At 41.7% G+C, this 72089-nt stretch overlaps 3 protein-coding genes across 6 annotated transcripts in view; all 3 read left to right on the plus strand.

The window, feature by feature from the left end:
* Positions 1 to 20182: 20182 nt before the first annotated feature.
* LOC308092370 (antigen WC1.1-like) lies at positions 20183 to 49799 on the plus strand (the record flags this gene model as incomplete). Its single annotated transcript, XM_080438221.1, has 27 exons — positions 20183 to 20205; positions 21434 to 21642; positions 22377 to 22559; positions 23498 to 23610; positions 23717 to 23810; positions 30455 to 30487; positions 31172 to 31257; positions 31381 to 31497; positions 33196 to 33383; positions 34526 to 34699; positions 35281 to 35294; positions 35583 to 35786; positions 39060 to 39278; positions 40144 to 40449; positions 40844 to 40876; positions 40973 to 41272; positions 42254 to 42559; positions 42960 to 42992; positions 43254 to 43559; positions 43652 to 43969; positions 44592 to 44897; positions 44991 to 45290; positions 45760 to 46065; positions 46161 to 46460; positions 46924 to 47256; positions 47428 to 47519; positions 47664 to 49799. 27 exons carry the CDS (start codon positions 20183 to 20185, stop codon positions 48279 to 48281), a joined length of 5514 nt encoding a protein of 1837 aa, XP_080294347.1. The 3' UTR covers positions 48282 to 49799.
* A 7729-nt stretch (positions 49800 to 57528) lies between these two features.
* Positions 57529 to 72089, plus strand: part of LOC308091342 (anoctamin-9-like) — a 112880-nt gene continuing 98319 nt past the window's right edge. For 3 of the 4 annotated variants that reach the window (XR_013933699.1, XM_080436884.1, XM_080436885.1), the window contains exons 1-9: positions 58056 to 58376; positions 60021 to 60095; positions 61835 to 61963; positions 63376 to 63518; positions 67676 to 67725; positions 67954 to 68021; positions 69321 to 69400; positions 69732 to 69866; positions 70787 to 70880. Coding sequence is in view for 3 of the 4 variants with exons in the window: in XM_080436884.1 (XP_080293010.1) it covers positions 58353 to 58376; positions 60021 to 60095; positions 61835 to 61963; positions 63376 to 63518; positions 67676 to 67725; positions 67954 to 68021; positions 69321 to 69400; positions 69732 to 69866; positions 70787 to 70880 (798 nt within the window). In the remaining variant the exon portion in view is untranslated. Of the gene's footprint in view, positions 57632 to 58055; positions 58377 to 60020; positions 60096 to 61834; positions 61964 to 63375; positions 63519 to 67675; positions 67726 to 67953; positions 68022 to 69320; positions 69401 to 69731; positions 69867 to 70786; positions 70881 to 72089 lie in introns of those variants that run through there. The other variant, XM_080436883.1, reaches the window with a different exon arrangement.
* The window catches only part of LOC308091598 (anoctamin-9-like), a gene marked incomplete at its 5' end in the record, with an annotated part of 3869 nt that continues 3284 nt past the window's right edge, over positions 71505 to 72089 (plus strand). The window contains 2 exons of the mRNA XM_080437260.1: positions 71505 to 71509; positions 71674 to 71749. Of these exons, the coding sequence (XP_080293386.1) occupies positions 71505 to 71509; positions 71674 to 71749 (81 nt within the window). The remainder of the gene's footprint in view (positions 71510 to 71673; positions 71750 to 72089) is intronic.

Here is a 72089-nt window from a genome sequence, read left to right on the forward strand (position 1 = left end):
CTCTCTCTCTCTCTCTCTCTCTCTCTCTCTCTCTCTCTGTGGGGTGTGGCATCCGTGGCAGAAATACAGTTGCTTATTTCTCAGACCGCTTTGCCTGTTACCTCCCTCTCCCTCCTCTTCTCCCCTGTGTGTGTGTGTGTGTGTGTGTGTGTGTGTGTGTGTGTGTGTGTGTGTGTGTGTGTGTGTGTGTGTGTGTGTGTGTGTGTGTGTGTGTGTGTGTGTGTGTGTGTGTGTGTGTGTGTGCCTCTCCACAAAACCAGGTTTGGAAGATTAATGGCAAATGTCTTTTTCTAATACAAGGCATGGAAGGTTGGCCACCCAGATGATGTTACTTTTTCTCTCTCTCTCTCTCTCTCTCTCTCTCTCTCTCTCTCTCTCTCTCTCTCTCTCTCTCTCTCTCTTTCTCTCTCTCTCTCTCCTTTCTCTCTCTCTCTCTCCTTTCTCTCTCTCTCTCTTTCCAGATCTGAAATAACAGATCTACAAGTTCTGCATATTCTCAAAAATATACTTGAGTAAAAGTACAAAAGTATTGGTATCAAAATGTACTTAAAGTACCAAAAGTAAAGTACTCATTCTGCAGAATGTCCCGTTTCACAGGTTTTCAAAAATATAAAATCCTTCGAAAATAGCAGATTTACAAACTCACAATGTGAGCTTGTAGATCTGCTATTTACAAATGGCCCAAAAGTATATAGGGCTGAAGTGGTATATGTTATGTAATAATAATCAAAATCTACAAAGTAACTAGTAACTAAAGTTGTCAAAAAACTGTAGTGGAGTAAAAGTGCAATATTTGCCTCTGAGATGTAGTGGAGTAGAAGTAAAAGTATTGAAAATTGGAAATACTCCGGTAAAGTACAAATAACTCAAACATTTTCTTAAGTACAGTACTTGAGTAAATGTACTTAGCTACTTTACACCACTGTGTACAAGTATATGCAGCGATCATTCAGTGCAGTAAATCTTGTTTATTATATAGCCTATATACTGTAGATCACATTCTCTTATCCCATGTGTATCTGTCATGCTGGTAATGTATATATAATATATGTATATGTAATATAACGTATGTAACAGGTAATTTGCCCGGGACGGGCACCGAAAGGTGTGTGAGAGTGTCATGCTGACCGCTTATTCATTTGTATTATAGCTGGCTTTTCAATTCCTATTCCTTTTGAGTTTGTGTGCATGTTTGCTTTTCTTTATTATTTCATTTTGAGTTGCAGTGCTTTGAAGCCAGTCTATGGTAGCAGTGTCAGCAGGTCAGCATGGAGGACTCCCGTTGGATAATTGTGTGGAACAGGTGCAGGGCATGAGCTAATTAGGAAGGCTCTTCCTATTTAACAGCCACTGTTGCAGGGTGAGGCAGAGTCCTGGATGCAGAGACGCACAGACCTCTAGTAAGGACAGAGGAGGAGGAGGAGGAGGAGGAGGACTTGGAAGAGGTTAGAAGGAACCAACCGGACCCCCCATTGTAAAGGGAAGTAGATGCACAAGACACTTTACTTTATTCTGCTGTGATTGGATTTTAGACACTGGTGGAACCTATGGCATTTAATGACTCTGCATCTTACAGTTTTAAATGGCTTTTAACACTGGACGGCTCTGAAAGACCCCCTTTCCCCATTGGACATTGGATGTATGCATTCCCCTCCTACGCCCCTGCCCCATTCCACTGCTCTGCTTTTATTAGTATGAGGTTGAATAAAAGAACATTGACTTTGGACTTCTTGCCTCACTGTGTGGTTTTGTGTGGTGTCTCCCCATATACAGTATGGTCACTGTTTAGAACCGAAGCCTTTGGCTTATTTCATTGTTCACACTATTGTGTGTGTTTACACTATTGTGCAAGAGTCTTAGTTCAGAGGACTGTTCTGCGTGGGATCCTGTGTAGAGCTGATCAAACCGCTAAGCTCGTCAGTTCTTCATTCAGACCACTCACCACTCCAAACATGTCTTCTTGGGATTAGACGGGAATTCACTCACCGACGTGACGGCAATGCCGGCCTTTTCCAAGTTCACCGAGGTAATGGTCCACTATGTGGATTGAGGTTTGCTCATGTTTTTTCAGCTTTATTTGATAAGTGCCTTATATCTGTCACTCCAGTCTTAATCCATGCTGGGTCTGACCCTGCTGTTTGAAAAAGGAGGCAGGGAAAGCAAGATAAAGCATTGGGATGATTACATGCAGTTAGCCAAGCCTTCTTGTTATACCAGCTCTTTGAAAATGACCTTGTATATCGTCTTGGTATCAAGAAGACTCACTCCAAAACCAACTCACCCCATTGCTAGGAAAACTCACTCCGGAAAACTCACCCCACAGGGTAGGAAAACTCACCCCCAAGATTTTCGGGGGTAGGAAAACTCACCCCAGGACCTGAGAAAACTCACTCCGGAAAACTCACCCCAATGGTTTTTAACTTTGTGAGCTTTCCATTTTCACAGAATGCTTGGGGTAAAACTTTTTCAGTCATCCGCGGACTTCTTTTTTTCACCGATAAAGTATAGTTTTGGACCATGACGGAGGCGCGCCGACTCAGCAGACCTTGAGGCTGAGGAGTTGCGTCCGAGCGCCTCCAGGCGTGAGTGCCCGCAACGACCAGCCGATGGTCTGCTAGTCGAATCAGCGCCGTCCGAGTTATGTACCGATAGGGACAGAATAGTAAATATTTTTGGTGGGGACTGCGTTTGCCCCACTGACTGCGTTTGCCCCACTCACTGCGTTTGCCCCACTGACTGCGTTTGCCCCAACTGCCACTCAAAGTGACTACTGGCCAATCACAGTGCGTCTCCCCCGGGGTGAGTTTTCCTACCCCCGGGGTGAGTTTTCCTACCCCCGGGGTGAGTGTTCCGGAGTGAGTTTTCTCAGGTCCTGGAGTGAGTTTACCCACCCCCCGGGGTGAGTGTTCCTAGCTCCGGGGTGAGTTTTCCTTTTTGAGTTGGGGTGAGTTGGTTTTGGAGTGAGTCTTCTTGTATTCATCGTCTTCCTCTGTCCTTAGTTTTTTGTGTGATGTTGACATCAGGTTGATGATCAGGTCCAAGCTCTTTAATTCTTAATTTCTCTGGCAGTGTTCTTCTCTCAAATGGAGTTGTCTGCAGTGATTTAACAGGGTTTTCTTTTTCCATCATGAAATTACTGTGTTTACACATACTGTCTGTGTTTACGCAATGCTAGTACTCATCAATATCATTCTTTTATGATTGCTGTCTGTCAGTCTCTGTTATGAGGTGTATGCTGCCCCCAAGAGGTTGGTGGTGTGTATTAGCTTAGGCACAAATATGCGTCCAAGAGGGCTCCTATCTTTTTAGGTTAGGTGTCAAAGTCTTAACCTAACTTAGGTTAAAACTTTGACAGCGGCCATTTTCGAATTGTAGCCTCCTGAAGGTGTTTCTTTAGGGCAGTTTTTTTAGTAGGGTTTTACACTCTTTTACTCCTTTTGGTAGGGCATTCCACATTTTTGTTGCATAGCATGAGAAAGAGTTCATTCCCTTTGTTGAGCCAAATCTGTGTTGAACATGATCCGTGGAGCTGCCTCTGGTGTTATGATCGTGGACTTCATTAACGTTTTGGAAGTATTTTGACAAATACAGGGGGATCCCAATGTTGTGTCGTATCTTGTAGACCAGGCCCATTGTAAGTTGCTGTACTCTGTCCTCAACCCTAAGCCATCCAATCCTAGCAAAATGAGCAGGGGTGTGATTGAGGCCAAGAAGTAGCCTTACTAGTTTGTTATGGGATGTTTGGAGCCTTGTTTTTAAGGCCTTGGTGGTGTTGTGATACCATGAGGAGCATGCATAATCGAAATGACCTCGTATGAGGGCCCCTGCAAGAATCATCAAGGTATTCTTACTGACTAGAGAGGAAATCCTATAAGCGTGTTCTTTGGTTGAAGAGGAGCCATTGAGCATGTCCAACTGAAAGCGAGAGGCAATGATTAAAGATCTGTGCTCACAAACATGTGACAGTCTGTAACCTATCAGTAACGTACGTTATGATGTAATGATGTCATTTATTTGACATGCATTTGATAATTCAAGGTCATTATGTTATTTTGTATTCAGACTAGATGTAATAAATAAAGCTGTGTTGTGACCTTGAGTTAGTATCACATTAACACATGATCTTGTCTTGAGCATTTTTAAGCCTTTATTTTGACAGTTTGCAGAGATAGGAAATATGAAGAGAGTTGTGGGATGACACATTAAATGGTCTGTCCGGCTGGGAATCGAACCGGGGGCCTCCCTTGCTGATCAGGGCACTTTGTGTGCATATACTATGTATCCTATCCAGGGGCAGTAATATGATACTAATACATTAATACATGATTGTGTGTCAATGTGTTTGTTATGCATTCATCGGTTATATCCAGCGGTGGAAAGGAACTAAGTACATTTACTTAAGTACTGTACTTAAGTACAGGTATTTGCACTTTACTTGATTTGATTTGAAAATGTTATTGGAGGATAAATGATGACCATGAAATGATCATGGTCAGTATCATGGTCAGTATCATGGTCAGTATCATGGTCAGTATAATCTCTCAAGAACAGATTCGAGCTGCGCTTGAATCTGTCAGGAGCCGTGTTGATCATAGACATATAAAGGTAGATGCCTCCTTCGGCTCTGAGGCATTGGTATCTCGGGCGCCATTTTAGAGTAGGCACAGTGTGTCACAGAAGGGGGCGTTCGGTAGGCCAATCAGAGGCAAGTGGGGGCGGGTCTTTTCGTAAGAGGCAGCTGCGCAGCAAAAGTCAGTTAGACGCACTGTGATTGGCCAGTAGTCAACGCGTTGTGATTGGCCAGTAGTCAACGCGCTGTGATTGGCCAGTAGTCACTTTGAATGGTAGCTTGCCTACTTTGAATGGTAGCTTGCCTACTCTAAAATGGCGACCGCGATACCAGTCGCTCCAACGAACTGCAGAGGCCAATGAGGTATCTAGGTTTCTATATCTATGGTGTTGATAACCCATGCACATTGGCTACAAGTGGGCGGGCCTTCAGATCAGGAAGCAGGCTGCGCTTTAGCCATGGTTATTATCATGGTCATTATCATGTCAGTATCATGGTCATTATCATGGTCATTATCATGTCAGTATCATGGTCAGTATCATGGTCAGTATCATGGTCATTATCATGTCAGTATCATGGTCATTATCATGTCAGTATCATGGTCATTATCATGTCAGTATCATGGTCAGTATCATGGTCAGTATCATGGTCATTGTCATGGTAATTGTCATGGTCATTATCATGTCAGTATCATGGTCATTATCATGGTCATTATCATGGTCAGTATCATGTCAGTATCATGTCAATATCATGTCAGTATCATGTCAGTATCGTGGTCAGTATCATGTCGGTATCATGGTCAGTATCATGGTCAGTATCATGGTAGTATCATGTCAGTATCATTGTCATTATCATGGCAGTACCATGGTCAGTATCATGTCAGTATCATGGTCAGTATCATGTCAGTATCAGGTCAGTATCATGGTCAGTATCATGGTAGTATCATGTCAGTATCATGTCAGTATCATGTCAGTATCGTGGTCAGTATCATGTCGGTATCATGGTCATTATCATGTCAGTATCATGGTCATTATCATGGCAGTACCATGGTCAGTATCATGTCAGTATCATGTCGGTATCATGTCAGTATCATGGTCAGTATCATGTCAGTATCATGTCAGTATCATGGTTATTATCATGGTAATTATCATGGTAATTATCATGTCAGTATCATGGTCAGTATCATGTCAGTATCATGTCAGTATCATGGTCATTATCATGTCAGTATCATGGTCAGTATCATGGTCATTGTCATGGTAATTGTCATGGTCATTATCATGTCAGTATCATGGTCATTATCATGGTCATTATCATGGTCAGTATCATGTCAGTATCATGTCAATATCATGTCAGTATCATGTCAGTATCGTGTCAGTATCGTGTCAGTATCGTGGTCAGTATCGTGGTCAGTATCATGTCGGTATCATGGTCATTATCATGTCAGTATCATGGTCATTATCATGGCAGTACCATGGTCAGTATCATGTCAGTATCATGGTCAGTATCATGTCAGTATCATGGTCAGTATCATGTCAGTATCATGTCAGTATCATGGTTATTATCATGGTAATTATCATGGTAATTATCATGTCAGTATCATGGTCAGTATCATGTCAGTATCATGTCAGTATCATGGTCAGTATCATGGTCATTATCATGTCAGTATCATGGTCAGTATCATGGTCATTGTCATGGTAATTGTCATGGTCATTATCATGTCAGTATCATGGTCATTATCATGGTCATTATCATGGTCAGTATCATGTCAGTATCATGTCAATATCATGTCAGTATCATGTCAGTATCGTGGTCAGTATCATGTCGGTATCATGGTCAGTATCATGGTCAGTATCATGGTAGTATCATGTCAGTATCATTGTCATTATCATGGCAGTACCATGGTCAGTATCATGTCAGTATCATGGTCAGTATCATGTCAGTATCAGGTCAGTATCATGGTCAGTATCATGGTAGTATCATGTCAGTATCATGTCAGTATCATGTCAGTATCGTGGTCAGTATCATGTCGGTATCATGGTCATTATCATGTCAGTATCATGGTCATTATCATGGCAGTACCATGGTCAGTATCATGTCAGTATCATGGTCAGTATCATGTCAGTATCATGGTCAGTATCATGTCAGTATCATGTCAGTATCATGGTTATTATCATGGTAATTATCATGGTAATTATCATGTCAGTATCATGGTCAGTATCATGTCAGTATCATGTCAGTATCATGGTCAGTATCATGGTCATTATCATGGTCATTATCATGGTCAGTATCATGGTCAGTGTCATGGTCATTGTCATGGTCATTGTCATGGTCAGTAGCATGGTCAGTATCATGGTCAGTAGCATGGTCAGTATCATGGTCAGTATCATGGTCATTGTCATGGTCATTATCATGTCAGTATCATGGTCATTATCATGGTCAGTAGCATGGTCAGTATCATGTCAGTATCATGGTCAGTATCATGGTAGTATCATGGTCAGTATCATGGTCAGTATCATGGTCAGTATCATGGTCATTATCATGGCAGTATCATGGTCAGTATCATGGTCAGTATCATGTCAGTATCATGGTCAGTATCATGTCAGTATCATGGTGAGTATCATTACACTATCATGTCAGTATCATCAACATGTCTCTTTTGGGTTCAGGAGCTAAAAGCTTTAGGAACCACTGGTGACACATTTCACATTTCCATACATAACTGGCTTTCACATGGTTCTCATTACCCTGCTCAGGAGGTAGTACCAACTGGCAAGATATGTCTAAAATAGATCTACAAGCTCAGAAAGTGTTGCAATGCGACACTTTGTGAACTTGTAGATCTGCTATTTAATTATTACTTTTTTAAGTTTGTTCAAACCTTATCAAAAGTAATTTAACATAGCTAAAGGTGTTAGTCTTGTTATTAAAGTAACGTTATCATAAATAGAGGTTGTAGGAGTGTGGTGGGAGCAGCAGAGAAGCTGCTTCCTGTGGTTTAGGTGTAAATGCAGTCTGCACGTTAGACAGGAAATCAGAGACCAGGTTAGTTTCAACACGGTGACTTTAACACCGTCAGTACATGGGGGGGGGGGGGGGGTAGTGGTAGAGTGACTTTAACACTGTCAGCACATGGGGGGGGGGGGGTAGTGGTAGAGTGACTTTAACACTGTCAGTACATGGGGGGGGGTAGTGGTACACTGACTTTAACACTATCAGTACATGGGGGGGGGGGGGATAGTGGTAGAGTGACTTTAACACTATCAGTACATGGGGGGGGGATAGTGGTAGAGTGACTTTAACACTATCAGCACATGGGGGGGGGGGGGTAGTGGTACAGGAGGTAGAGCGGCCCTCTTAGGAATCAGAAGGTTCAATCCCCGGCTCCCCCTGGTCCTTGAGCAAGGCACTTTATCCACAGTGCTTCACAACATGCATCACATTCACACACCGATGGAGGAGGAAACCATGCAAGGCACCAAGCTGCTCATCAGGAGCAGTTAAAGGGGCATTTCACTTCAAAACATTTGGTGGGGTGGGGGGGTGTCATTATCACGCCCACTTCTGAACTTCAAACTCCATTTTAACCATGTTTCTGGTGACTGATATTGTCCTTGTCAGGCTAGCAGGCTGTCATAGAGGTACATGAGGTACAGCAGCCCGCTTATCAGAAGGTTCGAAACCCCGCTCCCCCCTGGTCCTTGAGCAAGGCACCATGTTTCTGGTGACTGATATTGTCCTTGTAATGCGTGAGGGGACAGTATTGTTTAATTTATTTAAATATGTATGTGTCAGGTTCATACAGTATCTGTCAGACAGAGACATGTAAACGATAGGCCGTATCTTCCGTCCTGCACTATCCCTTGGCACTATACCCACTACCCGTTAATTACGCACAGGGCGTAAAATTAAAGTTCTCTATAAGAATCAGAATCAGAATCAGTTTTATTGTCACATCACAGGTTTACAAGGTAAAAAAGTGGGTGAAATTCTTTTTTGTACATCATTCCCATCGCAACGTTAGTTTCCATAGAAAGAAGAGGGGGGGGGGGGGGAGAAGAAGAGGGTGGGGGGTAAGTGGGAAGGAGATCAAAACAAGAGAGCAACAGAAGGCCAGACAAGTTATCTACATATTTACAAATTACCTGAGATAATAAAAACTAAAAAAAAAAAAAAAAACTAAGGTGCCTGAGCATAGCAGCAATGTATTGTATACTGTGCATGTTATACTTATACTGTGCATGATAGACAATGGACGTTAAGGTGCTTAGAGGAAAAGGAGCACAATAAAAAGACCAAAAAAAGTCAGTGCGTTATACATGGGATTAAAGTGCAAAAGGTCAGTGCGTGTCCACCTAGAGTGGACTGACCCTAGTATAATCCGCAAGTAGCTCCATGATGGAGTGCAACAAAAAGTGATTTGTACCTGGTGTAGTCCACAGGTGTGTCCGAGGGGGGGCTAAAGTCCAAGTCATTGTCCCTGGTATAATCCACAGGTGTGTTCAGGAAGAGCCAGAAAAAGTCTGCGCTGCCTGTTGTCAGGCTGCTGAACAAGGCCTATGCCTCATTCAGGCTTATGCCCCATTCAGCATTCTGACAGCAGCCGGATTGAAACTACACCAGTACCTGGTGGTGGAACTCTTGATACTGCGGTAGAGCCCCTTGCCCGGTCGCGGTCGTTGTAGGGGGTTGAACAGTCTGTGACTTGGGTGGTGCTTGTCCTTGATGATGCGCTTGGCTTTGACCACGCACCGCTTTTTGTACAGTTCCTGGAGCGCTGGGAGCTCGATTCCCATTATCCGCTCTGCCGATCGCACTACTCGTTGTAGGCTGATCTTTTCTCGGGCAGTGCAGTTCCCGTACCAGGCCGTGACACAGCCTGTTAGGATGCCTTCGACAGAACTGTTGTAGTACAGCCTGAGGATGCGACGTCCTACTCCGAGCTTCTTCAGGCGGCGGAGCCAGTACAGTCGCTGCTGAGCCTTTTTCCTCACGTGTGTGGAGTGCGTCTCCCATTTGAGGTCCTCCTCGATGTGTACTCCGAGGAACTTGAACTCGCTGACCCTTTCCACTGCAGCACCGTCGATGAGGATGGGCGCATGGTCTCTCCGCGGCCTCCTGAAGTCCACGATCAGTTCTTTGGTCTTGTCGACGTTAAGAGAGAGGTTGTTCTCCCGGCACCAGCGTGCTAGTGATTTGATCTCCTCTCTGTATTCAGACTCGTCGTTGTTGACGATTCGGCCTATCACTGTCGTGTCGTCCGCGTACTTTATGATGGTGTTGGAGACATGTGTGGCTATGCAGTCATACGTGTACAGGGAGTAGAGGAGGGGGCTCAGCACGCATCCCTGGGGTGCTCCGGTGTTGAGGGTCAGGGGGTCGGATGTGATGCTGCCCATTCTCACCACCTGATGTCGGTTGGACAAGAAGTCCTGTATCCAGTCGCACATGCTTGGGTGTAGCCCTAGGTCTCTGAGCTTTTTGTCAAGTATTGCTGGGACAATGGTGTTGAATGCAGAGCTGTAGTCCACGAACAGCATACGTACATATTTGTCCTTCAGCAGCTTGTTGTCCATGTGCGAGAGGACGGTGTGGAGAGCCATGGCAATAGCGTCGTCGGTGGATCTGTTTTTGCGGTATGCATACTGCCACGGATCCAGCGAGGCAGGTAGCGTGGAGCTGATGTATTCCCTCACCAGTTTCTCGAAACACTTGCTGACGATCGGGGTGAGAGCAACAGGTCTCCAGTCGTTCAGGCATGTCACTTTGGCCTTTTTGGGAATGGGCACAATGGTTGACATTTTGAACCCTGCAGGGACCACAGCCAGGGAGAGGGAGAGGTTAAAGATGTCAGCGAAGACACCCGCCAGCTGGTCTGCACATGTCTTAAGGACCCGGCCTGGAATCCCATCAGGTCCGGCTGCCTTGTGGATGTTGACCCGTGTGAAGGCTGTACGCACTTCTCTCTCCGAGATGGTTAGAGGGTTGTCCTCTGCTGGTGCTGCTGATGGCCCCGCTTGGCTGCCGCGGTTGGAGCTGATCTCAAACCGGCCGTAGAAAGTGTTCAGTTCGTTGGGGAGGCAGGCAGGCGGGTTCACCTCGCTTCTGGTTCTTGTTTTGCAGTCTGTCAAGGTGTGTACCGCCTGCCATGTGCTCCTGATGTCGCCATTGCTGAGTTTGTCTTGCATCTTTTTTGTGTAGGCCTTTTTCGCCTTCCTGATGGCTCTGTTTAGGGCCGCGCGCGTCGTGTTGAGCGTTTCCACGTCGCCAGATTTGAAACCAGCATCCCGTTCATGCAGATGTGCACGTACTCCGCTGTCCATCCATGGTTTCTGATTGGGATAGATCCGAACTGTCTTTTTTGGGACTATGTCATCTATGCACTTACTGATAAAGCCAGTGACTGAGTCTGAGAGTTCGTTGATGTTATTCCCAGCGGCGTTCTTAAACATCCCCCAGTCAGTCTGGTAGAAGCAGGATTGTAGCATAGCGTCTGTGTCCTCAGACCAGATTCGGATTTCCTTCTCAACGACCGGCTCCCTTTTTAGCCTCTGTTTGTAGGCAGGTAGCAGCTGGATGGCGTCGTGGTCAGAGCTTCCTAGTGGTGGGCGTCGGAGGGCTTTGTATCCATCCTTGAAGGGCGTGTAGCAGTGGTCAAGAATATTGTCACCACGGGTACTGCAGGCGACATGCTGGTGGAATTTGGGAAAGACCTTTTTTAAGTCTGTCCGGTTGAAGTCGCCTAGGCAGATGACTGCGCAGTCCGGGTGGCGATTTTCTTGTGCACTGATCGCCTGGTGTAATTCCCTCATAGCTGTGTCCTTATTAGCTCCAGGATGAATGTAAACAACGGCTACAATCACAATGCTGAAGTCGCGTGGTAGGTAGAAAGGACGGCAGGCTATGATTAAAAGTTCAAGGTCTGGTGAGCAGTGACTGTCTAGGATTTTAACATCTTTGCACCAGTTGTTGTTGATCAAGGCACAAACTCCCCCCCCACGTTGCTTACCGCTCAGTACAGGGTCTCTGTCCTTCCTATACGCGGTGAAGCCAGGAGGAGTGATAGAAGAATCAGATGCTAACTCCGTTAGCCACGTCTCTGTTAGCACCACAATGGACGTGTTCCTTGTCTCACTGTTATACTTTACGCGCGCTAGTAAGTCGTCCATAGTGGTCACAGTTCTTGATTCACACAGAGATCTAACGTTCGCTAGCAGGATTGAAGGCAGTGCAGGTTTATATCCACGTTTTGTTGTTCTTACGAGGATACCTGCTCTTGTCCCTCGTCGCCAAGGTCTTTTCCGTCGCCTCGGGTAACTTTTTAACTATAACCACAATGTGTGAGTAATAATTCTGTGTATCACATATAATTTAATTCTAAGCCAACGTCATATTGCTCTTCACTCTTCCATGGGCAGAGAGACAGAGAGAGTAAGGGCACTGGGGATAATGTCTTGCACAGCCTGGTCTTAAAGGCAATGGCATCTGGCACGGTGATTGGTTTTATTAATGTAAAAACAAAACCACACCTATGCATAATGCAAGTGGTCCTCCATTTTTTCACCAGCAGAGTCCAGTGGTCCTCCATTTTGTCACCAGCAGAGTTCAGTGGTCCTCCATTTTATCACCTGCAGGGTTCAGTGGTCCTCCATTTTGCATATATGCTCCTCTGTCGTATGTAGGGCAGGTTGTGGTTTAGCTTCCTGTCATCAAGATCGCTGCCACTTTCCAGCGAAACCACGTGATGATCAGATAAGGAGAGCTGACGTGTCACACATAAAGACACGGACGACAGCGATCGCCGATCAGTGCTGTTCAGGACATCAAGTGTTGATCAGTGAAGTTCCAGACATCAAGTGTTGATCAGTGAAGTTCCAGACATCAAGTGTTGATCAGTGAAGTTCCAGTTGAGAATCCAGTGTGAGTGACTCCAGACATGGATACAACAGGGATAGTTTTCCTCCTTCTGTGGAGCTCAGGTAAGACTCTGTTTTAATGACACTTGTTGGTTGATGTGGATGTGAAACACACTGAGGCACAAAGCTAAGACAACCATGAGTACCGTTGGATGCTTTACTGTGTGTGTGTGTGTGTGTGTGTGTGTGTGTGTGTGTGTGTGTGTGTGTGTGTGTGTGTGTGTGTGTGTGTGTGTGTGTGTGTGTGTGTGTGTGTGTGTGTGTGTGTGTGTGTGTGTGTGTGAGTGAGCGCGAGCGAGTGAGCGACACGTGAAGTGAAATGATTTTTTTTATCTTCGGCTGCCATGATGTCATAATGTCAGGCTGCCGTTTGTTTGTTTGTTTATTTGGATCCATTAGCTACCTTAGCAGCATCTATTCTTCCTGGGGTCCACACAGAAATAAATAACATTACATTACATTACATTACATAACATGAAAACATTTTACATCACAGTATCAAAAAATAATGTACACTTAAAATACAACCAAAATGAAAAATATTAATCAATCTTGATTATTTGGTGTCGTAGCCTTAATTATAAATGAAATAAGAGTACAGACACACCGTATCTGCCTATGTGGTCTGTACAGAGTGCAAGTTGTGTGTGTGTGTGTGTGTGTGTGTGTGTGTGTGTGTGTGTGTGTGAGTGTGCGTGTGTGGTACACAGATTGGTCAGGGGTCAGATATATTCATAAACAGCTTAGTATGGAGTCTAATATAACAGTGGTTTCACGTCCTCTCCCACCTGGATATATTTTGTGTCACGGACCCCCATACAAGATCTGTGTTGTTAAAAATATTCCTAAATGTTTTGAAAATATAGCTCACAATCTATAAGCCGATGTACCTGTATATAAGGTTGTTCTACTTTAGTTTATTCTCATCATCATTATGTCCAGCTCAATGGCTGCTGCTGCTGCTGCTGCGTTGATGTAGTTGTCGGGTTTATCTTATTTATTGATTGTTTGTTTTGTTATTTGTTTCTGTTGTTTTTGTTGTTGTTTTTTTGTGGGGGTGGTGAATGTGTATACTGGTGCTGTGAGGAGGTTTAGGAGGTGAATGAGACACTAACAGTGAATCACAACAGCAGTGGTGCTGCTGATGTTGTGAGAAAGCAGTGAGGTTCCATGTATTATCTCTGATTATGTGTTGTGAAGGTGGTCTGTACAGAGGACAGGTGGTCTATGTGTTGTGAAGGTGGTCTGTACAGAGGACAGGTGGTCTATGTGTCGTGAAGGTGGTCTGTACAGAGGACAGGTGGTGATTATTCTCACTGTTACAGATATTGTTTTATTGTTTAATAGGATCCCCATTAGCGTTTGCCATGACAAAAGCTTGTCTTCCTGGGGCCCGACACAGACAAATATTTTAACAGAAACATTCATTACATCAACTTTACAATCAATATTAAAAAAAAATATTAAAAAAAAGTATCCCTTACACTTATCACTGTTACAGATATGTACATAGAGTGCTTATTGTTATCATCATGGACACCATGGAAGCTGCTTGTTTTGACTTGTTGTGTTGTTATGACCAGGGGTGTATTGGTGATTTATTTTCCTGCGGAACGGTATTTTAATGCATTTAATGTGCAAATCGCGCACAATTTATTTTACCTTAAAGTAGGAAACATGTTTTTTATAGAAACATTTTTTAGCGTGGTTTTAGTCTTTTTAAACTAATAAACATTCAAGGAATGCCATGAATTATAGAGCTGAAACTAAAAGTTTGCTTTGAACGAGTATCTTTCTCTTCTTCTACGGTGGCTGAGGCATTGCTGCGTGCTGATAGGATACTGGCAGCCGGGGCTACTGAAGCCAGAATGCTGTGTTGCTCACCATGTAGCCTATAGACCTTGAATATTGAATATTGAATATTTTATTAGGCAAAAAATGTAAAACAGCACAATTACATTTACAATACTTTGTCTAACAGGTCCGTTCATGAAAGTCCTTGTGGACTTGTTTCCAATGAGGGCCTTGGTATTCAATTCATAGACATATATAGTGGCACCACAGTTCAATATTAATACAAATAATACAGAAAAAAGATAACACTATGTACAGGAAACAGGAAACCTTTATTTTTTAACTTGCACATAACGACACAAGTGGTTCCAACATAAATCTGCCAATGACCTAAATCCCAATAATTAACAATAGCCTAACTATTATTGTGTTGCGTTACAGAACAATACAGGAATGGTCGGCATCAACAGAAAACAAAGTCAGCAGGGTCAAAGAATAGTAGCATGTTTATTTCTCTCTCGTGCCCATCTCGTCTGTCACAGACTGTGTAAGTCCTCCGATTCCTCCAGAAACTCTCATCACGAACTGGATGATTGACTGGTGTTGGATTCCATAAGATGACAGAAGGGTTGAATCCCCCTCCAGTTGTTTGTCTGTGAAGATCAGCCGCATGGTCTCAGTGTCTGCACACACACACACACACACACACACACACACACACACACACACACACACACACACACACACACACACACACACAAAAGAGAGTAATTGAAGAACATTTCACAGCACTTTTTGTCTCCGCCAGGCCGAAGGCATGGTGGAGAGTATGTTTTACCCTCCGTCCGTCCGTGTGTGTGTGTGTCCGTCCGTCTGTGAACACCTAATCTCCGGCACCATTGGCTAAGCTTCGCAGGACGTACTGTGACAACACAACCTCTATTACAACTTCCTGACATGGCGGAGACCTGTGCTCCGAGGAGCACATTTTCTAGTTGTTGTTGTTTTTGTTTTATTTCAACAAAACATGTTGCTCATAGCCCAAGCTGCTTACCAACGTTGCCTGGAAGCCTTTCTGCAATTTTCTCTTTCAGCTGCAACACTGTCATGGCCTTCATTTGATCCTCTGTGTTGCACAAGTCAATGACCATATCTCCCTTGCATCCTTTCAAATTGACCTGGTAGATTTTACCCATCTTTATCCACAGAGCCGCTGTCTGTAGCTGCGGTGTCACGGTGCGGAGCGGCACCCGCTTGACACCGCAGTTATGACTGCCGCTCTGTGGATTCGTTTATAGATGCTAGGAGTGAGGATACATACTCACTTGTAAACCTGTTATGCAAAGTAGCCATTTGGGTAGCCTACGTGGCTGGTGAATCTGGGGGGGGGGGCAGCGTGTTCTAGCCAAATCCCCCCCCCCCCTACGCACCGTACCTTGTGGGTGCGTGTTAAAATGTACCGGTGGAACGCCGTGGTACTCCGTGTGGCCCCCATGACACCACTAGTTATGACCCTATATCAGGGGTGGGCAACTGTGATGATAGAGAGGGCCACTATACTGTATTTATACATTCACTCCAGGGGGTCACATTGCATATTGTTAGGCAGACACCTCTTATCTCCGTATTTTTACTTTTTTGAAGATTTATGCCGTACTTCGCCATTCTATGTCACACAAAAGTAGCATAAATAGCTGATCTACAAGCTCAAAACTGCGACGCGTTTTGAGCTTGTAGATCTGCTATTTTTGCTAATTATGATTTTTTTTTTCAAATGCATTTAGTTATACTTATGTTAACTTTATGAACTTAAATACAAATACATTGGACATAAAAAAGACAATAGCATTAATACTAGTCATTAAGCTACTAAAATAGACTGAAGTAAATAAAGTGGGTCATGTTTGTATGTTTGGAATTGTAACAGCTGAAATCAATAATATATCAATATTCCGATATTAACCTACGGGCCGCATTAATTGAAGGTGGGGGCCGCATGTGGCCCCCGGGCCACCAGTTGCCCACGTATGCCCTACAGTATATGGTCATGTGTATTTCCCTGTGTGGTGTTTTGTCCTGTGAATGTCTCCTCCCCCTCATTGGTATGGGGGATTGAGTGGTGCTGATTGGTTACCAGCTGGTGTGTGAGTGGTGATTGGTTGTGGTTGAGTGTGAGTGGTTGATTACTGGGCGGAACTAGCTGGTGATTGGCTCCTGTGACGATGGGCTCAACTATGAAGCTGGAGGTCACCAGTCCTCTGATGTCTTCATCCTGACCAGTTGTGTGTGTCAGTGTTTTAGATTTGTGTTAAAGAAGTAGTTCACCCAAAAAATTACTTATTTTCTATCAATTACACACTCCATGAGTCATTGAATTCGTGGAGATGTTTTAGTTTTTATTGCATTCCTAAGCCAATAATTTGATAACAGGCGGTCTCTCCGGTAGGAGACATAAAGAGTCGTCTTTGTGTCTCCTACCAGATACATTACCATCTTTATTATTAGCATCAAATTATTGGCTCAGGAATGTGACAAAAACAAAAAAATCTCCATGAATTCAATTCTTCATGGGGTGTGTGTAATTGATTGAAAATAAGTATTTTTTTGGGGTGAACTACTCCTTTAACATGGATGGCTTAGGGTACAACCTTGGTGTTAACATGGGTTAGTGTACAGTCTTGGTACTGTAGGGGTTGTGTGTGTGTGTGTGTGTGTGTGTGTGTGTGTGTGTGTGTGTGTGTGTGTGTGTGTGTGTGTGTGTGTGTGTGTGTGTGTGTGTGTGTGTGTGTGTGTGTGTGTGTGTGTGTGTGTGTGTGTGTGTGTGTGTGTGTGTGGTCAAAGGTCAGATATATTTATACACAGCTCATTATGGAGTCTAATATATAGTTATAAATAACACACTCCCTAGAGGCCAAGGAAGAACCTCTGCCCCAAAAGGTCCACATCGGCCTGTTATAGCGCCACCAGGAGGACGATTTTTGCAAAACAAATTTTACTTCTACAGATTTTGTCCAAACCTCAAAATTGCACAAAATGCCGCAAATCATGAACGCATCGTCTAATTACTGTGAAACTTTAAACACATCCATACATGTTACGTTATGTATGTATGTTATACTTATATTGATCATTGTCTTCATCAGTGAGTGTTGAACTCTAGGATGACATCAAAGTACATGTTAACTTTGTAGTCACTCTTAGCTCTCACAGGGAGCTCTGCAGCACAAATGTCCTTTTCTTGAGGCCACTTGACCCCCTGAAAACTTCTCTCATGTTATTGGACAACTTGTCAGGCGTGTTCCACAGCCAACTGAGTTTGAAGGATAATTATATTAGTTTGTTAGTGATGAAGGTCTGTGTGACCAAATCACTAAATGCCAACCAACCTGTTAGTTTACAACAAACTATTGATTGTCATACAGTAGATTTATATTTAGTCATTTCTGATAAAAATTACAGTTCCTCATTCCCACCCTGTGAATGTCAAATAAATAGCAGCAAACAGGAGAAACAAAAAACATCTTGTCCTGTATTTTAACAGATAAACCACAACAACCAACCAGCTGTTACACTGAAGCTCATTTAGTTTTTTATGTTTCTCCTCAGCTCTCCAGAATGAACCAACACACAACACAACAGGTAAGTCTGTCTGTCTGTCTGTCTGTCTGTCTGTCTGTCTGTCTGTCTGTCTGTCTGTCTGTCTGTCTAAAACTCATATTGTAACCAGTGAAATGTGTTGATATTTGTATTTAAAGTGAATAAAAGGTGAGTCAGTAAATACAGCAGCTTCACTGTGTCAGTGGTGTGTTTGACAAAGAGAGGAAACACATCCCAACCTTTTTAAAAATGGTGATTAATACGTTTAAATTTATAAGGTTATTTATGTATCAATATGTTACATTTATGAGCGTATTAACCCATTGAGACCTGAGGCCCATTCTACAAAATGTCTTCTAAATCAGTAGTTCTCAAACCTCTGCGTGTCAAGGACCACCAAAATGATATGTATTTGCACACGGACCCCCATCTGAAAATGTGTTGTGCCAGGGACCCCCAGAAAATAAGAATTGTGTTAAAAGAAATCTGACTAATTCAAAATATTGAAAAATGTTCAAAAATAGCAGATCTACAAGCTCACAGCACGGCACAAAGTGCCGCGCTGTAAGCTTGTAGATCTGCTATTTTCTAATAGCCAAAGCTAAAATCTAAAATGAAACGGATGCTTTCCCGTTTTTTGTATATTTTTAAAGGTAAACCAACTCAAATGTAATGTCTCACTTTCTCCAGAGGTGGAGCCCTTCCTCATCGTAGCCGCCGGCTCCAGGCTGATGAAGGTCAGCTTGGACGGCTCCAGCTCCACAAAGCTCAAACAGGTGAAAACCATTAGACATAACACATCCTATGTAATCCTATACAATATTCTACACACACTGCTTTTGACATGCTGGAATGTATTCCTGTCTGAGACTAACACAACTGATGTGGTGTGACAGGACTTGAAGGAGGCGAGGGCTCTGGACTTTGACTATCAGCAGCAGATGATCTACTGGGCAGAAGGATACCCCCCCATGATCAGTCGCATGCACATCAATGGCAGTGACGTCCAGGTCAGTGTGACAATGACAACGATGAGGATGAATGACAGTGAAGAGAAACTGAATTCAAATTACTTACAGTACATGTTTGTTTCAGAGTACTTATACTTCTATTTAAAATACTTTGTGACATCATTGTTAACCCATTAAAACCGGGAACGCATCTGTGTTACCACTTAAACCATTATTTTATACTTTGGCTATTCAAAAATAGCAGATCTACAAGCTCATAGCGCGGCACCGAGTGCCGCGCTATGAGCTTGTAGATCTGCATTTTTTTGAAAAATCGTGAACATGTGTGCAAATCTTTGAATATATAAGTATATTTTTAACTCAAAGCTTTGCTTCTGGGGGTCCCTGGATCAAAATATGTTTTGGGGGTCCTTGACATGAAAAGGTTTGAGCACCACTGATATATTGCAACATAAGTTAGGATTTAAAAGACATTTGTAGAATCCCCAGAAGCAAAGATTTGAGTTAAAGATGTTCGCTTTAAAAAATATATATTCAAAGAGCTGCACACATTTTCACAATTTTTCAAAAATAGTAGATATACAAGCTTGTAGCGCGGCACCGAGTGCTGCGCTATAAGGTTGCATATCTGCTATTTTTGAATAGCCAAATAAATCTAAAATGACACAAATACGTTCGGTCTTAATGGGTTAAATATAAAAGCATAAAACAGGGTGTCTGGTGTTTCAGTCAGTTAGTGTACAGACCATGTGTGCTGCTTGTGAGCCGTGAGGATGTGAGTTTGAATCTGACTCCTGGTCTTGTCTCACATGTTTCTCCTCTTTCTGTCCTTGGTTTCCTGTCTCTCTACACCAGGGCTTCACAAACTGTTACATGACAAGGACCCCAAAATAGACACACACTCTGCCCCCCCCCCCTTCCCCCCGCCTATTGCACAATGGATTAAAAAATACAATTAAAACAGTGAAAATAGCAGATCTACAAGCTCACAACCAGTCACAAAGCGACATGTTGTGAGCTTGTAGATCAGCTATTTTTGAAACATCCAAAATGTAGAACATTTGTGAAAAACAAATGAAAATGCTCTACACCACCCTATTTAAAACATAATTGTAATAATTGCATTAAAATATAGTGAGTATATTCAGAGTACATGTATGGTTGATTGACAGGTCCTTCACAACACGTTGATCAGCTGGCCAACCAGTCTGGCTGTTGATTGGGTGGCAGGAAACCTGTACTGGTGTGACAGAGGCAGGGACACCATAGAGGTGTCCAAACTAAACGGGTCGTACAGAACAGTCCTGGTCAACACCGGCCTGGAGGAGCCATACACCATGGCTGTGGATGTACGCTACGGGTAAGAGCACTGTGGTGACATCATGGACCTCACACTGTGGTGACATCATGAACCACTGTGATGACATCATGAACCTCACACTGTGGTGACATCATGAACCACTGTGATGACATCATGAACCTCACATCATGAACCTCACACTGTGGTGACATCATGAACCTCACATCATGAACCTCACACTGTGGTGACATCATGAACCTCACACTGTGGTGACATCATGAACCTCACACTGTGGTGACATCATGAACCTCACACTGAGTTTATCAACAATCCTGTGAAACACCACGGATGCAAGAAGACTGAATTACATCTAAACATTAAACTGATGACATTGCATCATATTCTGTACATCTTGTAAAGTGAAGTTAAAAAGTCGCTCAATAGATGTTTTTGTTAGTAGAACAAGAAGGGTAGAGTTTACCTCATGAGGATCATTTAAATAGTATCATGTAAGTTGTCACTCACTGAAAAGTGCACTAAATTGAGTGTGTAACACTTCCTTGTGATTGGCTGTGCTTTCTGGAGCTTCTATGAGGCAAATTCCAAACATAAGACACCTAAGTATTCTAAAACAAATCATATAAAGTACAGTATGTCTGATTTGTTGTGAATAATGTGTTGAATGTTGTTATTGTTGTTATTTATTCCCTATGTGTCCCTCCCCTCCCCTGCGTGGAACACGCACGCTCGCACGCACGCACGCACGCACGCACGCACGCACTACTTACATGCAAGTTCGAGTTACATGTTCACACAATGTAAATAAGCTGTTGGCTTCATTGTGTTTTATCATATTGATAGTGGTGGAAAAATTATGTATTACATCGTTGATGTCGGGGGGGAAAACTCATGTCCAAAAATCTGTGTTCCAATGTAGTTATTATTTAGTCTCAAGCTTAATTAATACTTTTCAATTGGTCAAATATACTGTATATAAAACCCAAAGACACACTAAACCACTTTCACTTTCAATAAAAAAAGGCAATTTTATAAAAAGATCTACAGGCTCACAGTGTGTGACATTGTGACGCATTGTGAGCTTGTACATCGGCTATTTTTTGCTACTTTGGTGACACTGTGGTATTGTGGACAATGTAGGCATTCATTTACAAAACAAAACAACATTTTTTAAATATGGAGATACAAGGTTTCTGCCCGACAACAACAATATGTTACATTGTCAGTAAAGATTTCAAACAGTGACCCTGACTCAGTGTCTCCCTGACAGGTACTTGTACTGGACAGACTGGGGTGACAACAACCCCCACATAGAGAGGATGGGGATGGACGGCACCAACAGGAGCATCATCGTGAAGGATAAGATCTACAAGCCCAGAGGCCTGACGTTAGACTACATCAACGATCACATCTACTGGAGCGACTACAGGATGAGACACATTGAGTTTGCCAACCTGGATGGAGCCAACATACGCACAGGTAACACACACACACACACACACACACACACACACACACACACACACACACACACACACACACACACACACACACACACACACACACACACACACACACACACACACACTGTACTGGAAGAAGTACTAGATGATTTACTTACTGGAGTTCCCCAGGGGTCTATTCTAGGCCCCTCCTTTAATCTTCTTTATTTGATAAAAGGATTACATTAGATATCTTTGCAGAAAATAGCCGATCTACAAGCTCATAACATGTTACAGTGTGACACGTTGTGATCTTGTAGATCTGCTATTTCCGTTGTATGTCTGGCCCAGAATAGAGTCACTAGGGTTCATGTGGTTAAATTAACACTCCAGAGTGTAAAGCTCCTTACACACCGGGGGCGATTTTTTCATGCGAATAATACGTTTTGTTTTTTTAAAACCTTTTAAAGTCAATGCAAGCTTCCACGGAGCGAAAAAAGCGAAGAAGCGAAAAAGCGTCTTTTATTTATTCGGAACGAGTCTGAATTTTGCGTATATTCGCATAATCGCCGGTGTGGAATGACCTTTACTGTGGATAAGAATGGATTATGTTTATTTTTACATGAAGAAAAAAAACAGGTAAACAGTGAGAACATTATTTACCTTTGTAAACTTTATTGATGCATTTTAACTCTTGTTATAATATTCTTTATAGTACTTTGTTCATCTATTTTATAATATTGTGACTCTTTTGGTTTTGTGTGTCTGTAGTTGTGAGTCAGGACATCAACTACATCTATGCTATTACTCTGTTTGAGGATCACATCTACTGGTTACAGAGGAGCTCCATCTACAGAGCCAACAAGACTCAGGGAACCAACAAGACCAAACTCATCAGCAACCTGAACAAACCATCTGACCTCCACATGTATCACCCCTATAGACAACCTGAGGGTCTGTACCACTTACTGTATACAAAACTCTCACTGTTCACTCTCACTGGGGGCGGCCATAGCTGAGTGGTTAGAGAGCCCGGCTGGGCAGCCAGAGGCTCTACAGTAGTTGTAGCAGGTTCCATTCCAGTAATGTGTCCATGTGTGTCCCCGAGCAAAACTCTAAACCCCTACTTGCTCCCAGAGCGCCGTAGAATGGCTGGTCACTGCTCCTAGTAGTTATCCACCTGTTTCCGCAGGAATTTACTGGGGCAAAGATTTTGATTATTATTACAAAACGTACATCAACCACTTCAGCCCTATATACATTTTGGCAGTTTGAAAATAGCCGATCTACAAGCTCACAATGCATGGCATCGCGACGCATTGTGAGCTTTTAGATCGGCTATTTTCAAAGGATTTTTATACATTTGAAAACTTGAAGTGGGACATTCAGCACAATGAGTACTTTTGGTACTTTAAGTACATTTTGATGCCAATACTTTTTTACTTTTACTCAAGTACATTTAGAATTCCGGACTTTTACTTTTAAAGTATTTCTATATTGCTGTGTTGATACTTTTACTTAAGTAAAACATTTCAGTACTTTTTCCACCACTGGGTAAGATGAGCATTAGCACGGCAACCTCCTTGTTATTTTTTTTCTGAATTTTCTGAGATTGATATTAAATACAGTTTTAATTGGGTTGTCTATGATTGTCATGTTGTCATATTTGATGTTTTATCAAAGCAATAAACCATGTGAGGTGGTGGTTTACAGTGATTGTAGAACAATTTGAGGGTTGTAGTCACTCTGCTCTGCATCGTTCCTAACAACACCTCATAGCTGCTCTAAACTCACATTAAACCACAGCCTGGTGTGGTTTATTGCTTTATTCTAACATATAGGTGTGTGTTCTCATGTTTGTTCCATGTGTGCATGTTTTCTCCACCCTGCAGTGGCCGGTCACCCGTGTCAGACCAACAATGGAGGCTGCAGTAACCTGTGTCTGCTCTCACCTGGAGGAGGCTACAAGTGTGAGCAGTACATGTCCATCTGCACTGCCAGCCAGGTGATTCACCTCGCCTTCACTTGTGTTACGCTGTATGACTTTATGTCTCATGTCTGCTTTTGATACATTACTGATTCTAAACATAATCCTCTGTCTCCCCCATCAGTTTGCTTGTAAGACCTACAAGTGCATTCCGTTGTCGTGGAAATGTGACACAGTAGATGACTGTGGGGACCGGTCAGACGAACCTGCAGACTGCTGTGAGTTGAGACAGAAATATTACCTCATTAGTCATGCTTTATTATCAGTGTTGGGACTAATGTGTTACTTTATAACGGCACTACTTTTTTGTGGTAACTATAGTAACATAACTAATTACTTTTTTCCAGTTTGATTATGTTGTCACAACCATTGATATTTAAATTGACATTTTACTCGTTTCTTGATTTTTATCTGACTTCTACTTCTTATTGGAGGTTCTTGTGCATCGGCTCTGCACAAGGACCAGGTCACATGATGTATGGGCCAAAACCACAGTAAGCTAAATATGCACTCAGGATTAGCGAGACATGACATTACATAAATGACCCTGTCATGAGATGATTTCTACAGTCTGTGCATTGATAAACAAAGGTAGGCTACGTAACGGCAACTTCTCCGTCTTGTGTGGGCTTACTGCGAAATAAAGTGGGCCACGGCCCCCTTTCAAAATAATCATTTTGAAACATATTTATACATCCACTAGGGCTGTACAATTTTGTTAAAAATGAAATCCCAGATTTCTTCTCTGAAAACTAGATTTTTGATTTAGATAAAATCTGTATTTTTTCTATGTTGCTTTTATTTTAAAAATGTTGTAACAAACGTGAATTTTCCTATTGGAAATAAAGTGCAAACATTAAAGAAATATAAATCCCCCTTGGGATTAATTTAGTGACAACTTTTACAATATGTCTTTGGCTTTTCTCCATGCTATCATTCATTTTAGCTAGAGGACCCAGCTCTTGACCAAACAAAGATGAATTCCTGGGATTAATAACTTGAGAGAACACACTTTCACCAAACTTAACATTCAGAATTTGTTTAAACTCAGCCAACCAGTAGCTACATTACCATGTCTTTTACAATGTGAAATGCCACCACCACATCCGTAATGCTCTTCCACTTGGCTTCTGTCTATATTCATATATGGGAAACCAATGCCATGTGAAAATGAAGCCGCTTGGCTAGTTCATTTAAACTCATCAACCATCACACATAGCAGTATTCATCAGTGAGCTTGCAGATCGGCTATTTTCAGCATGATGCAACACGTCGTACAACAAAGTATAAATGAAGCTTTACTTGGGAGATGTGTTTGTTGGACGAGGCGACGCACAGCGCTTCCTGATGCAAAAATAAACAGGCTAATTATAAAGTATCCTATGCCTACATAGTTACATGGATATTTATTTTGAGGGATATAACGTTTGCAAGATCATTCTTCACAGTTTACACCAAAGAAAGCAAGGTAGACCATAAAACTATAATTACTTATAGTTACTTATAATTACTTATTGCTGCTGGATCATGTAATGAGGCTTTATTCTTTACGGCATGATTATGCTTCTATGCATTTTCCTATGCATTGTTGTTGCCAATAACTTGTTATTTATCAATTTATATTATTTGCTGCTGGATGAAGTCACATTGTATTCCATGCTATATGCATGATGCTGCTGTGTGTCTGTAATGGTAAAGAGACAGTAGGTCTACTATATACATGATGCTTAGGCTGTGTCTCTGTAATGGTAAAGAGACAGTAGGTCTACTATATGCATGATGCTTAGGCTGTTTGTCTGTAATGGTAAAGAGACAGTAGGTCTACTATATGCATGATGCTAACGCTGTGTCTCTGTAATGGTAAAGAGACAGTAGGTCTACTATATGCATGATGCTTAGGCTGTGTCTCTGTAATGGTAAATGGACAGTAGGTCATCTACTGACATTGGTGAGGACAGAATGTACAGAAATAACTGGCCGAAGTGCCGGCTGAAAATGTACTTGAGTAAAATTACAAAAGTATAAAATGTACTTTTAAGTATCAAAAGTAAAAAAATACTCTTTATGCAGAATGTCCCATTTCAAGTTTTAAAATGTATAAAAATACTTTGAAAATAGCAGATCTACAAGCTCTGTGAGCTTGTAGATCTGCTATTTTCAAAGGGCCTAAAGTGGTTAGAACAGAAGTGGTAGATTGAGAGTACTTACTTTTGTTACTTTAAGTACATTTTTATACCAATACTGTGGTACTTTTACTCAAATACATTTTGAATTCCGGACTTTTAATTGTAACAGAGTATTTCTACATTGCAGTATTGATACTTTTACTTCAGTAAAACATGTGAGTACCTTTTCCACCACTGGGGAGTTATGAACAGAACTGACTATGACATTGGCTGGAGGTGGGTAACGTGACCAACGTGAAATTGAGCAATTTCCCGACTTAATATTTTGAGGCCAAAATTAAGAATGAATTACTTTAAAAAATGTGTGAGCATGGAAAACATTGTTTTTGTGTGAGTCTCTCTTTGTGCTCCTCCACGCAAAGACAAACTCAGACGTGTGCGTGTGTGTGTGTGCGTGTTTGTGTGAAGTGTTCTTTTTTTCAGCGGCCATGATGTCAGGCTGGCATGATTCCATAATGTCATAAGGTTACAGACACACCATATCTGCCTATATGCGGTCTGTACAGAGGACAGGTGGTCTATGTGTTGTGAAGGTGGTCTGTACAGAGGACAGGTGGTCTATGTGTTGTGAAGGTGGTCTGTACAGAGGACAGGTGGTCTATGTGTTGTGAAGATGGTCTGTACAGAGGACAGGTGGTCTATGTGTTGTGAAGGTGGTCTGTACAGAGGACAGGTGGTCTATGTGTCGTGAAGGTGGTCTGTACAGAGGACAGGTGGTCTATGTGTTGTGAAGGTGGTCTGTACAGGGGACAGGTGGTCTATGTGTCGTGAAGGTGGTCTGTACAGAGGACAGGTGGTGTGTTGTGAAGGTGGTCTGTACAGAGGACAGATGGTGATTATTCTCACTGTTACAGATATTGTTTTATTGTTTATTAGGATCCCCATTAACGTTTGCCATGACAAAAGCTTGTCTTCCTGGGGCCCGACACAAACAAACATTTTAACAGAAACATTCATTACATCAACTTTACAATCACTATAATACAAATAATAATAATAATAATAATTAAAACTTAATCACTTATCCCTTACACTTATCACTGTTACAGATATGTACATAGAGTGCATATTGTTATCACCATGGACACCATGGAAGCTGTTTGTTTTGACTTGTTGTGTTGTTATGACCAGGGGTGTATTGGTGGTTTATTTTCCGGCGGAACGGTATTTTAATGCATTTAATGCGCAAATCGCGCACAATTTATTTTACCTTAAAGTAGGAAACATGTTTGTATAGGAAAAGTTTTTTAGCTTAGTTTTAGTCTTTTTAAACTAATAAACATTCAAGGAATGCCATGAATTGTAGAGCTGAAACTAAAAGTTTGCTTTGAACGAGTATCTTTCTCTTCTTCTACGGTGGCTGAGGCATTGCTGCGTGCTGATAGGATACTGGCAGCCGGGGCTACTGAAGCCAACATGCTATGTTGCTTACCATGTAGCCTATAGACCAATCCACAGAGCCGCTGTCTGTAGCTGTGGTGTCGCGGTGCGGAGCGGCACCCGCTTGACACCGCAGTTATGACTGCCGCTCTGTGGATTTGTCTATAGATGCTAGGAGTGAGGATACATACTCACTTGTAAACCTGTTATGCAAAGTAACCATTTGGGTAGCCTATTGGCTGGTGAATTTTATGGGGGGGGTGGTGTTCTATCTAAATCCCCCCCCTACGCGCGTGCACCGTACCTTGTGAGTGTGTGTGAAAATGTACCGGTGGAACGGCGTGGTACTCCGTGTGGCCCCCATGACACCACTGGTTATGACCCTATATCAGGGGTGATGCAACTTTGATGATGGAGAGGGCCACTATACTGTATTTCCACATTCACTCCAGGGGGCCACATTGCATATACTGTTAGGCAGACACCTCTTATCTCCGTATTTTAACTTTTTTGAAGATTTATGCCGTACTTCGCCATTCTATGTCACACAAAAGTAGCATAAATAGCCGATCTACAAGCTCAAAACTGCGACGCGTTTTGAGCTTGTAGATCTGCTATTTTAGCTAATTATGATTATTTTTTCAAATGCATTTAGTTATACTTATGTTAACTTTATGAACTTAAATACAAATACATTGGACATAAAAAAGACAATAGCATTAATACTAGTCATTAAGCTACTAAAATAGACTGAAGTAAATAAAGTGGGTCATGTTTGTATGTTTGGAATTGTAACAGCTGAAATCAATAATATATCAATATTCCGATATTAACCTACGGGCCGCATTAATTGAAGGTGGGGGCCGCATGTGGCCCCCGGGCCACCAGTTGCCCACGTATGCCCTACAGTATATGGTCATATGTGTATTTCCCTGTGTGGTGTTTTGTCCTGTGAATGTCTCCTCCCCCTCATTGGTATGGGGGATTGAGTGGTGCTGATTGGTTACCAGCTGGTGTGTGAGTGGTGATTGGTTGTGGTTGAGTGTGAGTGGTTGATTACTGGGCGGAACTAGCTGGTGATTGGCTCCTGTGACGATGGGCTCAACTATGAAGCTGGAGGTCACCAGTCCTCTGATGTCTTCATCCTGACCAGTTGTGTGTGTCAGTGTTTTAGATTTGTGTTAAAGAAGTAGTTCACCCAAAAAATTACTTATTTTCTATCAATTACACACTCCATGAGTCATTGAATTCGTGGAGATGTTTTAGTTTTTATCGCATTCCTAAGCCAATAATTTGATAACAGGCGGTCTCTCCGGTAGGAGACATAAAGAGTCTTCTTTGTGTCTCCTACCAGATACATTACCATCTTTATTATTAGCATCAAATTGTTGGCTCAGGAATGTGACAAAAACAAAAAAATCTCCATGAATTCAATGCTTCATGAGGTGTGTGTAATTGATTGAAAATAAGTATTTTTTTTGGGTGAACTACTCTTTTAACATGGATGGCTTAGGGTACAACCTTGGTGTTAACATGGGTTAGTGTACAGTCTTGGTACTGTAGGGGTTTGTGTGTGTGTGTGTGTGTGTGTGTGTGTGTGTGTGTGTGTGTGTGTGTGTGTGTGTGTGTGTGTGTGTGTGTGTGTGTGTGTGTGTGTGTGTGTGTGTGTGTGTGTGTGTGTGTGTGTGTGTGTGTGTGTGGTCAAAGGTCAGATATATTTATACACAGCTCAGTATGGAGTCTAATATAGGGGTTAGTGTGTGTGTGTGTGTGGCACACAGAGGGGTCAAAGGTCAGATATATTTATACAAAGATTAGTATGGAGTCTAATATAACAGTGGTTTCATGTCATCTCCCACTAGGGATATGCCAGCGAATGTCTGATTTTTTGAATATTCGTCACAGTCTCCATAATCGAAAATTATTTTTAAAATTAGATTTTATTTATATATATATATATTTTTTAATATATTTTTTATTTAACATTTTATGGCTTAGTTTCAACCAACATATAGGCTAATACTACTACATGTAATAATAATAATAATAATAATAATAATAATAATAATAGTATTAATAATTGTAAATGGCCATTGGTCACACCACCAATTTGTTTTACTGTAAACTTGGAAGAAGTCTGTGCAGAGTGCAGGCTGCTGCTGCGTTGTTGTAGTTGTTGGGTTTATCTTATTTATTGATTGTTTTTTTTTTTTTTTGGGGGGTGTGTGTGTGGGGGGGGCGCACTAGGGCTGCACGATTCTTGCTCAAATGTGAATCACGATTTTCCTCCATAAGAATTGAGATCACGATTCTCACACGATTCTCACACAATTCTCTTGTAAATATAAAAATATTAAGAAAAAAGAAAAAAAAACCTTTTTTTTTTTTTTATTGAAAAAAAAATCGTCATAATTCAAAATCGAGATCGCATAGGTGTCTGAATCGAGATCACAATCTTTTTTCGATAAATCGTGCAGCACTGCGGCGCAGTCTACAATTTCACCCCTGTTCATCCTTGTGTCTTTGAGCAGCTCATCTCCGGCACCGTTGGACTGATTCGCGTGAAACCTTTGCACACACACACTCCCTGGAGGCCAAGGAAGAACCTCTGCCCCAAAGGTCCACATCGGCCTGTTATAGCGCAAGCAGGAGGCAGATTTTTGCAAAACAAATTTTACTTCTACAGATTTTGTCCAAACCTCAAAATTGCACAAAATGCCGCAAATCATGAACGCATCGTCTAATTACTGTGAAACTTTAAACACATCCATACATGTTACGTTATGTATGTATGTTATACTTATATTGATCATTGTCTTCATCAGTGAGTGTTGAACTACAGTACTATAGGATGTCATCAAAGTACATGTTAACTTTGTAGTCACTCTTAGCTCTCACAGGGAGCTCTGCAGCACAAATGTCCTTTTCTTGAGGCCACTTGACCCCCTGAAAACTTCTCTCATGTTATTGGACAACTTGTCAGGCGTGTTCCACAGCCAACTGAGTTTGAAGGATAATTATGTTAGTTTGTTAGTGATGAAGGTCTGTGTGACCAAATCACTAAATGCCAACCAACCTGTTAGTTTACAACAAACTATTGATTGTCATACAGTAGATTTATATTTAGTCATTTCTGATATAAATTACAGTTCCTCATTCCCACCCTGTGAATGTCAAATAAATAGCAGCAAACAGGAGAAACAAAGGACATCTTGTCAAGTATTTCAACAGATAAACCACAACAACCAACCAGCTGTTACACTGAAGCTCATATAGTTTTTTATGTTTCTCCTCAGCTCTTCAGAATGAACCAACACACAACACAACAGGTAAGACTGTCTGTTTGTCTGTCTGTCTCTCTGTCTGTCTGTCTGTCTGTCTGTCTGTCTGTCTGTCTGTCTGTCTGTCTGTCTGTCTGTCTGTCTGTCTGTCTGTCTGTCTGTCTAAAACTCATATTGTAACCAGTGAAATATGTAGATATTTGTATGTAAAGTGAATAAAAGGTGAGTCAGTAAATACAGCAGCTTCACTGTGTCAGTGGTGTGTTTGACAAAGAGAGGAAACACATCCCAACCTTTTTAAACATGGTGATCAATAAGTTTACATTTATAAGGTTATTTATGTATCAATATGTTACATCTATGAGCGTATTAACCCATTAAGACCTGAGGCCCATTCTACAAATGCCTTCTAAATCAGTAGTTCTCAAACCTCTGCGTGTCAAGGACCCCCAGAATGATATGTATTTGGACGCGGACCCCCATCTGAAAACGTTTTGTGCCAGGGACCCCCAGAAGAGAATAATTGTGTTAAAATAAATCTGAATCATTCAAAACATTCAAAAATGCGGATATACAAGCTCACAGCACGGCACAAAGTGACGTGCTGTGAGCTTGTAGATCTGCTATTTTCTAATAGCCAACGCTAAAATCTAAAATGAAACGGATGCTTTCCCGGTTTTTGTATATTTTTAAAGGTAAACCAACTCAAATGTAATGTCTCACTTTCTCCAGAGGTGGAGCCCTTCTTCATCGTAGCCACCAGCTCCAAGCTGATGAAGATCAGCTTGGACGGCTCCAGCTCCACAGAGCTCAAACAGGTGAAAACCATTAGACATAACAACACATCCTATGTAATCCTATACAATATTCTACACACACTGCTTTTGACATGCTGGAATGTATTCCTGTCTGAGACTAACACAACTGATGTGGTGTGACAGGACTTGAATTATATGAGGGCTCTGGACTTTGACTATCAGCAGCAGATGATCTACTGGGCAGAAGGATACCCCTCCTACATGATTAGTCGCATGCACATCAATGGCAGTGACGTCCAGGTCAGTGTGACAATGACAACGATGAGGATGAATGACAGGGAAGAGAAACTGAATTCAAATTACTTGCAGTACACGTGTAATTCAGAGTACTTATACTTCTATTTAAAATACTTTGTGACATCAGTGTTAACCCATTACAACCGGGAACGCATCTGTGTTACCACTTAAACCATTATTTTATACTTTGGCTATTAAAAAATAGCAGATCTACAAGCTCATAGCGCGGCACCGAGTGCCGCGCTATGAGCTTGTAGATCTGCAATTTTTGAAAAATCGTGAACATGTGTGCAAATCTTTGAATTTATAAGTTAATTTTTAAAGAGCTGGTGCCATGTTTTTGCACTTTTTCTGTTTTTCATGTGTCTATGAGGTTGATAGAACTTCATAAAGCCCCCCGGTGGTGTTTTTATGGTGTTTTATGTCTTCTCTGACTATTTGGAGTTTCTTCCTGGAGGCTGAAACCTTGAGGGTCAAACGTGCCAATAGAGAAACAGCGCTTTAGTGACATCACAAAGCCATACCCTCCCCCTCATTATCATAACACAACAGGTGTGGGCATGAGGAGGAGGAGGGACTAGGACAGGTGGGTGGTGCTAAGGTGGTGGAGGAGGTGCTAAGGTGAGAACCAGGTATACTTAATGAACTGGAGGCGTGTCCACATAAAAACATAATTTTAACCATTTCTGTACACTTTTTTTTTGTTGAAAAAAATCCTTACATAATAATAATACCTTATGATCAGGTTTTAGGATTGAAAAATATCATGGCACCCCATCTTTAACATTTGTAACATTTTTAACTCAAAGCTTTGCTTCTGGGGGTCCCTGGATCAAAATATGTTTTGGGGGTCCTTGACATGAAAAGGTTTGAGCACCACTGATATATTGCAACATAAGTTAGGATTTAGAAGACATTTGTAGAATCCCCAGAAGCAAAGATTTGAGTTAAAGATGTTCGCTTTAAAAATATATATATTCAAAGAGCTGCACATATTTTCACAATTTTTCAAAAATAGTAGATATACAAGCTCGTAGCGCGGCACCGAGTGCCGCGCTATGAGGTTGCATATCTGCTATTTTTTAATAGCCAAAGAAATCTAAAATGACACAAATGCGTTCGGTCGTAATGGGTTCAATATAAAAGCAGAAAACAGGGTGTCTGATGTTTCAGTCAGTTAGTGTACAGACCATGTGCTCCTTGTGAGCCGCGAGGATGTGAGTTTGAATCTGACTCCTGGTGTGGTCTCACATGTTTCTCCTCTTTCTGTCCTTGGTTTCCTGTCTCTCTACACCAGGGAATCACAAACTGTCACATGACAAGGACCCCAAAATAGCAGAACTACAAGCTCACAACGCGTCACAAAGCGACGCATTGTGAGTGTGTAGATCAGCTATTTTCAAATAGAAATGTTCAAAATCTAGATTATTTGTGAAAAACTAATGAAAATACTCAAAACCAAGGACCACAAAATAGACACACACTCTTGCTGGGGCCCACGCTCTAAAACATGGTGGTGTGAGCTTGTAGATCAGATATTCTCAAAAAGAAACATTCAATATAGAACATTTTTGAAACAAAACACATTTGTGAACACTGCTCTACACTACCCTATCTAAAAAGTATTGTAGTAACTGCATAAAAATTATAAAACGATAAAATGGTGAGTATAATCAGAGTACATGTATGGTTGATTGACAGGTCCTTCACAACACGTTGATCAGCTCTCCAACCAGTCTGGCTGTTGATTGGGTGGCAGGAAACCTGTACTGGTGTGACAGAGTCAGGGACAATATAGAGGTGTCCAAACTAAACGGGTCGTACAGAACAGTCCTGGTCAACACCGGCCTGGACCAGCCAGAGGCCATGGCTGTGGATGTACGCTACGGGTAAGAGCACTGTGGTGACATCATGAACCTCACACTGTGGCGACATCCTGAACCTCACACTGTGGTGACATCATGAACCTCACACTGTGGTGACATCATGAACCTCACACTGTGGTGACATCATGAACCTCACACTGTGGTGACATCATGAACCTCACACTGAATGTATCAACCATCCTGTGAAACACCACGGATACAAGAAGACTGAATTACATCTAAACATTAAACTGATGACATTGCATCATATTCTGTACATCTTGTAAAGTGAAGTTAAAAAAAGTCGCTCAATAGATGTTTTGTTAGTAGAACTAGAAGGGTAGAGTTTACCTCATGAGGAACATTTAAATAGTATCATGTAAGTTGTCACTCACTGAAAAGTGCGCTAAATTGAGTGTGTAATACTTCCTTGTGATTGACTGTGCTTTTTGGAGCTTCTATGAGGCAAATTCCAAACATAAGACACCTAAGTATTCTAAAATAAATCATATAAAGTACAATATGTCTGATTTGTTGTGAATAATGTGTTGAATGTTGTTATTGTTGTTATTTATTCCCTATGTGTCCCTCCCCTCCCCTGTGTGGAGCACGCACGCACGCACGCACGCACGCACGCACGCACGCACGCACGTACTACTTACATGCAAGTGTGAGTTACATGTTCACACAATGTAAATAAGCTGTTGGCTTCATTGTGTTTTATCATATTGATAGTGGTGGAACAATAATGTATGTTTACATATCGTTGATGTCGGGGGGGAAAACTCATGTCCAAAAATCTGTGTTCCAATGTAGTTATTATTTAGTCTCAAGCTTAATTAATACTTTTCATTGGTCAAATATACTGTATATAAAACCCAAAGACACACTAAACCACTTTCACTTTAAATAAAAAAAGGCAATTTTATAAAAAGATCTACAGGCTCACAGTGTGTGACATTGTGACGCATTGTGAGCTTGTACATCGGCTATTTTTTGCTACTTTGGTGACACTGTGGTATTGTGGACAATGTAGGCATTCATTTACAAAACAAAACAAACTTTTTTAAATATGGATATACAAGGTTTCTGCCCGACAACAACAATATGTTACATTGTCAGTAAAGATGTCAAACAGTGACCCTGACTCAGTGTCTCCCTGACAGGTACTTGTACTGGACAGAAAGTGGTGACAACAACCCCCACATAGAGAGGATGGGGATGGACGGCACCAACAGGAGCATCATCGTGGAGGATAAGATCTACCGGCCCAGAGGCCTGACGTTAGACTACATCAACGATCACATCTACTGGATCGACTACAAGGAGAAACACATTGAGTTTGCCAACCTGGATGGAACCAACAGACACACAGGTAAAACACACACACACACACACACACACACACACACACACACACACACACACACACACACACACACACACACACACACACACACACACACACACACACACACTGTACTGGAAGAAGTACTAGATGATTTACTTACTGGAGTTCCCCAGGGGTCTATTCTAGGACCCTCCTTTAATCTTCTTTATTGGATAAAAGGATTACATTAGATATCTTTGCAGAAAATAGCCGATCTACAAGCTCATAACATGTTACAGTGTGACACGTTGTGAGCTTGTAGATCTGCTATTTCCGTTGTATGTCTGGCCCAGAATAGAATCACTAGGGTTCATGTGGTTAAATTAACACTCCAGAGTGTAAAGCTCCTTACACACCGGGGGCGATTTTTTCATGCGAATAATACGTTTTTTGTAAAAAACCTTTTAAAGTCAATGCAAGCTTCCACGGAGCGAAAAAAGCGAAGAAGCGAAAAAGCGTCTTTTATTTATTCGGAACGAGTCTGAATTTTGCGTATATTCGCATAATCGCCGGTGTGGAATGACCTTTAAGGTCCTTGCACACTGGTGCGTCTTTTCGTTGCGTTTTTTTTTTTTTCATTGTTTTTTCAATTTTTTTCATTGTTGTAAAAAAAACGCAACGAAAAGACGCACCAGTGTGCAAGGACCTTTACTGTGGATAAGAATGGATTATGTTTATTTTTACATGAAGAAAAAAAACAGGTAAACAGTGAGAACATTATTTACCTTTGTAAACTTTATTGATGCATTTTAACTCTTGTTATAATATTCTTTATAATACTTTGTTCATCTATTTTATAATATTGTGACTCTTTTGGTTTTGTGTGTCTATAGTTGTGAGTCAGGACATTACTGACCACTGGATCACTGCTATTACTCTGTTTGAGGATCACATCTACTGGATAGAGGGGGAGATCAGTGGGACCTACTCCATCTACAGAGCCAACAAGACTCAGGGAACCAGCAAGACCAAACTCATCAGCAACCTGAACATACCATCTGACCTCCACATGTATCACCCCTATAGACAACCTGAGGGTCTGTACCACCTACTGTATACAACACTCTCACTGTTCACTCTCACTGGGGGCGGCCATAGCTGAGTGGTTAGAGAGCCCGGCTGGGCAGCCAGAGGCTCTACAGTAGTTGTAGCAGGTTCCATTCCAGCAATGTGTCCATGTGTCCCTGAGCAAGACTCTAAACCCCTAATAGCTCTCAGAGCGCCGTAGAATGGCTGCTCACTGCTCCTAGTAGTTATAGGATGGGTAAATGTTGTTCTGTTATAACCACACATACTGTAGCGACCCTGCTGGAATAATGACAGAGACTTGTGGGAGGGGGGGGGTTTTGATGGGGGGAGGAGGTGCCTAGTTCAGGTATGCAGTTTAGGGCAGGCTGAGAAGGGGTTAACACATGATCAAAGGGGGTGGGTAAAGGAGAAGCCCGGGAAGAGGAACAAGAAAGTGGCAGAGACACTATGGTGGCACAGTGTGTGGAGAGACTCAAGCTAGACAGACAGCGCAGCCTCTTTGTTGTTTTTCGGCACCCTCCCAACCCAGTTCTAGCCTGTATTGAAAGGGCAATAAAACCCGGTTCTCCGGTTAAAACGTCAATCCATGTTTCCTCCTTTTATTTAAGTTAGTGAGTTAGCTGTGAGGGACCGCAAACGCTACAATACTGTATGGATCACATGTGTACAGTATCACTTCTCCAACATCTTGTTTAAAATATTCACCATAACTTTCCATGGATGAATTACAGTTTGTGATTTAGTTTTTAGCAAGGTAAGAGGAGCATTTACAGTACAACCTCCTAGTTGTTTACAGGCAGACATGGACTATTTTCTTGTAGAAATTGTTCTGAAATTGATATTAAATACAGTTTTAATTGGGTTATCTATTTTCATGTTGCCATATTTGGTGTTTTATCAAAGCAATAAACCATGTGAGGACGTGGTTTACAGTGATTGTAGAACAGTTAGAGGGTTGTAGTCACTCTGCTCTGCATCGTTCCTAACAACACCTCATAGCTGCTCTAAACTCACATTAAACCACACCTCCGCCTGGTGTGGCTTATTGCTTTATTCTAACATATAGGTGTGTGTTCTCATGTTTGTTCCATGTGTGCATGTTTTCTCCACCCTGCAGTGGCCGGTCACCCGTGTCAGACCAACAATGGAGGCTGCAGTAACCTGTGTCTGCTCTCACCTGGAGGAGGCTACAAGTGTTCCTGTCCCGCCCACTTCTACTTGGCAGCTGATGGCAAGCAGTGCATGTCCAACTGCACTGCCAGCCAGGTGATTCACCTCGCCTTCACTTGTGTTACGCTGTATGACTTTATGTCTCATGTCTGCTTTTGATACATTACTGATTCTAAACATAATCCTCTGTTTCCCCCATCAGTTTGTTTGTAAGAATGAAAAGTGCATTCCGTTGTCGTGGAAATGTGACACGATAGACGACTGTGAGAACTGCTGTGAGTTGAGAGCACGCACGCACGCACGCACGCACGCACGCACGCACGCAAGCGCACACAAACACACCGTTGGTACTGAACGATGGACAGTTGTGTGTTGTGTAACTTTAGAGAGTTGATGAAGCTACAGGAAGACTGTGGTCACTTGTAGCTTCAGTCAGCAACATACACAGTCTGCTTGATATTTATGACAAATGGCAACACCTTGATGATGTCACATGACATAAGATGAAGTTACACCACACAGAGTTGCAGGTACATGGCTTGCTTTTTATTATTGTCCAAGATATTAACTGTCAAATGTGATAGGAATATAAATACATAAATTATGTGTAATAAAATTAGGTCAGTGAAGATCTCAATTCAGTTCAATGGATTATCCCTTGGCATTATGCAGTTATTAGATTTTTCAAACAGAAAGCGACACAATTAATTGTATTTGCTCTATCAACAAACTATATTTCCTAAAAATTGTTGTCAACACTGTATACATATTATTTTAATCTATTTTGATATACATCATACATTTCATCATTAATTATCAGTCATTCCCAGCTTGTGAATATCAAATAAATATCATCAAACAGGAGAAACAAAGGATGTATTTCAACACATCAACAAGCTGCTGTATTGGTAGAGAGGATCCATGTTCTCTGTTACAGTGAAACTCATTTATTTGATGATTTTTCTCCTCAGCTCTCCAGGTTAAACCAACACACAACTCAACAGGTAAACAAAGATGAAAGAAGAAAAACTGATCATAGATTACAGTGTTATTATAAGATGATGTAATGTTGTAATGAAAGTAATACTGTTTTAATGCTTAGTCTGTACAGAGTCTGATGATGTCAGGTTGTTGGGAGGAACCAGTAACTATACTGGTTGTCTAATAGTGATGAAACAAGTGTAAATAACACCAATAGTTATTTAAGGTGTCTTGTGGCCAGGTCTTAGACTTTGAGTATGGAAATTAGACTTGTATGAGCTCTAGTCAGGTCTTAGACTTAGAGTATGGAGCTTAGACGTATATGAGCTCTAGTCAGGTCTTAGACTTAGAGTATGGAGCTTAGACGTATATGAGCTCTAGAGGAGGACATTGTTTCATGTTAGTTAGACGTATATGAGCTCAAGAGGAGGACATTGTTTCATGTTTAGTTAGACGTATATGAGCTCTAGAGGAGGACATTGTTTCATGTTAGTTAGACGTATATGAGCTCTAGAGGAGGACGTTGTTTCATGTTAGTTAGACGTATATGAGCTCTAGAGGAGGACATTGTTTCATGTTAGTTAGACTTTAATGAGCTCTAGAGGAGGACATTGTTTCATGTTAGTTAGACGTATATGAGCTCTAGAGGAGGACATTGTTTCATGTTACTTAGACGTATATGAGCTCTAGAGGAGGACATTGTTTCATGTAAGTTATTTTCTTTCTATTTGAGTATTGAAATATTAATTCAGTTTGTTTATGGGCTCACTGTTAGAAATGTATATTGTTGCATATCTATTAATTTTAGGTTTTATTTAACATTTAATATTTGTCTTTCTCTCTTTGTACAGAGGTACAGTTAAATAACTTGTATCTGTGGTGTTTAAAGTTCTGTAGGCATTCATATAGGATTCTTGTAACTTCTGTTTTGTTTTAATTAATTCATATTTTAATTATAATTAACACTGCATACGATGGGTCCCTTTTGTTTTTTTATTTCTTCTAAATTCTCTCTCTCTCTCTCTCTCTCTCTCTCTCTCCAGAGTCAGTGAGGTTGGTGAATGGGACTAGTGTGTGTTCAGGCAGAGTGGAGGTGAAGTCTAATCAGTCGTGGGTCTCAGTGTGTGAAGGTGACTTTGACCAGAAGGATGCAGAGGTGGTCTGTAGGGAGCTTGGCTGTGGGGCTCCTTCAGTCCTCCAGGGGGCGCTCTTCGAAGAAGTGGAGGGTCCAATGTGGACCAAAGAGTTCCAGTGTGAAGGCAACGAGTCTGTTCTCCTGGACTGTAGAATCTCAAACTCAACTAGAAATACCAGCTCATCTGACAATACTGTTGAACTCACCTGCTCAGGTAAAAGACAAACTATACTTTGGTTTAGATTATTACTTACCAAAATATGAGCTATTATATGTGATATGAATCTAAAAGTGTAGAAATACTTTGTTTAACTGCATACTCTCTGTACAGTCTGATCATGTCAGGTTGTTGGGCGGAACCACTAATTGTACTGGTTTAGTAAATAGTTATTAGTGTGCACATGTAAATACATCCATTTGTTATTTAACACATTCACTGCCAGGTATTAATTAATTAATTCATCCGCCACTACCAGTGTTTTTACCTTATTTTGATGATCCACGGAGAGCCATGGAAGCCATGATGTGAACACGGATATAAACAAAGGCTGTCTGGGGGGAAGGGGAAGGTCTCGTCTATCCACCATAACAAAAACATTGTGACGGCGATCGTCTGTTCCATTGTTATCGTCAGTTCAATATGGCTCGTTTTCACCAAAAAACTCAGTCTAGGAGAAGAAATCCAAGCTAGATGTGTTTTTATAAATCTCATAACATAGAGTGGACGGAGACATTTTTGGGGGATGACGTCATTTCCGGTTCTATCGTTCTGACTGTTGATGATGATTGACATTTTAGTTATTTTCTTTGTTGAATACATGTTGAGTATTTGTCTTTCTCTCTGTGTGTAGAGAGGTACAGTTTAACAACTTGTATCTGATGTGTTTAAAGTTCCATATGCATTCATATAAGATTCATTTAACTTCCGTTCAGTTTTAATGAATTCTTATTTTAAATTATAATTACTTTTATAACATTGCGCAAAATGGGACCATTTAGTTTTTTATTTATTCTAAGTCATCTCTCTCTCTCTCTCTCTCTCTCTCTCTCTCTCGCTCTCCCCCCCCACCCCCCCCCAGAGTCAGTGAGGTTGGTGAATGGGACTAGTGTGTGTTCAGGCAGAGTGGAGGTGAAGTCTAATCAGTCGTGGGTCTCAGTGTATGAAGGTGACTTTGACCAGCAGGATGCAGAGGTGGTCTGTAGGGAGCTTGGCTGTGGGGCTCCTTCAGTCCTCCAGGGGGCGCTCTATGGAGAAGTGGAGGGTCCAATGTGGTCCGAAGAGTTCCAGTGTGAAGGCAACGAGTCTGTTCTCCTGGACTGTAGAACCTCAGACTCAACTACAAATACCAGCTCACCTAATAAGACTATTGAACTCACCTGCTCAGGTAAGAGACTTTAAACTTCAACTGTAAACTTTAGATTTGGATGATTACTTACCAAAATATGAAGTATTTTATTTGATAAAAGTGCTCCATATGGGTAACATTATGACAGTGAAGATATCTATATCTCTCAATTCAATTAATGTTGTTTGTTATAAACAAACTGTTCATTTTCATTCCTGTATACATTTTTTTCTTTATCTGTTTTTATATAAGTCATATATTTCATCATTTACTCATTCCCAGCCTTTGAATATCAAATAAATATCATCAAACAGGAGAAACAAAGGACATCTTGTCTTGTATTCCAACACATCAACAAGCTGCTGTATTGGTAGAGAGGATCCATGTTCTCTGTTAAAGTGAAACTCATTTATTTGATGATTTTTCTCCTCAGTTCTCCAGGTTAAACCAACACACAACTTAACAGGTAAAAAAAGATGAAAGAAGAACAATTGAAAATAGATGACAGTCTTGAAGGTATTTTAATTAAAGTAATGTTTTTTACTGCTTATTTTCTGTACAGAGTCTGATGATGTCAGGCTGGTGGGAGGAACCAGTAACTGTAGTGGCATGCTGGAAATGAAACACCAGGGAGAGTGGAGACCATTGTTGGCTTGGTTTGACTGGAACAGGATGTCATCATCTGTGGTGTGTAGACAGCTGGACTGTGGCTTTGCTGTCTCAACAGAATTTACTTCTCTTTCTACACGTCAAGCTGGATGGGTGATTCCATCTTCCTGTGTTGGCTCTGAGTCTTCACTGATGGAGTGTGGACCAGTAAAGTCTTATGATTCCACTGTCACACTGAAGGTGAACTGTTCAGGTAAAACAATTACTTCAACAATGACACTAATCTTTACACTCTCTTAATGACACTAATCTTTACACTCTCTTATATAATTGCCCTCTCTCTCATACACTAGCTTGTCTCTATAGCTTGTCTCTACTGTGCATACGTCTGTCCTTCTATATCTGCATGTCTGTGTGCCTTTAAAAGTTGTGTCATTATCAATATGCATTTAAAACGTGCCATTTTGTTTCATCTGAAGTTCAAAATTGATTAGACACGTTTACAGAGCTCCATTTGTTATTTAAAGTTTATTTTACTAGATGAATACATATTGAGTCACATTACTGGATAGTAGAGAAGATAAGGTCTACTCTATGTTTAGACTTAATAGAGTATGTAGAGTTCCAGATGCATTCTTTAAAGGTTTCATGACATTCAGTTTTACCACACATTAAAAGTCTTTGTCATGGTCCTTCAAACGTGTATAAAAAGTTTTAACAAAACATTCCACTCCATTGATCCATGGCAGGTGTTTTTCTCTCACATTTCTAAAGCCTTTTCAACTGCAATGAAAAAATAAATCTTTGCCTGCGGGTGTCGCTGTTGAGGGATTTTGCCTGTCAATCATCGCCTCTGCTCCGCCCCCCCCCCCCCAAAGGAAAGGATAGGGGATGGGAGGGGAGGGGCGAGGAGGAGATTGGGCGGGATTAATGGCCTGTGACTTCACTGCCCAAGGGCCAAGCTCAGATTACTTTTCAGCCTAATTATTCAGAAAACCCCAGACCACAGAAAATGCACTGAATGTTCAAAGTTCAGATTTTTTGGGTGTAATTGAGGTCATAAACCCCCCCAAAAAAATAAAAAAAAATTAAAATGTCATAGAACCTTTAAAGATTCATGTATCCTATGTTGTGGTTTAATGCATTTACTTTTTAAATCATAATGCTTACTCTCTCGCCATACTGCGCAATACACCCCCCCCCCAATTCCCCCCCCCCCTCTCTCTCTCTCCAGAGTCTGTTAGGTTGGTGAATGGGACTAGTGTGTGTTCAGGCAGAGTGGAGGTGAAGTCTAATCAGTCGTGGGTCTCAGTGTGTGAAGGTGACTTTGACCAGCAGGATGCAGAGGTGGTCTGTAGGGAGCTTGGCTGTGGGGCTCCTTCAGTCCGCCAGGGGGCGTTCTATGGAGAAGTGGAGGGTCCAATGTGGACCAAAGAGTTCCAGTGTGAAGGCAGTGAATCTGTTCTCCTGGACTGCAGAACCTCAAACTCAACTAGAAACACCAGCTCATCTGACAAGACTATTGAACTCACCTGCTCAGGTAAAAGACAAACTATATCTTTGGATTATTACTTACCAAAATATGAACTTTATTATGTGATTTGAATCTAAAAGTGCTGCATACATTTGTAATACCATTAGGAGAGTAACGAAATCTTTATATCCAAATTCAATTCAGTCCATTATATCATCTCTTGGCATGATGCAGTAATTAGAGTCACAGAGGGTGACAAAATTAAAGTTATTTGCTATCAACAAACACATAGTTAATTCTATATTCCTGTATACAACTTATTTTCATCATTAAATAGCATCAAACAGGATCAACAAAGGACCTCTTGTCCTGTATTTCAACACATCAACAAGCTGCTGTATTGGTAGAGAGGATCCATGCACTCTGTTACAGTGAAACTCATTTATTTGATGATTTTTCTCCTCAGCTCTCCAGATTACACCAACACACAACTCAACAGGTAAACAAAGATGAAAGAAGGACAACTGATTGTTTACAATGCTTTCATGTAGTAATCATGTATCCTCTGCATTGGTGAAATAATGTAATCTTTTAAGTAATAATTATTTCTCTCTCACAATACTTTGAGTGAGACGGGATGCTATTGTTTCTCATTTAATCAAAACATCTCTCTCTCTCTCTCTCTCTCTCTCTCTCTCTCTCTCTCTCTCTCTCTCTCTCTCTCTCTCTCTCTTCCCCCCCCCCCCCCCCCCCCCCCCAGAGTCAGTGAGGTTGGTGAATGGGACTAGTGTGTGTTCAGGCAGAGTGGAGGTGAAGTCTAATCAGTCGTGGGTCTCAGTGTGTGAAGGTGACTTTGACCAGCAGGATGCAGAGGTGGTCTGTAGGGAGCTTGGCTGTGGGGCTCCTTCAGTCCTCCAGGGGGCGCTCTATGAAGAACTTGACACTCCAATGTGGACAAAAGAGTTCCAGTGTGAAGGCAACGAGTCTGTTCTCCTGGACTGTGAAACCTCAAACTCAACTAGTAACACCAGCTCACCTAACACGACTGTTGAACTCACCTGTTTGGGTAAAAGACAAGCTATTTTCTTGCTTTGGATTAATATTCAATACTAAAAGTAAGTGCATTGCATTAATATTTACTCTATTGACTCTTTACAGTGATTGATAATGTCATGTTGGTGGGAGGAGTCAGTAACTGTACTGGTAAGCTGGAGATGAAACACCAGGGAGAATGGAGGCCAGTGGATGGTGGGTTTCACTGGAACCTGAAGTCATCATCTGTAGTGTGTAGACAGCTGGACTGTGGCTCTGCTGTTTCAACAGAAAGGAGTTCTGGTTTTACACATCAACCTGTATGGAGGATTACACCTTACTGTGCTGGTTCTGAGTCTTCACTGAGCGACTGTGTCATAATGGAGACTTTTGGTATCAAACGGAAAGGTTTGATTACAGGCAGACCCACAGTGATCTGTTCAGGTAACGAAAAACAATGACTTGAACAATGACAGCAATCTTTACAGTCACTCATTTAATCTGTCTGTCTGTCTGTCTGTCTGTCTGTCTGTCTGTCTGTCTGTCTGTCTGTCTGTCTGTCTGTCCGTCTGATATACTGTCTGTCTCTCTGTCCGTCTGTCTGACATACTGTCTGTCCATCTGTTTGACTATCCATTCATCATTTTATCAGTTTACATGTGTTCGTCTGTGCATTCGTGCGCGCATGTGCATGTGCGTGTGTGTGAGGGTGTGGGGGGGGGGGGGGGGGGGACTCGTAGGGGCTTGTAGTCTCCTATGAGCTATTGGCGAGGATCTGATGATGATAATGGTTAGTTTTTAGTTTTATTTCCCTCTTTAATTAATTGTGAATGCGTTTCTTATTTATTGATTATGTAATTCCATATGTATGAAATTATTTTACACTGAGTATATTGCTATTTGCCTTTCTTTGTGTGTTTAAGGGTTAATTAAAATGCTTGCCTCTGATGTGTTTAGATTTCAAAATGCATCCATAATGGATTTATATATATTTAATAGTGGATTCATCAAATTATCTTCTAAACTCACTCTCTCTCTCTCTCTCTCTCTCTCTCTCTCTCTCCAGAGTCAGTGAGGTTGGTGAATGGGACTAGTGTGTGTTCAGGCAGAGTGGAGGTGAAGTCTAATCAGTCGTGGGTCTCAGTGTATGAAGGTGACTTTGACCAGCAGGATGCAGAGGTGGTCTGTAGGGAGCTTGGCTGTGGGGCTCCTTCAGTCCTCCAGGGGGCGCTCTATGGAGAAGTAAACACTCCAATGTGGACCGAAGACTTCCAGTGTGAAGGTAACGAGTCTGTTCTCCTGGACTGTAGAACCTCAAACTCAACTAGAAACACCAGCTCACCCGACAAGACTGTTGAACTCACTTGCTCAGGTAAAAGGCAAACTACACTTTAGGTTTGGGTTATCGTTTTATAATGAACATAATAGTGTCGGGGTTTTTACGTTTACTTTCTTGTTTCTACAGAGTCTGATGATGTTAGGTTGGTGGAAGGAACCAATAACTGTACTGGTCTACTGGAGATGAAACACCAGGGAGAATGGAGACCAGTGGATGGTTGGTCTGCCTGGAACCTGAAGTCATCATCTGTAGTGTGTAGACAGCTGGACTGTGGCTCTACTGTTTCAACAGAAAGGAGTTCTGGTTCTACACATAAACCTACGTGGAGGATTACGTCTTCCTGTGTTGGGTCTGAGTCTTCACTGAGGGAGTGTGGAACACAGATGTCTGCTACTTCCTTGTACATACTGGAGGTGATCTGTTCAGGTAACAAACTACTACTTCAACAACAGTAATATTTACAGTTTATTTTACAGCCACAGCCCTGGGTTCTGCACCCCTCGTGACTGAAACCCCAGGAGGTTTAGAACTAAATAGTAATGTGTTTGTGTATGTTTTACTGTATATATGGTTTTGTGGCGATGTAACAATATTGTCATTATCGTGATATCACAACAACATACTGTATATCTCAAGATTATTGTGCGTCTCTGACGGCAACTGTCATTGGTATTCAGGTCGAAAATCGTATTGTTTAGTTTGAACAGCAGTGGAGTAATGAGAATGAAAAAGCTTCTACTTTGTAGTGAGTCATTTGTAAAGTCTGATTGTTAATTCCGCTGTAAAAAAAAAAAAAGTGTACGACTTGAAATGTTCTCTCTCTCTTTCTCTCTCTCTCGCTCTCTCACTCTCTCGCTCGCTCTCTCTCTCTCTCTCTCTCTCTCTCTCTCTCCAGAGTCAGTGAGGTTGGTGAATGGGACTAGTGTGTGTTCAGGCAGAGTGGAGGTGAAGTCTAATCAGTCGTGGGTCTCAGTGTATGAAGGTGACTTTGACCAGCAGGATGCAGAGGTGGTCTGTAGGGAGCTTGGCTGTGGGGCTCCTTCAGTCCTCCAGGGGGCGCTCTATGGAGAAGTGAACACTTCAATGTGGACCAAAGAGTTCCAGTGTGACGGCAACGAGTCTGTTCTCCTGGATTGTAAAACCTCAAACTCAACTAGAAACACCAGCTCACCCGACAAGACTGTTGAACTCACCTGCTTAGGTAAATTACAAATTGTATTTTTGGTTTGGATTATCATTTTCTAATGACATTAATATTTTTTTTTCTTTACTGTTTAATCTCTTGAATCTGTACAGAGTCTGCTGATGTCAGATTGGTGGGAGGAATCGGTAACTGCATTGGTATACTGGAGATTAAACACCAGGAAGAGTGGAGACCAGTGGATGGTTGGTCTGACTGGAACCTGAAGTCATCATCTGTAGTGTGTAGACAGCTGGACTGTGGCTCTGCTTTTTCAAGAAAGTGGAATTCTGGGTTTACACGTGAACCTGTTTGGTGGATTTCATCTTCCTGTGTTGGGTCTGAGTCTTCACTGAGAGAGTGTGGAACAAAGGTTTCTGGTAATTCCACTGCCAGACTGGAGGTGATCTGTTCAGGTAAAACAGTGACTTCCTCAGTGGCATATATACATTGTTATCTGTCTGTCTGTCTGTCTGTCTGTCTGTCTGTCTGTCTGTCTGTCTGTCTATCTGCCTAATGTATGTTGTCTGCAGCACATTCACTTCAGTTTCAGGATAAATGAGAACCTAAATACATGTTCTACTTTCATTACATTCGACCAATAACTTTTGATTTGAAATGTGATTTAATTTTTAAAAGACAAAAGTACTCATGATTCTTAATACATGAGCTGATTATTGCAGATCTTGAACTGAGTCTTTATGTTGTCAAGATTTCCCTTAGAATCAGACACAATTAGTCATCTGTCTGTTTAGAGCCAATGATGTTTATAATTAACGTATTTCCAATCTTTTGATCTTTCTCTCATTTGACCTTATTGTCATTTTCTCTCTGTGTATACATCTGTTGTTTCAGTCAATCACCTCTGTCTTGTTACAGATCTGCCATTTAATCCAAACATCACCTTCCTCTCCTCCTCCATCAATGCGGTTTCTGAGGGCCAGCATCAGGGGCCACAGGTGATGGAGGGTTACAGCTTCTCCATCACCTGCTCCATTCAGCCACAGTACCCAGGAGGGTCCTTCCACCTCACCTTCACTGGATCCAACACAACACACAACTACACCCAGCCAGCTGTCAATCACTCTGCCAACTTCCTGTTTCCTGTGGCAAACCACACCCACCAAGGGAACTACAGCTGTATTTATCACATCAATGTTTACTCAAATGACTTTTACTATAAGAGCCAGTTCCTATCTGTCACTGTCACAGGTAACCAGAATTACATTGACTTCACAATATGAAACTCAATCAAGCAAATTACATAAAGCAGGATTGAATATGACATAAATTAACAAATGTAAAATAATTACATCAAATACACTTTTTATTGAGAGTTGATCTTTACTTAATGTTTGATGTTGTAAAATATTTCTCTCACAGCTTCTCATCTGACATCTAACATCCTCAAAGTTACAGTCGTAATGCTGCTGGTGTTGGTGGTGATAAGCTATGTCCTCTATCGTGTCTGGAAGGTAATGTATACGTATTTATTCAATCTTTATTCATCTTCATTCAATACCAGACCAAAATATAAGTTAAGTAGTTCCACTGTTTGTATTGAAGAGAACCTGATCTGATCCAGTAAGATCAAGTTGTGTGCTGCTGTGTTTCTCCAGGCCACCAGAAGGCAGAGGGCAGAAGTGGAGACCAGAGTTTATTATAATGTAGGACGGGAGAACGTTGAGATGGTTTATTATAACGCTGTTGGTTCCGATGCTGAAGCTGGACCCAGTGAAGAGACAGAATACCACCAGTATGAAGAGATAAACCTCCAAGGAAGGTCTGAAGCTGGACCCAGTGCAGAGACAGAATACGACCAGTATGACGACATAGATCTACCAGGAGGGTCTGAAGCTGGACCCAGTGAAGAGACAGAATACCACCAGTATGACGACATAGATCTACCAGGAGGGTCTGAAGCTGGACCCGGTGAAGAGACAGAATACGACCAGTATGATGACATAGATCTACCAGGACGGTCTGAAGCTGGACCCAGTGAAGAGACAGAATACGACCAGTATGACGACATAGATCTACCAGGAGGGTCTGAAGCTGGACCCGGTGAAGAGACAGAATACGACCAGTATGATGACATAGATCTACCAGGAGGGTCTGAAGCTGGACCCAGTGAAGAGACAGAATACGACCAGTATGACGACATAGATCTACCAGGAGGGTCTGAAGCTGGACCAAGTGAAGAACCAGGACACCACGTGTATGAGGTGGATCTCTAGGAGTTCATGTCACATCCATCACATAACTGTCCATCACCTCAGTCAAGGTTTGAACATTTACACTGAACTGTAAATGTACAAGAAAGACCAAGTGAGGTTTAGAAGAGGCAGATAAAGTCTTCAGTGAAAACATTCATGAGGATACAAGTCAGAAAACAATGACACCTACAGGGAACAAGAGCTCTGTGTTTGAAGATCAGATCACATTGGACCGTGTCTGTCTTCCCCCTCATGATGTTTCATCAAGTCATTATAACTATCAGTAATTAGTTATCAATAAATGCATCTATTGATCCTACTGTACACAATGAATGTCTATGCTGCCCAGGTGTTTGTGTCATTGTTCATTAGTCATTCAGGTCATAGATTGTCACACAGTGAACCATCAGAGTCTGAGCTACACAACTATTGATGTAAATACATTTGTTTCTATTGAAACAATAGAATGTGGAGATGTGTTAATACATCTATATATCTATATACATATATTATGTATATAGATATTTTTCGTAATTAACTTCTTACTTTTAGATGTTTAAGTATTACATATGTTTAACACTGCTTTTGAGGATCTGTTAATAATAAGGTAGCATCATTATTTTATAGTTTTTTTGTTTTTGTTTTTTACATTTTTATCCCACGATTTTTGTAACCCATGTTTTCACCCAGTGCCAATTGCCTAAGCTTGTAATCCTGGTCGCTACTCTCCCTCTGCCAGCCTGGGGAGAGCCCCGAACTGAGCTCATGCTTCCTTCAATACATGAGGAGTGAGCAGGCCGCTTCTTATCACCTGATAGGTGACATTTTATTGTGAATTACAGTCATGCATTGTGCCCGTCTTTTTTATATTGGGCAAAAATTACTGTTTGATTGCTGTTTTTAAACAAGGCTTGTTATGAACATTACATCTTAATGTTTTTAGTGGATAACTTAAGGGGCGTTCCCGTGGCCAAGTTGCTATTTTGTGACACCATCCTTTTCCCTAAAACACCTGCGCTACCCCTTACATTATGCATAGGTGTGGTTTGGACGTTACATTAATAAAACCAATCAGCGTGCCAGGTGTCATTGGCTTTAAGCGTTTAGAGGCAGCACCAACTGTCTTGTGCGTAATTAACGGGTATAGCACTTAGTGCCAAGGCATAGCGCAGGGTGCAACATAGGGCCCTCAATGTATATTAATATGTTCTTATTTTTATTTTGTTACTTATCCTTTTATGTTCTATGTAACATCATCTGGGTTGATTTCTCATTTTGAACTTATTTCAGTTTTGGTCCATTATGGATGAGCCTATAAGATCCATCCAACCATTCAAACCATTATGGATGAGCCTATAGGATCCATTGTGTGTTTTCAGAAGCAGAAGGACCTGAATGCTTCTTAATGATGTAAAGTTCACTGTTGATTAGTCATCTGACAGCAGTGTTCAACACTTACATTCATACAATATGTTATGTTTGATGTTTAATTTTTGTTACCGTAAGAAAATAAAAGCCAATAAAGATGAAACTGCTGAAGTGTTCCTCTCCTAAATGTGTTGTGTGTAGTATGGAACGTTGTCATGGTTACCATGAACACAAACACATCCAACAGGTTTTCAATAGTTTCATAACAGCAGGAGACTCACAACATTTACAACAGGCATGTGATGAAAGATTATCACTGATCAATCAATGACTGATTTACTGATCACTGATCAATTAATGTCTCATCTACTAATCACTGATCAATTAATGTCTCATCTACTGATCAATGTGTATTGAAGGATTGTTTCGGGCTCTATAGCCAACAATATGGGGTGCCAGTCAAGACCAGGGAGTCAGAAAGTCCTTTTAGGGTTTTTACTTGCCAATCTACATGCTCACAACGTGTCACATCCCGACGCATTGTGAGCTTGTAGATCGGCTATTTTCAAATGGCCGAAATGTATATAGGGCTGAAGTGATTAATGTATGTTTTGTAATAACAATAAAAATGTACTAAGTAACTAGTAACTAAAGTTTTCAAATAATTGCAGTGGAGTAAAAGTATAATATTTGCCTCTGAGATGTAGTGGAGTAGAAGTAAAAGTACTGAAAATTGGAAATACTCCGGTAAAGTAAACATACCTCAAAACTATACTTAAGTACAGTACTTGAGTAAATATTACTTGGTTACTTTACACCACTGTGTACAAGTATATAGCGATCATTCAATGCTATCATATAGCCTATAAACTGTAGATCACATTCTCTTATCCATGTGTAATGCCTCAACTCCTACAGTTCCAAGTGAGCTCTCGCCTTTGGACCACACGGTCATGGGTTCGATCCCGGGCCACCACCAAACTCAGTGTATGAGTAGCACGGCTTGGGGGGGGGGTGCATTAAGTCGTGCAGTAAGTATTGGGAGCGCATTGTAACGGTGGATTGTGACGTTACACACCATATATGGGCACAACGGTACCACATAAGCTCCATATACTGCCAAGTGAGGACATAGTGGAATGATGTCGGCGCCTCAGAAGAACATATAAGATTAGAAAGTACTGCTCCTGAAGAAACAGTGTGGGATCGCTAAGAATGTTGCTGGTATTGAGTATTGATAGTGTTAGTAGTGTTATAGTACGGTCATAATACAATGACATCAGTATTATGACGTCACTAGAATGGCATTATGCATTATGACTAGAATGGCATTATGCATTATAACGTCACTAAATGGCATTTCTCCATTGAAATGACCCAAAAAACGGGAGGAATAATAATAATATTAATAATAAATAGTGAAGATAACATTAGTGTGATCGCTAAAGCGATCCCACAATTATTATTATTGTCTGGCAACTGACCACTTCTTCAACGTTCTGCATGGGATCCTGTGTAGAGCTAATCAAACCGCTAAGCTCGTCAGTTCTTCATTCAGACCACTCACCACTCCAAACGTGTCTTCTTGGGATCAGACGGGAATTCACTCACCGACGTGACTCCAATGCCGGCCTTTTCCAAGTTCACAGAGGTAATGCTCCGCTATCTTGGTGGCCATCTGATCCATGCCTCCGATAGGACTAAACGTTTGAGGCTATAGGGGATCGCGTTGCCTACACGCTTAAAAAAATAAAACTCAAGCTCAGTGGTGGGGTTAAACTCCAAGAGCCCACGGACGGTAGTGGACATCATCGCCTAATGTCCTCTCAGGTGGCGTCTCGGAATGAAGAACGGGAAACGGAACAAGAGTTTAACGCAAAGATGACTCACTATGGGATCTATAAACCCCCCGGAAGCGTTAAAAACATCAATCCCTGAAAGAGACGCACATGTATGCCCCCTGGGGCCCGCACACGGCGGGGCCCTGGATGCAGCCACCCCCCTAATTGACTTAGCCCTCAGTCCATCAGGCACTGGGGTTCCACCACTAGTATAGGCGAGCCTTATAGAGCGTGCCAACGCGTCGTCACCACGGGAGGCGTTGGCATTGGGCGTGGCATTGGGCAATGTTAAGTCAACCTGGTTTTTACCCCTCAAAGATGTCCGCCGCTACCAAAAGACACTTGTTGACGCCCCTTTCAGGAATTTTGGCACGCTTTATAGCCTCAACTATCCACCTGGAAAGCGTCGGCTTGGCGACCGCCTTCCGCTGGTCACCGCGGCCATAGGAGACAAACAGCTGCGTAGACGACCTGCTGGCCGCCGTCTTCCGACAGTAGAGCCTCAAGGCCCTCACTGGACAAAGACAATGTAACCGCTCATCCTCCGCCGAAGCGAAAGGAGGTGGGTGAAAAGCTACCAACTCGACCGGAGCCGGTGCTACCACCCCGGTCTTGGTAACGAATGCCAGGTTCGGTTTCAACAGAACCCTCCTGTCGTCACCAGAGAACCTCAAGCACTCCGAACTCTGCATGCAGGTCACTAATTCTCTTAGCCGTAGACAGGGGCCACCAAGAGGACCGTCTTAAGACTAACTATTTTCAGGCTCGCAGTCTCGAGAGGCTCAAACGGAGAGAGGCAGTGCATTCAGCACTACCGCCAAATCCCAGGCTGGAAACAGTGGCCTGTTAGTCGGCCTGGCCCGTCTGGCGCCGCCCATGAACCGCCGCACCAGGGGATGCTTGCCAACCGTCCCGCCATCTCCACCTTCGTGGCAGGTGGAGATGGCCCCCAGGTACACCTTGACCGTCGAGAAAGTCAAGCCCTGATTTAACCTGCTTTGCAGGAAAATAAGAATGCTGCACACCGGAGCCCGAAAAGCCACCACCACCGGTGACTGCTCCCGGCACCATGACAAAAAATATTCCATTTAATGTCATAGGCAGCCCTCGTAGATCCGGCCCTGGCCCCCTGAATGGTAGCTACCACGTCAGGGGGCAAACCACACAAGTCTAAGGTGACCCTTTCACGGGCCAGACCCACGGGTCCAGGTCCCGGGGGCTGGGGTGGTTGATTTCGTTCCCTGCTTGCCGCAGCAGGTCCGCGATCGGAGGGAGGGGCCACGGCTCGGCGTAGAGGAGAGGAGTTATTTCTGATCTCCAAACGCCCCATGCTGAAGCTACCAGCAGCACAGACAGACCCTGAAGTCTGACCCTCTCCAATGTTGGGCGGATCAGTTCCAGCGGCGGGAATGCATACAGCAGTTCCCTCGGCCAGCTGTGAGCCAACGCGTCCAGCCCCAACGAGAGGTCCGTCGCCTTCACTGAGAAAAAGCGAGAGCACTTCGCGTTCTCTGCCGAGGCAAACAAATCGACCTGTGGTCGGCCGAACCTGGTCCAAATCATGTCCGCTACTTTCGGATTGAGTGACCAATCCGTGTACCAATACCTGCCCCTGGACAGCAGACCCGCCCCGCTGTTCTGAAGGCCTGGGACATGGAGCGCACAAATTGACAGCAGGCGCGAGTCGCACCAAATTGTCAGCTCGCGGGCCAGGTTGTCCAACACTCGGGAGCCTAAGCCTCCCTGCTTGTTGACGTAGCACATGGTCGTAGTGTTGTCCGTTCTGACCAGGACATGGCAACCGCTGATGCACGCCTCGAAATACTTGAGTGCGAGAAACACCGGCATCAGCTCCAGGTAGTTGATGTGGGCCAATTGTAGACTGGGGTCCCACACCCCCCTGGCTGCACGGCCCTCGTGAACGGCGCCCCAGCCTGTCAGGCTGGCGTCCGTCGTGACAACCTTCCGTGAAATCACAGCACCTACACTGACACCCTCTGACAGAAAAAGTGCGCGTGACCACGGTCTGAGTGCTTCCATGCAACGTGGAGACACCAGAACCCGTCGAGACCCCATGGTGGGTGGGATGTTGAGATCCCGCACCCACCTCTGAAAAGGTCTTATAAAGAGTCTGCCTAGGCGGATCAGGTGTATGGCTGAAGCCATGAGACCTGCTGTCTGCATGCACAGCCTGTACGTGACTTTCTTTCCTACTTGAAAAGACCTCACACAGGCTAGGAAACTGTCTATCCTTTCCTTGGAAAGGCGTGCCACAAGCGTGGTTGAATCCAGTGAAATCCCTATGAAAGAGGTTTGTTGACATGGAATCAGCACGCTCTTCTGAAAATTGACGGTGAAACCCAACGACGTCAGGTGGGAGATAGCTATCTCTGTGTGTCTCGCCACCTCTCGACCGGAGTCCCCGGCCAAGAGCCAGTCGTCGATGTAAGTCGACAGACGTATCCCCTGTCTCCTCAACGGAGCTATAGCCTCCTGTGTGCATTTCACAAACACACGGGGGCTCAGGGACATTCCAAACGGGAGGACCGTGTACTCGTACACCCGTCCCTCGAACCCGAAGCGCAGAAATGTCTTGTGCGGTGGGTAGATGGCCTTTGGAGAAAGGCCATCGTGTGGTGAAGGAATGCTAAGCTAATGGCTCTATGCGGGGAGTTAGCTTAGGGTGGGGTGCTAAGGGCTGTGGCTGTAGCCAAACAGCTAAGCTAGTAGCAGCTAAGCGGCTAGTTAAGCTAGGTAGCAGCTAAGGTGGCTAGTAGCCTGGCGGGTCTTGGAGTCATGTGGAGTGATCCTGTGCTTGCGAATCCCGGACGAACTTTCTGAGCTTTTGTCAATCATATTATATAATAATAATAATAATAATAAGGGTAATAATAATAATAATAATAATAATAATAATAATAATAATAATAAGGGTAATAATAATAATAATAATAATAATAATAATAATAAAATAATAATTATTATAATAATATATATGTATATGAAAGTGTGTTCTAATATTAATCTATTATAGCTAGATAACATCATTATCCATTGTCTTCATTATAGGAAATGTAATGAGTGAATTTTAAAATTTGTATAATTGAAAACGAGCTATATTGAAAGATGAAACCCCAACCCTAACCCAACATAATATTAAGTTAAGTTTTAACATAAGTGTTTACATGGATATGAATGCATAACAAGTCAGCTATGAGGTGGGAGATTTTTTTTAATGAAAATAATTATTGTTTGAGTGTTTTGGGATGAGTCAAATTGACTCGCTAACACCAATAGTGTATGCAACACAATGCAAGGGTTAAATCATACATGGGCAACTGGTGGCCCGTGGGCCACATGTGGCCCCCACCTCCACTTAATGCAGCCGGCAGGTTAATATCAGAATACTGATATATTATTGATTTCAGCTGTTACAATTCCAAACATGCGAACATGACCCGCTTTAATTACTTCAGTCTATACTAGTAGCTTAAAGGAGGAGTTCACCCAAAAAATGACTTATTTTCTATCAATTGCACACCCTATGAAGCCTTGAATCCATGGATTCTTTTTTGTTTTTGTCGCATTCCTAAGCTAATAATTTGATTCCCGTCTCCTACCGGCTAATGTATCCGGTAGGAGACACAAAGTAGATTATTTGTGTCTCCTACCGGAAATACACACGGTCATCAAATTATTGTCTTAGGAATGCCACAAAAACAAAAATAAATCCATGAAATCAAGGCTTCATGGGGTGTGTAATTGATAGAAAATAAGTAATTTTTTGGGTGAACTCCTCCTTTAATGACTGGTATTACAATTATATTGTCTTTTTTATGTCCAATGTATTTGTACTTAAGTTCATAAATTTAACATAAGTAAACTAAATGCATTATTATTATTATTATTTTCCAGGATTCCAATTCAAAAATAGCAAAAAAAAGAAATCTGGATTCTAATTCTAAAATAGTAGATCTACAAGCTCAAAACGCATCGCACTGCGACGCGTTTTGAGCTTGTAGATCTAAAATTTTTGCTACTTTTGTGTGACATAGAATAGCGAAGTACATTAATTTACGATAAATATGGAGATAAGAGGTTTCTGCCCGACAGTAGGGGAGAGTGGGGTAATGTGAGACACAGGGTAAAGTGAGACACCCCCCTTATCACCTGACCACAACACCTGTGTGGTCATATGACCATTAGATTTTGAAGCCCCTCCCATTTCCCACTTACCATGGAGGAGAGGACCTCATTGTGTTGTGGTAAGCATGTTTTTTCACAAAAATGTTTTTTGCATGTAAAAGTAATTTTTTGGGCTGTCAACATAATCAGCTGTTGTGTCAAAAAAAAATGATTCAGGTAGAAAAACGTATGTCATGCATGTTGATGAACTACAAACCTATACATCCATGTGATTAATGCTAATTGTAGATTAGCCATAATTGCTAAAAGTGGTCCTTTTCACCAAAATGTGGCTGTGGGGTAAAGTGAGACAAATGGCTTGGGGTAAAGTCGGACACTGTCTCACTTTACCCTAAGTGTCTAAGTTTAGTACTTAAACATATTTTAATCTAATATTACATCGCATATGTTTTACTTGTTATGCCAAGAACATAGGGGAGAGTGGGATAATGTGAGACACTTTTTACATTGAGTGGGGTAATGTGAGACACTTTTTACATTTTCTCCCCTCTAGGTGAGCTAAAATGATATATCAGTAAAATGTACACATTTCCCATACATTTGAGATGTTTCCTAACAATGGAAATTATCAGAATGTATTCAAGCCAAAGGCAGTGAAAATATGATTGTTTTAAAAAAAGTGGTCTGGTGTCTCACTTTACCCCAGTGTTGTGTTCTAGTTTTTTTATGAAGGTATACTATGTTTATTCCCTACCTCCCACACGCACGGCATGCGCGCGTCTATAATGAATTAAATGTAAAAAACGCTGTTTTGAACAGTTTTTGAAGGTGTACGGTGGCGACGAAAAAAAATCTCAAGGTATACGGCATCTGACGGTAGAACCCACCACTGCTTTACCCCATTGATTTTTCTGGTTTGTCTCGGTTTACCCTAGCCTGGCTCCACCCCCTGAATCCTTTGCCTAGCATTCAGGGTCTGGTGACGCTTTCGAAGGCGGGTGTTTCTCGGTTGAAAATCTGTACGACGAATCGGGATCGGGACAATCCAGTATGAACCAATCGCGTTGGTTCATAGTGGAGTCCCACTTTGGCCACGCCCCCATCTCAGAACTCCGCTGCATTGAGAGGGCTTTCAGACTGAATAATGGAGTGAAACGAAATGAAAATTCAGGCTGAGTGTCAGGCTAGGTTTACCCCAGACCTGGGGTAAAGTGAGACACCAGAAAACTTTTTTTAAAACAATCATATTTTCACTGCCTTTTGTCTTGAATACATTCTGATCATTTCCATTGCTAAGAAACATCCCAAATGTATGGGAAATGTGTACATTTTACTGATATATCATTTTAGCTCACCTAGAGGGGAGAAAATGTAAAAAGTGTCTCACATTACCCCACTCTCCCCTATATATGCAATGTGTCCCTCTGGAGTAAATGGTCACTTCAGTGTCATCTGGGGACGCCCCCCCAAAAAATCATGAGGGGACCCCCAGGTTGAGAACCACTACACTGTAAAACACCTGTGTGTGTGTGTGTGTGTGTGTGTGTGTGTGTGTGTGTGTGTGTGTGTGTGTGTGTGTGTGTGTGTGTGTGTGTGTGTGTGTGTGTGTGTGTGTGTGTGTGTGTGTGTGTGTGTGTGTGTGTGTGTGTGTGTGTGTGTGTGTGTGTGTGTGTGTGTGTGTGTGTGTGTGTGTGTGTGCTGCCACCTAGTGGCTGCCGGGTATCAGTGCATCCCAGAGAGAAGGAGGAGGAGGAAGGAGGGAGGGAGAGAAAAGACTCTTTTCTCTGGAGAGAGAAAGAAAAAGAGAAACGGATCTGATTGTGAGTGAACAGCTGAAACATCCTGCTGTTCCCTGGATCACTGGATCACCAGTGGATCTCTTTTAGGATCCACCAGGACAATGAATGAATGAATGACTGTTGGATACATTGTAACAGGATCTGAATCACAGCCAGATAAAGACAAAACCAACCCAGGGTGACGTCATCACAGCAGCAACAGGCGGCGGTGGTAAAAGTACTCACGTTTCTTTACTTTAAGTAAAAATATCAATACCACAGTGTTAGAAATACTGTTACAAGTAAAAATATGTTTGTTGTTGTTTTTAATTTACCTGAGTAAAAGTACAGAAGTATTGGCATCAAAATGTACTTAAAGTACCAAAAGTAAAAGTACTCATTTCAATGTCCCATTTCACAAGTTTTCAAATGTATAAAAATCCTTTGAAAATAGCAGATCTACAAGCTCACAACGCGCTGTGAGCTTGTAGATCTGCTATTTTCAAATAGCCAAAATATATAAATAGGTCTGAAGTGGTTAATGTATGTTTTATAACTAGCAACTAAAGTGTTCAAATAATTGTAGTGGAGTAAAAAAGTAAAATATTTGCCACTGAGTAAAAGTGTTGAACATTGGAAATACTCCAGTAAAGTAAAAAGAAAAAAACTCAAAAGTGTACTTAAGTACAGTACTTGAGTAAATATACTTAGTTACTTTCCACCACATGGCAGCTAACAGGTATAGCTGCTTCTACATTCCTGAGCCTTTAGACAAACAACACAGGGTTATATTGTTCCTGGAGGAAGTAGTTTAGTGGCAGTTAAAGCTTCTATACGTAATGTCATTCACTCTGCAGGCTGGAGGAGTTGATCTACAAGCTGCTGGAAGGAGAGAAGTCATCTCTGGATCTAACATCTGTGTGTGTGTGTGTGTGTGTGTGTGTGTGTTCATATGAACCATGATGCGTGGACACAAGAGGCAGGTAGGTCATAGATAATGGCTTTTATATAAGCTTTGTTTTTAATACTGTAGCCTATGTTGTTGACATTATACTGTAGCTCTCACATCACTAGCCTTGGGTCAAGACTATCATATATATTTACTGTACATATTTGTGTTATTGTTTTCTAACCGTTTATATGATGTTTTGCATAGTGTATATCTGTCTGTCATGTTTCGATGAATAGCCATAGTGCTTTCTTGGGTTTAAAATCCTCTTAGAAGATTGAATGAATGAATGAATGAATGAAATCTTTATTTTGAACATGTTAAAATTGGGCAACAAAGTTTAAAAAAAATGCAATATAATAAAAAAGAAATGCAAAACAGCCTCTCAGGCAACAACAAAACTATAATTCATATTCATGTTCAATAAGGAGTAGGATGAAGTATAAAACGTATTTAATCCTACCCCTTTGTTCCGCTTACTTCAGCGTCATATCAATTATTATTATGATTATTCCATCAATCAATATGTATTTGCGGGCGGCTGTGGCTCAGGAGGTAGAGCAGGTCGTCCATTGATCCGTGGGTCGGCGGTTCGAATCCCAACTCCTCCTGTCCACATGTCGAAGTGTCCTTGGGCAAGACACTGAACCCTACATTGCCTCCAATGATTCGGTCGGCGCTAGCTTGCCACCATTGGTGTGAATGTGGGAAAAGTGGGGATGCTGGCGTTGACTGTTCGCCGCTCCACCTCCCAATGCCCCCCCCCCCGTATGAATGAATGAACCATTGTAAAGCGCTTTGAGTAAGTTTGAGTACTTAGAAAAGCGCCATATAAATGCAATTCATTATTATTATTATTATTATTTGATCTATTCTTGACTTTTGCTTTCGTATCAAAGATACAAAAACAAAATTCAGACTAGATAAAATACATCTATGATTATAGTCTGGATCCAAAGCTCCCACATCACATGTTGGATCAATATAAGGACAAGACCTTCGGAAGAGTGGGCACTAGGGAAATGTGGGCACCAAAACGGGAATACTTTGAAGTCTTAGGGTTTGTGTCCACAGAAGGAGGAAGTCATCTGTCTGGCATGTATTACTGGAATGCAACCACATTCAGATGACACCCCCGCAGTATTTGACATGTTTTGAAATGTTTAAAAAAAAAAAATGTTGGCCTATAATAATAACACCAGGTTGAAAGTGAGAGCCAGAGAGAGTCAAGCATGTCTTTGAAAATATGCAAATGTACCATCCTTCACCTCCTCCTCCTCATCCTCATCCTCATCCTCCTCCTCACTCTGACATTTACCAACCATGGAGGCTATTAAGCCTGTGTCTCTTCCAAAACCATTACCTTTCAGAATTCAAATTCAAAAGTAGCTAAAGTAGCAAATCTACAAGCTCGGTTCACTTTTTTTTTTTTTTTTTTACAAATCTTTCAAAAATAGCAGATCTACAAGCTCATAGCGCGGCACTCTGTGCCGCGCTATGAGCTTGTAGATCTGCTATTTTGAATAGCCAAAATAAATCAAAAAATGACACAGACGCATTCCCGGGTCTTAAACGGTTAAAATATGTAAATCTACCATTCAGTCAGTGGTGATACTTTGACATGATGCTATATAGTGACTTAATGACTCAATGTCTCCATTGTTCTGTTGTCTCGTAGCCCAGCATTGAACTCCTGGAAAAGATCGGAGTGGTCAGAGAAGATGGCTTTGACCAGTCCACACTTCCTCCTGTGGTAAGACAGAAAAACAAGCCTCTCTTCTATCTTATCCATGCAGCTGAGTCAGCTAGAATGTCCTGTCTGTCATGTGAGTGGCTGGTTAGTGTGGGGGTTGTGGCATTATGTCTTACTTGAGTAAAAGTATCGATACTGCGATGAAATACTCTGTTACAAGTAAAAGTGCGGAATAAAAAATGTACTTGGGTGAAAAGTACAAAAGTATTGGTATCAAAATGTACTTAAAGTACCAAAAGTAGAATGTACTCATCATGCAGAATGTCCCATTTCACAAGTTTTCAAATGTATAAAAAAAACACTTTTGAAAATAGCCGATCTACAAGCTCACAATGCGACTTATTGTGAGCTTGTAGATCTGCTATTTTCAAATGGCCGAAATGTATATAGGGCTGAAGTGGTTAAAGTATTTTTTGTAACAATCAAAATCTACAAAGTAACTAAAGTTTCAAATAATTGTAGTGGAGTAAAAAGTACAATATTTGCCTCTGAGATGTAGTGGAGTAGAAGTAAAAGTACAGAAAATTGGAAATACTCCAGTAAAGGAAAACAAACCTCAACATTGCACTTAAGTACAGTACTATTAAATGTCCCTAGTTCACTTAAAGGGATAGTTCACCCCAAAAATAACTTATTTTCTATGGATTAGTCACCCCATGGAGACTTGAATTCATGGATATTTTTTAGTTTTTTGTCTCATTCCTAAGACAATAATTTGATGACCAGCGGACCGGTAGGCAGCGGTTCCGGTAGGAGACACAAAGGAGACTCTTTGTGTCTCCTACCGGAACCGCTGCCGGTCATCAAATCATTGTCTTAGGAATTCTTTGAGACACACATACGGGTACTTCGGGGCGTGACCGAATCCGCCATTACTTTTTTCGGGGTGAAACAACACAGCTTTCACCATTGTAATTGCACTAGGGAACGCACACGTTTGTTACATTTTATAGCTTTATTTAGTCATAGCCCAACATACAGTGGTGGAAAGTAACTAAGTAAATGTACTTAAGTACTGTACTTAAGTACAATTTTGAGGTATTTGTACTTACTACTTGAGTATTTCCAATTTCCAATACTTTGACTTCTACTCCACTACATCTCAGAGGCAAATATTGTAATTTTACTCCACTACAATTATTTGAAAACTTTAGTTATTAGTTACTTTTCAGATGTAAATCATGATATTATGAAACATACATTAACCACTTTAGCCCTATTGTATACATAGGCTATTTGAAAATAGCCGATCTACAAGATGCAACGTGTTGTGAACTTGTAGATCTGCTGTTTCCAAATCTTTAGTACTTTTTACTTTTGGTACTTTAAGTACATTTTGATGCCAATACCTTTGTACTTTTACTCAAGTACATTTTGAATTCTGGACTTGTATTCTGGACTTGTAACTGAGTATTTCTATATTGCAGTATTGATACTTTTACTTAAGTAAAGAATTTGAGTACTTTTTCCACCACTGCCAACATATGGTGAAGTATAGTAGTGCGGGTCATTGCAACAACCACCAATCTTTTGAAAAATGAAAACGGGGCCGCCAAATATTCTAAACGTGGGCGGCAGTGGCTCAGGGGGTAGAGTGGCCGGGTTAGAGTGAACTGGAAACCCACAAGGTTCCCAGTTCGATCCCGGGTTTCCCCCCAGAGTTAGTGTGCAAGTGTCCTTGAGCAAGACGCTGAACCCCCTAACTGCTCCCTGGTGTTGTTGTTGTTGTTGTGTGACAGGACATGCCTCTGTCCGATGACTACGTCCTGGTGGCCAAGCTGAGTAGTGCCCAGCAGGAGGACAGCCTCTCACTGAGGAAGCAGAGAGCCTTCATTGAGGAACTGAAAGCAAAGAACCTGAAAGTCACAGTAAGTTCCCAACGTCACGTCGGCAACATTCATTTCTCTAAGTCCTGGGAAGCTTTTGCAACAAAAGACACTTTGAACCATTCACATGTTTTGAACATGTTTAACCCATTAAGACCTGGGACGCATCTGTTTTCATTTTTAGATGTCTTTGGCTTTTCAAAAATAGCAGATCTACAAGCTCACAGAGTGCCGCAATATGAGCTTGTAGATCTGCTATTATTTTTTAAATCATGTATTTTTTTTGGCAAATCTTATATATTTTTTTTAAAGCAAACATTTTTAACTCAAATCTTTGCTTTGGATTGTACAATTGTCTTCTAAATCCAACAAAAATTCTAAGAAAAAAATTGTCGCTATAATATCAGTGGTTTTCATGTCAAGGACCACAAAAAGATGTATTTGGCCACGGACCCCCATCTGAAAATATGTTCCAGGGACCCCCAGAAGCAAAGATTTGAGTAAAAACAATTATTAAAAAAAGAAAAATGTATTCAAAGATAACACCAGGTTGAAAAGTGAGAGCCAGAGAGAGCCAAGCATGTTTTTGATAGCATCCTTCACCTCCTCCTCCTCCTCCTCCTCCTCCTCACTCTGACATTTAACCAGCCAAGAGGACGTAGACAGGGAACGCAGCTGTGTCATTTTTAGATTTATGTGGCTATCCAAAAACAGCAGATATACAAACTGGAGATTGTATATCTGCTATTTTAGAAAAATCGTGAAAATGTGTGCAAATCTTTGAATATATAAGATTTTTTACTCAAATCTTTGCTTCTGGGGGGATTCCACAAATGTCTTCTAAATCCTAACAGTTTTTTGAAAAAAAACCTATGTTGCTATAATCAGTGGTTCTTTTTTTTCATGTCAAGGACCCCCCCAAAATGGTATTGTATTTGGCCGTTTTCACGATTTTTCAAATATAGCAGATCTACAAGCTCATAGCGCGGCACTCGGTGCCGCGCTATGAGCTTGTAGATCTGCTATTTTTGTATATCTGTTAAGGCAGAGAGCTTTCATTCATGTACAGCACTTTGTTCGGCCTTTGGTTGTTTTTAAATGTCCTTTATAAATAAATTTGAATTGACTTGACTTTGTCGAGCGTCGATATGAACACAATTGGCCCGTGTTCAGAGGGGGGGGGGGGGGGGTCACTGTACGTACACCTGTCAGCGGGGAGTGTTGGGCGGGAGGAGTAGGACGAAGGCTCTACGTCCGCCCGGTGGGGGCTCCTCACTGGACAGTAGGATACGACAGCAGTGACAACACAGAGATGTGTGTGGAGGAGGAATTAATTGGCAAATTGTCAAACGACTACATTGGGGAGAAAAGGGTGAAGCAAGGTGTCGTTCATTATGTTCTTAAAGCACTTTTACGTACGATTTAATAACTTCTGTTTCTTTTTTCCCCCGTAGAAAATCATAGACGACAAGAATGACATCGTTTTCTATGGGATTCAAGCACCCAAGAAGCTCTTTGAGAAGTACAGGTACCTGCTGAAGGTGTCTGACGCCTGTAACTGGAGCTGTGAGCAGAACATCGTCCCTCTGAGCACCAGGTAAATGCACAACACCGTCCCTCTGAGCACCAGGTAAACACAACGATGATGATCAGTGTCACTTTATTCTGACTGATGTCCGGTCCTGTTATCTAGAGATGGTACGATCTGGTCCTGTTATCTAGAGATGGTACGATCTGGTCCTGTTATCTAGAGATGGTACGATCTGGTCCTGTTATCTAGAGATGGTACGATCTGGTCCTGTTATCTAGAGATGGTACGTTCTGGTCCTGTTATCTAGAGATGGTACGATCAGGTCCTGTTATCTAGAGATGGTACGATCTGGTCCTGTTATCTAGAGATGGTACGATCAGGTCCTGTTATCTAGAGATGGTACGATCTGGTCCTGTTATCTAGAGATGGTACGATCTGGTCCTGTTATCTAGAGATGGTACGATCTGGTCCTGTTATCTAGAGATGGTACGATCTGGTACTGTTATCTAGAGATGGTACGTTCTGGTCCTGTTATCTAGAGATGGTACGATCTGGTCCTGTTATCTAGAGATGGTACGATCTGGTCCTGTTATCTAGAGATGGTACGTTCTGGTCCTGTTATCTAGAGATGGTACGATCTGGTCCTGTTATCTAGAGCAAGGTATATAAAAAGAAGGTACGGCCATCTACGTCATTTTGCAGTTCTGCAGCCAAACTGCAGCCGTGGAATACATTGGAGCCAATGAGAGCCATAGACCATATTCACACGCCGGCCATATTGCCATTAAGTCAATGAAATGCCACCCCAGTTGCCACAGCAACGCAATGTTAAATTCCAAAATGGCCGCCGTGTGAATATGGACTATGGTGGACCAGCTTAGTACAAACACTATTTCTGAACGACGGAGACCTTTGTAAAGCACTCGGCCCAGGAAAATAAAAGAAGACATATTATCACACATTGTTTTCTGCTGTGTTGCTTTTCGATGTGTACACTGTATACGTATCTAAAGAGCACAAAGTTCCTCTATTGCATTTTTTTTTTTTTTTGCATGATTTGACTGAGAGATTGGCAGTCGATTCAGACGAAATCTAAAAAGTCAAGTTACTGTAAATTTGTTTAAAAAAATACAAAAAAGATTTTGTACAAAAAAGATTTTGTACTCTTTTCAACTGTATCTTTTGATTCCCCCAAAACGACCTGGAAAGGGTACTTTAAATGGTAAATGGTAAATGGTGCATTTATATGGCTCTTTTATCCAAAGGGCTTTACATAGATTGAGCGTTACATTCACACATTCACACACACATTCATACACTGATGGAGGAATAAACCATGCAAGGCACCAACCTGCTCATCGGGAGCAATTAGGGGTTCAGCGTCTTGCTCAAGGACACTTCCACACTAACTCTGGGGGAGCCCGGGATCGAACTGGTCTGGTCTGCTAGAGCAGGGGTGATGCAACTTTGATGATGTAGAGGGACACTATATTTCCACACTCACTCCAGAGGGCCACGTTGCATATACTGTCGGGCAGACACCTCTTATCTCCGTATTTTAACCTTTTTCGTAAATTAATGCCGTACTTCGCCATTCTATGTCACACAAGAGTAGCAAAAATAGCCGATCTACAAGCTCAAAACGACACGTTTTGAGCTTGTAGATCGGCTCTTTTTGCATTTTTTTTATTAGAATCCTGTTTTTTTTTTGCTATTTTTAATTGTAATCCTGAATAGTAACATTTTTATTTAATTTCAAATGCATTTATTTATACGTATGTTACCTTTATGAACTTGAATACAAATACATTGGACATAAAAAAGACAATATCATTTAATACTAGTCATTAAGCTACTAATATAGACTGAAGTCATTAAAGCGGGTCATGTTTGTATGTTTGGAATCATAACAGCTGAAATCAATAATATATCAGTATTCTGATATTAACCTGCGGGCCGCATTAAGTGAAGGTGGGGGGCCGCATGTGGCCCCCGGGCCGCCTGTTGCCCATGTATGTGCTAGAGGTTGGCACACTGGCACACCCCAGCTTAGAGGCTGGCATACGTACACACAGATACTAATTTCTTTAGTCAGTATCGGAGGCATTTCCGATACTGTCATACTGTCATACTGTCATACTACTGTCATCATTATTGGCTAAGAAAACACACAGGACATTCCTGACTGAGTGTTTATTTAACCATTTAAAGTCAATTTTAGTCCATTTGTACACTCAGAGTTAAATGAACTCACTGAGGACTTCACTGTGTAAAGCTGTCATTAATCTTTGTTCTAATAGCCTACAGGTGATGTGTTGTAGCACCTGTTGATAGATTAAAGCAGTAAAAAGTGAAGACAGGTATACATTTAATCCACTGGAGTGTCATAACGTTTGTTTTTACTGTATGACTGGTCTAACTGGATCTGTTAGACTCATCATCATATCAGCTGCCTGTATGAGTCAATCATTCAGTGGTGTAAAAAGTAGTATTTGTTTTACTTAAGTAAAAGTATCAAATACTCCAATGTAGAAATACTCTGTTACAAGTAAAAGTCCGGAATTCAAAATTGACTTGAGTAAAAGTACAAAAGTATTGTTGGTATCAAAATGTACTTAAAAGTACCAAAAGTAGAAAGTACTCTTTATAAAGAAAAATCTTTTGAAAATAGCAGATCTACAAGCTCACAATGCGTTGCATCGCGACGCATTGTGATCTTGTAGATCTGCTGTTTTCAAATGGCCAAAATGTATATAGGGCTGAAGTGGTTAATATGTCTTGTAATCAAAATCAAAATCTTCAAAGTAACTAGTGACTAAAGTTTTCAAGTAATTGTAGTGGAGTAAAAAGTACAATATTTGTCTCTGAGATGTAGTGGAGTAGAAGTAAAAGTACTGAGAATTGGAAATACTCCAGTAAAGTAAAAATACCAAAAATGTTTACTTAAGTACAGTACTTAGTTACTTTCAACATCTGCTTTTATTTTCATTTCATTTTCATCAGAGTCATGTCAGCTGTCTGTATGAGTCAATCATCTTTTACTTTCATTTCCCTGTCGGTTGTTCTGGGGGATTTTTATGGTGATGGATCAAATCTTTATGCCGTCAGCGTGTTCTCTAAACACAACACTCGTAAAAGGAATGTCCTTTTGTTAACCACATCCATCGCGCCGTCTCTATTTTAGGCATGTTAATATTTTCAAAGGCTTTAAAATGTTTTCATATCTTTCAAAAATAGCCAATCTATAAGGTCACACAATGTGTCACCATGCAACACGTAATGAGCTTATAGGTCAGCTATTTTTTCCATATTTGTCGTTGATATGAATATATAGGCATTAATATGAATTAATATGTTCAGAATGCTCTTTCAGTGTGAGACGTGCTTCTAAATCTGAAGGAAATATCTGTACAGATTATGTAAAAATACACAAGTCTGCTTTCTAAACGTAATTTAGGACGGAACAGATCTGCTGAATACTAATAATAATAATAATAATAATAATAATAATAATGTAACCAAGAGGCTTCGGGTACATAATAGACGGACCAAAGATGTATAATTAAAATATATAATCTTTATTGGATATTGCAGTATAAAAATAGATTGTCTTTATTACAAATACAGTTATCACAAGTTATCACAACTTAACTAGTAAAAGAGACAGACTGAACTTCATATGAATGCTCACCCTAACCAACTGAACCCCTATCATGAAGTAGCTCTGTGCGCCAACGCAGTGACCACCTGATGATCACCACCTGTTATGACATGGAAGTGGAACATAATGAATATCAGAGCATAATAGCAGCAATTCATGAACCCCTATTATATGACCAAAGTGCATAGCCTACTGTATGTGTATATGAGCCAAAGACTCACCGCAGACACCAGACTGTTCGCCCCTAGTCTTTGGACACAGACGTGAGTCCCCACACAAAATGCTGACTGTTGCACACTGCAAAAGAAACACATTTATAGTCACCATTGAGCTACCCTTAGCTTCACCATATATATCATAAAATGCCAACAAGTACATACAGTAATAGAACAATGCAATAGAATGCACAGTAATAAAACGAACGAGAGAGAGCTAGACTTACATTTTAAATGTAACTCGTCCGCACCCCACGCTACCCACCGGCCACAATAATCATGATGATGATGATGATGATGATGATGATAATGATAATATTGACAGAGTAATGTCATGTTTGTTTCAGGATACGGATCGTTCACTTCATCCTCCATCACACCATCATCAGGACAGCAGGTGAGATGAACGTGTTTTAATTCATGCAGTTTATTAGAATGAATTACAGTTTAATAATAATAATAATGAATTGCATTTATATGGCGCTTTTCTAAGTACTCAAACTTACTCAAAGCGCTTTACAATGGTTCATTCATTCATACAGGGGGGGGGCATTGGGAGGTGGAGCCTCAAGTTTAGTTATGCTCTGTGATCTGTGACTGACACCTGTCAAATTCAATCAACCAGGCCATGATGAGGACCTCCGGGAACTCATGAAGAAGAAGGTGTTTGAAGCAAAGTTCTGCTTACATGAGGTGAGTTCTACCGTGTGTGTGTGTGTGTGTCTGTCTGTCTGTCTGTCTGTCTGTCTGTCTGTCTGTCTGTCTGTCTGTCTGTCTGTCTGTCTGTCTGTCTGTCTGTCTGTCTGTCTGTCTGCCTGCCTGCCTGCCTGCCTGCCTGCCTGTTAGTTATTATGATTAGACATTTAGAAGTTAGGTTTAGGTGTTTAAATGTTTTCCCTATGAAATACTTTGATGTGCAGCAATGTCACTCCAGGGTTTAAACCAGAGAATAGAATCCTGCTGCGTACGAAGCTCACAGCTCACAAACCACAGAGAATACCTGCTATTGTTACCTGTTGTGTTTGTATTTATTGACACACCCACACTAACGATGTGTTTGTATTGACACGCCCACACTGACGATACCACACAATGATGAGTGAGGCTCTCACTCTCTCTCTGTGAAGTGTTGTTCTAACATTATTATCATTGTGATGCCAAACCTACCAGAACTAATAATAACCTGTTTACACTACATGCACTCATCATGATGTGTATGTGTACTGTATGCGCGTGTGTGTGTGTGTGCGTGCGTGCGTGCGTGCGAGTGTGTGCGTGTGTGCGTGTGCGTGTGTGTGTGTGTGTGTGTGTGTGTGTGTGTTTGAATGTTGTCTAGTGCAGGGGTTCCCAAAGTCGGGGTCGCGACCCAACTTGGGGTCGTGGGAGACTGACGGTGGGGTCGCGAAATTATTTTGGGTCATAAAAAAAAACATTAAAAAAAAACTTTTTTTTTTTTTGTTTTTTTTTTATTCAACAGAATGGATGAAATACAACCTAAAATGATTACAAATAGTACATTTTACCAGTTTAATACATTTCAAATGCGCACCGAACGTGCACCGAACGTTATTTTAGGGTCGCAGGCTGAAAAGTTTGGGAACCCATGGTCTAGTGCAGCTGCGAGGGTATTGCAAGTTGGGAAAACACTAAGATTTCAATGATAATATGAAATTGATATAAAAAAACTAGCAGATCTACAAGCACCGAGCGCCGCGCTATGAGCTTGTAGATCTGCTATTTTTGAATAGCCAAAGAAATCAAAAAATGACACAGATGCGTTCCTGGTCTTAATGGGTTAAGTCAGATGGGTGGGCCACGAACACTTTCAATATTTTCCAGTGGGCCCACTGGGCCCTGATCCAGAAAAGGTTGAGAGCCACTGGTCTAGTGCTCCTCTATAAGCCACATGTATACATCGTAGTACAACAGTGTTGTCAAACACAACGCTACAGTATACGGTGGCTGAGCTGCTGTTCTCTGTTTGTGTTCCAGAAGAAGAAGCAGAAAGAGTTAAAGGACAGCTGGGCGCGCTGGACCGCCATCCTACAGGGTCAGCCCATCAGCGCTGTCAGGTTAATACACACACACACACACACACACACACACACACACACACACACACACACACACACACACACACACACACACACACACACACACACACACACACACACACACACACACACACACACACACACACACACACACACACACACACACACACACACACACACACACACACACACACACACACACACACACACACACACACACACACACACACACACACACACACACCACGCACGCACGCACGCACACACACTGTTCATTATGCCCCCTCTGCTCCTATGTTCTGACTGCTGTGTGTGTGTGTGTGTGTGCGCGTGTGTGTGTGCATCATAGGAGCTACTTTGGAGAGAAGGTAGCTCTGTATTACCTGTGGTTAGGATGGTACACCTACCTGCTCATCCCAGCTGCTCTCATCGGGGTCGTAGTCTTCCTGTACGGCCTGGCCTTCTTCAACACCTCCCCCCTCATGTGAGTTGTGTGGTTCTCAAAGTGGGGTCCGGGGACCCCCAGGGGTCCTTGGAGGGATACCAGGGGGTCCCCAGCAAAATGTGTTAATATAATGTCACAATCATTTTAACCACTTTAACCATATTTTATTATTATATATATTATTTTTTTTTTATTTTTGAAAGATTTTGAAAACTTGTGCAAATCTTTGAATATATATATATTTTTAAGGCGAATATTTTTAACTCAAATCTTTGCTTTTGGGGGGGTCCCTGGAACAAAATATTTTGAGATGTCCGTGGGCAAATACATATAATTGTGGGGGTCCTTGACATGAAAAAGTTTGAGAACCACTGAGTTAGATTTATAAAAAGCTACTGATATAGTCATCTAGATCCTTGGTTCTCAAAGTGGGGTCCGGGGACCCCCAGGGGTCCTTGAGGGAGTTCCATGGGGTCCCCAGCTAAATGATGGACCTTTATGGGTCTGTAACTCTGAGAGTGTACACATGGAACCAAATGGACCCGTTAAGGTTAAATTAACATTGATTTTACAATATACATTGGGGTCCCAGAGATAGAAATGCCATTAAATGGGGGTCCGTAGCCTAATGCATGTCAAACGGGGGGTCCTTGAAATTAAAATGGTTGAGAATCACTGCTAGAGCCGTAAAAATCTTCTCTTATGGGGGTCCCTGAGGCATATCTTTTCAAATGGCGGTCCGTGGGCTAATAAGTGTCAATTTTGGGGTCCTTGACATGAAAAAGTTTGAGAACCACTGCTCTAGATGTGGGCTTAGTTTATGTACATATCTGAAGTTACTTATGTGTTATTGCCCTGAGTTTAAGTCTCACATTTATACTCTTGGACGATGGCATATAAAATAAGCTTTACACGTACTGTACAATAAGTGAACTGTTATGATGACTGTCTTCTTGTAGAAAGGAGGTGTGTGAAGCTACGACGGTCATGTGTCCTCTCTGCGACAAAAGATGCAAAGTATGGCAGCTGTCTGACACCTGTACATACGCTAAGGTAGAATTTTATTTAACTTTATTATGACACCTACGTATGCTAAGGTACAATTCAGTTCATTTTTATTATTGCACCTGTACATACTGTATGGTGAGGTACAACTTAATTCACCTGTACATATGCTAAGGTAAAGTACAAGTCAATTGAACGTTTGTATTACGCACGCACGCACGCACGCACGCACGCACGCACGCACGCACGCACGCACGCACGCACGCACGCACGCACGCACGCACGCACGCACGCACGCACGCACGCACGCACGCGCGCACGCACGCACGCACAACAGTAAAGAGCTGTTGTGTGTGTGTGTGTGTGTGTGTGTGTGTGTGTGTGTGTGTGTGTGTGTGTGTGTGTCAGTATATTGCATACACTTTACATCATCACCACATAAATCATAACATCATATCTGACTTTTCCCCCACATGATGAAGAATGCAGCGACACAGAAAACCAGACAAGCAACTGACTTACCGTAGTTTATTAGTGCTCACTGGTGTTTTATATCTGTACAGGTGATTGATTGATTGATTGATTGATTGATTGATTGATTGATTGATGTGTACAGGTGAACCTTCTGTTTGACAACAATGGGACAGTGCTGTTTGCTATGTTCATGGCAATATGGGGTGAGTCTTATTTATGTTATCTTCAGTAAATGTATGCATAGGTATGAATATGTATGTGCATATTCAAGGATTTTTGCCCGCATTTTTCTGTAGGGTCTATTTATTGACCCATGGTTCTGGGATAGTAAACAGTCTCTCTCCTGTGTTCTGTTCTCTCCTCACAGCCACTCTGTTCCTTGGAAGAGACACAGAGCTTCATACTTGTGTGAATGGAAGATTTCTGACTGGTCTGAGGAAGAGGTACAGTATGTTACACAAACACCTCTGTTAGGGGGCGATCACACCGAGAAACAAGTCATCACCACAACCATTGTTTTCCTGTGGTACGGCGTGCCTCGCGTGCGCTATACTCTCATCGTGTTTTTCTAGTGGTTTTTAGACACACGTAAGTGTCTAAAAAACACCAACCCATCTCCCATGGGAGATGGATTGCCACGCCTACCATCAGGTCCCAGTAATAGCACATGACGTGCGGCACCCAAGCCGTGCTACTCATACACTGAGCTGTGGCGGTGCCCGGGATCAAACCCATGACCTTCTGGTCATGATGGGTTCTACCAACTGAGCTACCCAGACACTC

Source organism: Gymnoscopelus braueri, assembly GCF_963280865.1.
Source record: "Gymnoscopelus braueri genome assembly, chromosome: 9".
NCBI classification, from domain to species: Eukaryota; Metazoa; Chordata; class Actinopteri; order Myctophiformes; family Myctophidae; genus Gymnoscopelus; species Gymnoscopelus braueri.